The 59,357-nt window shown below is 34.6% G+C and overlaps 6 protein-coding genes, 1 non-coding gene and 2 pseudogenes across 12 annotated transcripts; 4 read left to right on the forward strand and 5 right to left on the reverse strand.

Moving 5' to 3' along the window:
• Positions 1 to 304: 304 nt before the first annotated feature.
• On the forward strand, positions 305 to 2,840 carry LOC123207080 (annotated as a pseudogene).
• A 1,013-nt stretch (positions 2,841 to 3,853) lies between these two features.
• Positions 3,854 to 9,044, reverse strand: LOC123207062 (prolyl endopeptidase-like). The gene is made up of 11 exons (XM_044624316.1): positions 8,877 to 9,044; positions 8,326 to 8,746; positions 8,171 to 8,241; positions 7,301 to 7,463; positions 6,161 to 6,754; positions 5,443 to 5,823; positions 5,273 to 5,348; positions 5,130 to 5,193; positions 4,675 to 4,822; positions 4,310 to 4,423; positions 3,854 to 4,222 (listed from the first exon to the last, which is right to left on the reverse strand). Exons 1-11 carry the CDS (start codon positions 9,041 to 9,043, stop codon positions 4,157 to 4,159), a joined length of 2,265 nt encoding a protein of 754 aa, XP_044480251.1. The 5' UTR covers position 9,044; the 3' UTR covers positions 3,854 to 4,156.
• Positions 9,045 to 10,667: 1,623 nt separating this feature from the next.
• On the reverse strand, positions 10,668 to 13,166 carry LOC123207068 (annotated as a pseudogene).
• Positions 13,167 to 14,342: 1,176 nt separating this feature from the next.
• On the forward strand, positions 14,343 to 19,257 carry LOC123207059 (rop guanine nucleotide exchange factor 1-like). Of its 2 annotated transcripts, none has more exons than XM_044624313.1 (5): positions 14,343 to 14,876; positions 15,423 to 15,539; positions 15,800 to 16,338; positions 17,546 to 17,893; positions 18,572 to 19,257. In XM_044624313.1, exons 1-5 carry the CDS (start codon positions 14,627 to 14,629, stop codon positions 18,932 to 18,934), a joined length of 1,617 nt encoding a protein of 538 aa, XP_044480248.1. In that variant the 5' UTR covers positions 14,343 to 14,626; the 3' UTR covers positions 18,935 to 19,257. The 2 variants fall into 2 exon arrangements, with proteins under 2 accessions (XP_044480248.1, XP_044480249.1); XM_044624314.1 differs by having other exon boundaries at positions 14,344 to 14,876; positions 15,264 to 15,539.
• Positions 19,258 to 25,750: 6,493 nt separating this feature from the next.
• Positions 25,751 to 31,852, reverse strand: LOC123207075 (probable alpha-amylase 2). Of its 3 annotated transcripts, XM_044624329.1 has the most exons (14): positions 31,563 to 31,852; positions 31,148 to 31,220; positions 30,954 to 30,987; positions 30,378 to 30,415; positions 30,023 to 30,149; positions 29,706 to 29,932; positions 28,973 to 29,118; positions 28,769 to 28,881; positions 28,162 to 28,250; positions 27,872 to 27,994; positions 27,282 to 27,317; positions 26,464 to 26,562; positions 26,171 to 26,377; positions 25,751 to 26,022 (listed from the first exon to the last, which is right to left on the reverse strand). In XM_044624329.1, the coding sequence occupies exons 2-13, from the start codon at positions 31,163 to 31,165 to the stop codon at positions 26,186 to 26,188; spliced, it is 1,242 nt and encodes a 413-aa protein (XP_044480264.1). In that variant the 5' UTR covers positions 31,166 to 31,220; positions 31,563 to 31,852; the 3' UTR covers positions 25,751 to 26,022; positions 26,171 to 26,185. The 3 variants fall into 3 exon arrangements, with proteins under 3 accessions (XP_044480264.1, XP_044480263.1, XP_044480265.1); XM_044624328.1 differs by lacking the exon at positions 25,751 to 26,022 and having other exon boundaries at positions 26,024 to 26,377; positions 31,563 to 31,851; XM_044624330.1 differs by lacking the exon at positions 25,751 to 26,022 and having other exon boundaries at positions 26,024 to 26,377; positions 31,148 to 31,224; positions 31,563 to 31,851.
• Positions 31,853 to 33,324: 1,472 nt separating this feature from the next.
• Positions 33,325 to 33,475, forward strand: LOC123207087. The gene has a single exon (XR_006500206.1). It is a non-coding gene; the product is annotated as a U4 spliceosomal RNA (small nuclear RNA).
• A 277-nt stretch (positions 33,476 to 33,752) lies between these two features.
• Positions 33,753 to 35,296, reverse strand: LOC123207076 (U11/U12 small nuclear ribonucleoprotein 25 kDa protein-like). The gene is made up of 4 exons (XM_044624331.1): positions 34,819 to 35,296; positions 34,583 to 34,688; positions 34,160 to 34,259; positions 33,753 to 34,077 (listed from the first exon to the last, which is right to left on the reverse strand). The coding sequence occupies exons 1-4, from the start codon at positions 35,039 to 35,041 to the stop codon at positions 33,982 to 33,984; spliced, it is 525 nt and encodes a 174-aa protein (XP_044480266.1). The 5' UTR covers positions 35,042 to 35,296; the 3' UTR covers positions 33,753 to 33,981.
• Positions 35,297 to 35,433: 137 nt separating this feature from the next.
• Positions 35,434 to 42,293, reverse strand: LOC123207074 (serine/threonine-protein kinase STY46-like). Of its 3 annotated transcripts, none has more exons than XM_044624327.1 (16): positions 41,687 to 42,293; positions 41,303 to 41,417; positions 41,062 to 41,159; positions 40,856 to 40,972; positions 40,694 to 40,748; positions 40,315 to 40,425; positions 39,993 to 40,037; positions 39,438 to 39,553; positions 39,256 to 39,363; positions 38,434 to 38,507; positions 38,123 to 38,298; positions 37,356 to 37,451; positions 36,868 to 36,948; positions 36,722 to 36,775; positions 35,850 to 35,983; positions 35,434 to 35,779 (listed from the first exon to the last, which is right to left on the reverse strand). In XM_044624327.1, the coding sequence occupies exons 1-16, from the start codon at positions 41,890 to 41,892 to the stop codon at positions 35,710 to 35,712; spliced, it is 1,656 nt and encodes a 551-aa protein (XP_044480262.1). In that variant the 5' UTR covers positions 41,893 to 42,293; the 3' UTR covers positions 35,434 to 35,709. The 3 variants fall into 3 exon arrangements, with proteins under 3 accessions (XP_044480262.1, XP_044480259.1, XP_044480260.1); XM_044624324.1 differs by having other exon boundaries at positions 39,987 to 40,037; positions 41,687 to 42,290; XM_044624325.1 differs by having other exon boundaries at positions 35,434 to 35,776; positions 39,987 to 40,037; positions 41,687 to 42,285.
• An 11,824-nt stretch (positions 42,294 to 54,117) lies between these two features.
• LOC123207079 (plastocyanin) lies at positions 54,118 to 54,907 on the forward strand. Its single transcript, XM_044624336.1, has one exon. The coding sequence runs from the start codon at positions 54,201 to 54,203 to the stop codon at positions 54,708 to 54,710; it is 510 nt and encodes a 169-aa protein (XP_044480271.1). The 5' UTR covers positions 54,118 to 54,200; the 3' UTR covers positions 54,711 to 54,907.
• Positions 54,908 to 59,357: the final 4,450 nt, after the last annotated feature.

Consider the following 59,357-nt stretch of genomic DNA (forward strand, 5'->3'; position numbering starts at 1 on the left):
TGTGTTACATGTGTCCCAAACCAGTAAATTATTTGTTTACAATTTTTAATCATAATAGATATTTTTGCTTCTCATAATAATAATGTGAGAGGGTTTTCATTCTGCTTTTGTTTGCTTCCACCTTTGGAATGTTCCTTTCCCCACCATATTTAATGATTTACGTTGGATGCAAAGAGTTATTTTACATATTTTGTATGGACCCATTCCTATTTTGTATGTACTTTTTGTTAGAAGAGATTTTCATGTATGATCTACATTTAAAATCTATTTTGGTATGGTCTGACAATGATGCTGTAAATTACAGGGCAGCACAAAACTTAGAGGCCATCCAAATTATCAAGAAGCCTGGAGGATCACTAAGGGATTCCTTCCTAGATGAAGGGTGGGGTACATATACTTAAAATTTACTTTGTGCAGCTGGTACAAGTCTTAGATCTAATGAACAAAACGATGAAAAATGATGAAGCTTATGACTTGTTGTTATTGATTATTAATTGAATGAATTTCACATATATGCTGCAAATCCTACGTAACCTACTGTGATTCTATTTGATTTTTTTTTAATCAATATAGTTTTAAGTTTGGCTTGCTTCACTTAATCAATAGGTATGTCTAGTTTATAATTTAAATGTGATGCCTTGGTATAATTTCATTCATTGCATGAGTTGTGAATAACATCTAGTAGATCTCTTATGAATTTTAATGCTTTGTATTTGCTTTTTCAGATTTATTCTGGACAAGAAAATAGGAATTGGACACACCAAAGCGCATAGAAAATGCTAAGATATTGGTGGCAAATACTGCAATGGTTACAGATAAAGTGAAGATTTATGGGGCACGCGTTCGTGTTGATTCAATGGCCAAGGCGCTGAGATAGAAGGAGCTGAGAAACAAAAGATGAGAGAAAAGGTGCAGAAGATAATAGGTCATGGGATTAACTGCTTTGTCAATAGGCAATTGATTTACAATTTCCCAGAGGAACTCTTTGCAGATGCTGGCATACTTGCAATTGAGCATGCTGATTTTGATGGTATAGAGCGATTGGCTCTGGTAACTGGTGGTGAAATTGCATCAACCTTTGACAATCCTGAGTCAGTTAAGCTTGGGCACTGCAAGCTCATTGAGGAAATCATGATTGGTGAGGACAAGCTGATCCACTTTTCTGGTGTCGAAATGGGTCAGGCCTGTACCATAGTATTGAGAGGTGCAAGGTACATTTTCTCAACATATATATTTTGTTCTTTCCATGCTTGCATATTTCCTTCGATGATCTATATTATGTGTGTGCACACTGAGCCTATGTCAGTAGATAATTTTGCTTTTTGTTTCACTTGTTTTGTCTCTCGCTTTTTCTATTGTATGCATGTGTATTTTATCATGTATTGTGGAATTATCAATTTGCTTCTTTCTACCATATATGTTCTACTTAAGTAATCTGATATAAGATGGTTTCATCTCCTGTAATTATGCTGTTTAAAACCTTATTCTTGGGTGGCAATTTTTATGTTACACAAAATAATTCAGACCCTTCCATTTCCATCTAAGCAGAAATGGAAAAAAATAGTTTTTTCTCAGGGATTTAAGCTGAAAATGGCTGTTATTTGATGGCATCATGTTCTTCCTTCTATTTTACTGTTAAGATAGTAGCAGGTCTGAAGATATCTTTTGTGCATGTTTGTGATTGCTTTCAGTCTGTATTCTATAACAATTCCTAAATCCATAGTATGCACAGTCCCTTTCTTAACATTTCATGCTGAACATGGAGCCTGAGCTGTTTACTTTTGGCAGCCATCATGTGCTCGATGAGGCCGAGAGATCTCTGCATGATGCCTTATGTGTTCTATCCCAGACAGTCAATGACAGCAGGGTTTTGCTTGGAGGTGGATGGCCTGAGATGGTGATGGCAAAGGAAGTGGATCAGCTGGCAAGGAAGACTCCTGGGAAGAAGTCTCATGCCATTGATGCTTTTTCACGGGCACTTATTTCCATTCCAACAACCATTGCTGACAATGCTGGTCTGGATAGTGCTGAGTTGATAGCTCAGCTGCGTGCAGAGCACCAGAAGGAAGGATGCACTGCAGGGATTGATGTTATATCTGGATCTGTAAGTACTGAAATCAAAATATTTACACTTACTATGCTTTGTGTTTGAAATGCAATGTATATGCTCTTTTTTATGGGCATTGCACCATTTTATGTGTCTTAATTGTGGGACCTCTGAGGACGGTGCACACCTTCTGGGACATTGTCTATCTGGCCTATGATATTCTATTTCATTGTTATTCTAGTTGGTATACAATATCACGAAAAGTGTTGTCACTAGGATGAACAGGATTACTGGAGAGACAAACGAACCAAACTCCAGCTGAACTTTTGAACTGGAACTCCAATTAGAATTTGGCTGGTTTAAGCCAAACATGGATTTGGATTTTTTTTTTTTTTTTGGTCCTTTTGATAATGAAATCAATATTTCAAAGTTAAGCCCTTCTTGTTTATTAGTCCATAATCCTGACATGTGTTTGCTGTTGGTCTTCTTACAGGTAGGAGACATGGCTGCGTTGGGAATCTCAGAAGCGTTCAAAGTTAAGCAGGCTGTACTGCTCTCAGCAACTGAGGCTGCTGAGATGATTCTTAGAGTCGATGAAATTATCACCTGTGCCCCAAGGAAGAGAGAAGATAGAATGTAAACATGACTGATTATTTGGCGATAAAAGGACAATGTTGTAATGTTCCAACCAATTTTTGGTTTCTTGCTGTGTGATTGAGTATTATTGTACTTCTTCTAGGATGGATTTTAATGGGGTTAAGTAGGAGAAGTGGAAAAGCTTTTGTTTGTTCAAGTATTGTTTGAAATTGATCAGATTGGTTGTCAACATTTTGAAATTACTTTCTGAAGCTGGAGTACATCTTAGATACCAAACATGGGAACATCCCAAAAGCTCTATTTTCAGTGTGGCCTGGAAGCGTACTAAGGAGGAAATACGAGATTGAATACATAAGTTACAATTTAATTGAGGATATATGTTGAATGTTTGTTATCTTACGTTACATGGATGGAATGGATTGCAGAGTACTAAGCATTGATAGTGAGGGGGTGTTTAGTTTGGATAATGTTTTATTATCAAAATAGAAAAATTATTTTGAAGATAAATTATTTAGAAGATTACTAGATATAAATAATTATTATATTTGATAAAATTTGATAGGTATAAATAATTATTGTGTTTGGTTAAAGGTAATAAAAAATTATTAATAAATTATTTTTACTTAAATACTATTGAATATAATTATTTTTAAATTTTTTTATATTATTTGTCATATTAATTAAAAATAAATTTATTTTTATCTCAAAAAATTAATAAATAATAATATAATTATAATAAAATCAAGATTACCTCGGTAATCTTTAAATACTTAAGGTGTATCACTTATATTACATGTCAATAAAAGATAGATTATCAAGATAATCTTAAAAAACCCAAACCAAACGCCCTTGAAAGGTACAAACTCCACCAAAAAAAGCTCAAATGTCCCATTTGGTCACAAATATGCATCAAATTAATATTAATATAATATTAATTCAATAATACATTAGTTTGACTGTCAATCAAATTAATTAAGATCTGGATTATCTCTTTGATCCAGTTTATTGATAGATTTAAATCAAATTGAGTTTGAATCAACTGAGTTTGAATAAACAAAATTGCTGTACTTCACCCTTGTTTCAAATTAATTTTAAAGGAAATAAATTAAAATTGACCAGATCAATGTGCTTTTGATGAATATTAATTAAAGTGACAATCTTAGTAATACATAATTTTTTGGCTTGATTTCGTTTGAGTAAAATTGGGAATTGAGTTCAAATAAGTTTGATTTGAGTCTATCTGTAATCAGATCAATGCTTACTTTGGATACTAAAACATTGTCTAGTGTTCAAGTCTCAATACAAACAGTATTCTAGTGCTATATTTTAGAAAGGTGAGCTAAAATCGTGGACATGCGCTAAGTGGTAACTAGTCTATTTGCATACTACCTGTGATTAATCAGAAGAAGGAATAAAAAACAGAAACAAAAATACTGATTCGCGAAGATTGGGCACTACAGGTTTTATTAATGATAGGAGAAGTCCCAATTTCTGGCGAGGCAACGATCTCAGCTACTCGATCCAAGAAGCACCTAACATCTTTGCCATGAAGCTATAACGATCAGCTGCTTCATCGATCTGCACTAGGAAAGTCCAAGGTAAATATGCCTGGAAATACAACTATATCAGATTAGAACTCAAGCAGACATGGAAATAAATGGTTACAATTTTCTGCGTAGGACGTCCTGCCCCATGTCCAGCCTTACACTCAATGCGACCAATAATTGGGTTGGTCTGAGGGCTATTTTTCACGCTTGTGCACAGTACGTATTGCATTGTCTGAAAACAAGTTATCAGCATCAGCATTGGCATGCATATTATACTAATTTATTCATATTAACGGACGCGACAATGTGTAAATAGGTGATTTTAATATATATTTTTATTTTTTTAAAAGTTAAATCACTTAATTATATATTGACTTATTAATAGTATAGTTTGTTTATACATGTAATTTTAGTTATTTCTTGTTAGAGAATCACTAATAATAAAAAAAAAAACTTATATAATGTTAATGATTATTGTCTTACCACTAATAACTTTAAAGTGTGCAAAGGTACTACTCGATCATCGTGATCCGCAGTTAAAAGCATGGTAGGTGGGTACTGGCACTGGCAAGATTGATCAGATTCAAGCCGTAGTTCCCATGGCCTTCTAACGTTATGTAATGGTGAGTACCTTATCAAAGGGAAATAAACATATGAATGTTAGTTATAATCTAAGAGGTAAATTATGAACGCCATTTTAATTTGAATTCGAATTGGTTTGGATTGGAATCAAAAAATTGTTTTCAAATCTAATTTGAGCTTTAGCTCGTCAACCTAAAATATTCATATAATCCTAATTTTAACGGTGATAAGAGGTAAGCTACTATCCTTGTAAATTAAAAGGTTTAGCAATCTTTATAAAGCTACAATGTCTAGAGCAGAAAAATAATATGGAAAAAGCTGCTGTCATTTTTTTTGAAGGGATTACTTTTACTCACTTTATTAGCCAATGGAAGTCTTCCTTGTTCTCAGAACAACCAAATTCAGAAGTCCATGCATGGCCTAGAAAGCAGCTTTTAGTCAATGCCTCGATAGTAAAATGCTACACAACAGAACTGAAATAACTAAGGCTAAGACTAACCAATGGTGAACTTGTGGAACCGCAGCATGTCCATCACACCAACCAGGGCCAGAGCACATCCAAAAAGATCAGGTCTCTGCGACCAACCAGAGTTTGCTATGTAATTTATGAAATCAGTACAATAAATGACAAAATAGAAAGCCAAAATCACTATCAAGCAAATAGTCCACCTGGTTTATGCAAGCTCCAATAAGAAGCCCGCCATTGCTTCCCCCTTCGATACACAACTTTTTGGGCTGTGTGTAACCAGCAGATATGAGGTACTCAGCAGCAGAAACGAAGTCATCAAAGCAATTCTGTTTTTTTGCTAGCTGGGCAGCTTTGTGCCATTCTTCCCCATATTCTCCACCACCACGAACATTGGCAAGGCAGAATACAACACCAAGATGCCTTGTGAGCACGGTACGACTGGCACTAAACGATGGTGTGATACTAATATTAAATCCACCATATCCATATAACAAACATGGGTGTGATCCATCTAAAGTAATATTTTTTCTGGTTACAATGAACATTGGTATCTTGGTACCATCCTTACTTGGATAAAAAACCTAGAAATTAAAACTCCCAATCAAACAGATGCAATTTTCAAGAATGTTATATATATTTAAAGAAAAGAGTAATGTCATGTATACTAACAAATAGATACTATCAAATACTATTAATTAATATGTTTTATATGATTAGATGATTTAATTATTTATTTTATTTTTAAATCAAAATCACATAATTAAATGACGACAAATTAATCATTAGTATCCGTTACCATTTATTATCGTAAAGGAAAGATAACTCTTATAAAAAATCGGAAAATAAGGTGACATTAACAAAAAGTAAAACAACAAATGAGTGAGCATCAGAATGTGTGAACAGATCAGAAACAGTTACCTGATCAACATCGAAGTCTGAGCGATCAAATCCAGGCACACTAATTTCACGAAATATCTTCATATTTGGAACCTCTGCTTCTAAGTTGCATTGATAAATGATACCTGGTGTAAGGAAACCACTAAAATGAATAAAAACAATACTATCATTACGACGTGCAGATATTCCTAAGATTGTGCCAATATCTATTGGTAATTGATGTTGCAGAGAACCAGTATTCAAGTCTCTTATCTGCAGTATATACTTCACATCACTCAAGTAACTCACAATCATTTGACTTCCATTAGCAGCACGTGCCCATGTAAGCACATCTTTCTCGGCCTCTGGCACAACATCAGACCAAATCCTTGGCTCCTTGAGATCTACACGGACTAACTTATATTTTGGGGCATCCTTATTAGTGAGAAAAGTAAACACAGTTTCATCATTAGCAATCACTCTATACTCCGCATCAAATCCATCAATAAGCTTAACGAATGGCAGTAGGCCAGTTCTTTTCCTATAACCATCAAGGCCTTCCGGCAAAGCAGACATGTCACAGTAGTATAGTTTGTTCACTGGGTCACAAGTCTCATCTATGTGAAGGAGAACATACTGCAAGAAACACGAAAGATAGAATCAACTTGCATAAGCGTTGCAAGCATAACTTCTGTTTTTCATGGTAAAAAATCAAATTACAATTTTTGCGGACATAAAAGCGATGAACATTCATGTTGTCATACATCAACCAAACGTTAGTCCCTATTATATTCTTCAATATAGTTACTCGCTTTGCTACAATTCCTTACAGAAATAAAATTTGTACCTTACAAACTCAATGCTGCTCTGCATTTTGTAGAACATAGAATAAATGCTTTAGTATTATCTATATATTCTTCACCGATTAAATTGCAATGTAAAGGTCAACTTCGAATGAATTTCCAATAATCAGACAGTGATTAATGAAGCATTTGCAATAATATTGTAGGAGTATAAAGAGAGATTTCATACAAAGGGGATTTTTGCTGGGAACACAATGATACGAAGAAAAATGTAGCGCAAAACCTTATTTTTGGTCTGAAGCCAAGAATATGAAGAAAATGACCACTGATCTAACAACCTATTATCTATCTAAAACAGATTAATCAACAGAAATATTACCTTCCCATCTTCTGTTACATGGCCATAAAACCTGTACTTGGGGTTTTCAGGATCTCGCCAGCATAAAATATCTTCTGATTGATCAGTACCCAAGAAATGATAGTAAAGCTCATGATATAAATTAGAATCAGTCTCAGTCCCAGCATCCATGCCTGCTCCCTCTCTACAAAATAAAACTACCCTCGTCATAATCAAAATTCCTAAACCAAAAAAAAAAAAAAAAAACACATAACAAATGGATTCATCTTACTAAAACATATACAAAATCATTGCAGGGGTTCAAAATTTGCAAAATATTCAAGAAGTTTCACAGATGAATTTACAGCTGAAACTACAAATATCAGCTTTTCTAATACTTTAAACTTTCTCAAAATTTTCCTTCTGAGTTTTTTCTAATATAATAAAACAAATCAAAGCGATAAAATTCTCTCAAGGACTAATCCCTAATTTGTTTCCAACATGTTCGGTGGTATGACCCTTTTTCCCGCTAGAAAATATGGAGATTCAAATCTCCTTGAGGCACCTACAAGAAATTATATTCAGCATGTTTTACAACTAGAGTGCATAGAATCAATAAACTATCACACTTATATCAATATAAACAGCCAAAAATAAAAAGGAGACTTATTTTGGTCGATTATGTTTGTTAATGAATTGCTATATCATAAATACAATGTATCTATATGCTGAGATAAGGAATTTACAGGCTAGGATAAGATCCTTATTCTTAAAAGAAACTCTATTAGGATTAGATTTCAACACACTTCAAAAGTTTCCTTTCAAGTAAGCTCCACACCGGCGCTCAATTTTAAATCCACAGCTAAAAAATTTGCATTAAAAATAAGTAGATGGTGATCAGTGATCGCTCACTTGGGAGCTGGGAAACGGCTGTAGAAAAATCCTTTGTTATCATGAGTCCAACTAATACACGAAAACTTAACCTGTAAACAGCACAGTAAAGCAACCATGAGGAATCATCATTATTTATCAAATTTGGAAAAGAAAAAAATTATAAAAACACTGACCCAAGATAAAGTATCAGACTCGTCATTTTTATCCTCGATTCGCATTACTCGAATACTCTGCCAATCGCTTCCACTGGAGCTAAGCGCATATGATAAGTACTTAGCATCCTCACTAACTGAAAAAGCGGACAACGAAATTGTTCCATCCTTGCTGAGCCTGTTTGGATCAAGTAAAACCTCTGCTTCTCCATCTAAACCATCTTGAACATAAAGAACATTCTGTGCTTGAAGTCCACTGTTGTGCATATAAAAATACTTGTTCCCTCGCTTAAACGGTGCGTTGAAGCGAGGGTGATCAAGCAACTCGGTCGTCTTCTCACGTAACTTTTCCCTCACTTCACATTTCTCAAGCACCGATTCTGTCAATTTCATCTGATTCTGTACAAAGACTTTTACTTCCTCAGCATCAGGATCTTCAAGCCTGTATCCATAGAAAAAGAAGAATAAAATTAGAACGGACTAAAAAAGACCGCGCTGGTTTGCAGCCTTAGACCAGGATGTTAATTTGGATACAGTCAAAGTAAACTCTAAATTTGCATTTCTTTCCTTACCATCGATAAGGATCAGCAATCTGCATTCCATGATAATCATCGACAACGGAGTCGTCTCTACGAGCAACCGGATACTGCAGTGGTTCATCATCAATAACAGCAAGTGAACCCATAGTTTGGGTGCGTTTGGAGAAATTTACAAGTAAATTCAAATCTTGTTTGGCCATGTATTTTGAAGGCGGCGCCAGCGCCTAAATACGGGTGGAAATTACTAAAAAGGCTACGAATGTTGAAATTATGAGGACATGCTTCTGACTTTGGGCTGATTTTGTGGTTTTCAAATGTCGTCATTTTGGTTTCTGCAATGACTTGATGTTGCCATTTTCTTGCAATCGCATCTACTTTGTTTTCAAGCTACGGTATCACTTGAGTTATGTAATGTAATTGTCAAGAAATTTTTTTTGCTTTTTTTAAATTGCATCTGAATTTTATAAATTTTGAATAAAATGAATTTTTGACTTATTTTAGTAGTTGGATTTGATCTGAATCGTTTGAACTTAAATTATTATTCAGTTTTTAGTTTGAACTGAAATTTGTATTATTGATCATTCTTTTATTCTTTTATTCTTTTGTATGATTCTCTAAATTTGAATTATTATTGTTCTTCTCTTATGATTTAAACGAATCAAATTTGATTTTGAACTGATCATTCTAAATTATAATTAAATTTAAATTGATTTTTGTTCAAATTCTATTTAACTCTAATCCACTCCTATTTATCTCGACAAATGCCAATGAAGTACACATTGCCATTGTGCCAATGAAACAAACATTTTCCTATTAACTGTCAAAGCATATAATAGTAAACAATTTTCTTCCACAAAATTACAAATTAATCACTTTAAACTCTTATTTTCAATTAACGAAATTAAAACCCAAACTTGCATATTCCAAATAGCTGAAATAGTATTTCTATAAGCATATTTAGTCAAATCGCATGGTGTGATTCACCAAAATTATATTGATAGTGTGATTATATCATATTACATTCAAAATAATACGATTTAAGTCAAATTGCATCTTTTCAAATGCGATTTGCTTATATTAAATGTGATACGATCAAATTACATCATTTCAAAGTGTTTTTTTTAAACCAAATTGCACCATTTTATGTACCATATGATTAAATCACATAATTTTAAAAGATATTTAAGCTAAATCACACTCGAGTACAATCTAATTAGGTTTGCACTTAGCTAATTCGTAAATTAAAAGCACTTACAATGGCCTTTTTAATTTTTATAATTACTGGTCGTAGAATTAATATAAACAAAGGATTAAAAGTATATTTAATAAACCTTTGCAAACTAAATTATTACTTAGCTTCAAAGCCTTACAATAAGTTAATAAAAGGTCCTTGTGTAGGAAAATGTCGTTGTTCCCTTTTTAATGGGTAAAATATTGACATTTCAATCGGTATTTTTTTTCCCAGTAATCCAATTAACAATAGAAGATGGTTGGGCTCATCAACCTGAGAGACAACCATTGATATTTCAAATTTAAACGCGCCTGGATTTCAACATCCATGTGCACATTGGGTAAACCAGAAAACTTGTTTAATCAGGGGAGTAGTAAATGGCACAGGTTCAATTCTCAATATAACTTGTCTTCTAATGCTACCAATCAAGGTGAATTTGATCCGATGATGATTTCTTTTTTAAAGATTTGAGGGAGTTGAACTTAATCTTGAGCTAGTTATTTTGAATCAAAATCCGAATTAACGGGTTTTTGTTTAGTTTTCAATAGGTTTAACCCACCTCTAAATGCTAAATGTAATAATAGGAAGTTAAATTTGTGTCACGTGTGATGCCTACTCTATCTGTGTACTCAAGATCAAAAAGATTGTACAGATAAAGAGAAAAGTTGAACTTCAGCAACAACATCAGCTACTCGATCCAAGAACCATCCAACATCTTTGCCACAAAGCCATAGCGATCTGCTGCTTCAGCAATCTGCAGTATGAAAGTCAAGTTAAACACTTGAAACAAAAGAAAAAATGATACAAAACTCGATTAATCATAAGTAATTGTTACAATTTTCTGTGTTGGACGTCCTGCTCCATGTCTAGCTTTACACTTGATGCGACCAATAATTGGGTTGGTCTGAGGGCTATTCTCCAAGCTCTTGCACAGAACATATTGCAATGTCTGCAGAGAAAAAAATTTGAGGCGTGAGAAAGAAATAAACAGTGATCACATGTCTTAATTCTAGAGAGTAGCGTAAATATATGTAAATGAGAGTTAGGATTGAAGGGAAGAGAATAAATCAGGGTTTAAGCAGCTTTTGGCTATGGGCAGCCTTTGGGTAGGAGGTTTCTGGTGCCTTAAATGGCCGTAATTATGAGGCTTAGACTCTTTAAATTACCGGTTTATCAACCACAAGGCCCCAAAATCAATTAAAATAGCCTTTATTCTTCTTATTTGATTGTGTTTTTGGTTATTTTGATTAAATATTGGGATCCTATGTGATGGAAAGGATCTTAGTTTGACTTCTAATGATATTCAAAAGCAGAATATGTCTTCTCATAGTATTACAGAAATGTGGAATGTTTAAAGGATTTGCATGCCTACAAGTTACAGCTTGCTAAACTTTTAACGGTTTCTTTTTCAGTAAACAAATCAAAGCAAACTCGACATGACAAACTAGCATAATATATATAGTCAGGGACTCATCGCCAAAAATTTCAATGTGTGCAGTGGCACAACTTGGTCATCATCATCGGCAGTCAACAGAATGGTAGGCGGGTACTGACACAGTTGATCAGGGTGCTGCTCTCATGGTCTTCTGACATTATGTAATGGCGAATACCTTGAGAAAAGAAAATAAACATAGAAAATTAGATTCCCAATCTAATATCTGATCGTACTCTAGTTTGAATAGACACTCATTTGGTAGTATCTAATAGTTCTACAGTGCGAGAAGTACCTGATTTATACAAGCTCCAATAAGAAGCCCGCCATTGCATCCCCCTTCGATACACAACTTTTTGGGCCGTGTATATATGAGGTATTCAGCAGCAGAAATGAAGTCATCAAAGCAATTCTGTTTTTTCGCAAGCTGGGCAGCTTTGTGCCATTCTTCCCAATATTCTCCACCACCACGAATATTAGCAAGGCAGAATACAACACCAAGATGCCCTGTGAGCACAGTACGACTGATACTAAACGAGGGTGTGACACTAATGTTAAATCCACCACATCCATAAGATAAACATGGGTGTGATCCATCTAAAGTAATATTTTTTCCGGATGCAATGAACATTGGTATCTTGTACGTCCTCGTATAGAAAACCTGGAAACAGAAAAGCCCAATCAGACGGAGTTTGGCAAAAAGGTATAAAAGCTTAGACAACTTCTTAAGGAAATGATATCGGTAACAAAGGTCCTGAACAAAGCAAAGAAAGCGGCACTGAACCAAAAGCACGACCACCAAATTAAAGAGGCATCACAAAGAGTCAAGGATCAATGATCACCCACCTGATCAACTTTGAAGCTGAGCGATCAAATCCATGAACACTAATTTCATCAAATATCTTCATTTTCGGAGACTCTTCAGCTAAGTTGCATTGATATATGATGCCTTCAAGGCCTCCCGGTAGGGCAGACAAGTCAAAGTAATATAGCTTGTTGACTGGGTCACAATTCTCAATTTAGAAATTTTGAAAACATGAATGCAAGAAACTGACCCAAAACAAAATATCAGACTCTTCCTTTTTATCCTCGATCCGCAGTACTTTTGGTAGTGGTCTAATCACTTCCACTGTAACTAAGCGAGTAGGCCAAGTATTTAGCATCCTCACTAACCCCAATACTGGACAATTTAACCGTTCCATCCCCACTAAGCTTATTTGGATCAAGCCAAACCTTTGGCCCTCCATCTAAACCATCCTGAACGCACATTTGAGCTTGAAGTCCACTATTATGGAAATAAAAAAAAAAAAATTTCCTCGCTTAGCCGGTGCGTCGTGGCATTGATGATCAAGTAAGTTGGACATCTTCTCATGAAACTTTCCCCTTAATTCACATTTCTCAAGCACCGAGTCTGTCAACTTCACCTGCTTTTGTACAAAATCTTTTACTTCTTCGGAATCTGGGTCTTCAAGCCTATCCATAACAAAATACCAAATTAAAATTGAACAAGAAAAAATAATTTTGCGGATTGAATTCTCGCATTTAATTGCCAACGATATGGATCGGCAATCTTGACTCCATGGTAATCATTGACCACAGGCTCGTCCCTTCGAACAACCGGGTACTTCAACAGTTCGCCAATGGCAGAAAGTGAACCCATGATTGTTCGACTTCACGACACAAATTTGAAAGTGGGTTTAAACTACTTGTGTTTGAAAGAAAAATAAATAGGGCTCAAAGCAGCGCGTTTGTATGAGCACATGGTGGTGACGCACGCCGTTTGTTCGAGACTTGATTGGACTTGTGTTGTGCTTCGGTTGAGCTTGTTGATAATGTGGCCTTCAGATGTCGTCATTTTGGACTAATTTCTGTCGCCATTGCTACCTTATCATTTGAAATATCCCTTCAACGCTGAAGCTGCGCCACCAAACAGTCAGTAACGTCATTTTCAAAGATTCTTTATTTGATTGTCCCTGTCGTTGAGTTGTCTCCTTCCCATTGGAGGTTCAAAAGTCGATAGTTAGTGCGAGAACACTCTGGTTTTCATCAATCTCATTGTCATCCTTCAAGTCCAACAGAGGAATTACTTGAAAATTTCAACAGAACTTTTAGTTGGATAAGTCTGTCTGCCATTACTTGGTTGCATTGCATCCGAATTGCTTTGCTTCCAATTTGAATTCAGATTAGAATTTATAGTGATATAATTTCAAGTGAGATTATTTTTAACGCAGTTCAAATTAATGTTAGATTTAAGATATAGCGGGCTCAAATTCAGCTATCAATTGGATTCAATTGAGTTTTAAATAAGCTATTTTTAGACAAATTTAAGGTCAAACTTGAGTCTAAAAAGTGTTATACCGTTAAATTTGAATTTAACTTTAAAACCTTGATAAAAGTGTTTAATTTATCAACTTCATAAATTTTATAAAATTTAATTTAAATAAATTAAAATAATATTATTTTGATTATTAATATCAAATAAAATTTTAATTTAATCATCATTAAATCAAACTCAGTTTAAAAGGGATTCTCATTAAACTTGAACTTCCCAAAGCTCAAATCTAATTCTAGTTCAATCCTCAACTCATCCGTACTACTGAAGTCAAAGCATTCTTGAATTAGACCTTATTATTGTTCAGATTTGTCCGAATTGAATCCAGCCCTCAACCCAGATATTACTCAAAACCACCTTACCAAGGCAGACAAATTGATAGATGGTAGCTCCATTTATATTTACAATAATAATGAAATCATCCAACAGATACCTGAACAGGTGAAGAAAGCATTAACATTTTGACCTAAACTGCCATGGAAATTATATTACATCAAGAAGAGTAACTCAGCGCGTGCAAGCTTCTGTACTTATGTTTTTGACCCCATAGCGGAGCGTGCTTGTCACACTCTATATATCCATGTGGGCATTAAACCCCGCGCAATTCAGAAGGGTAGCCTCCTTTATCTCCTTGGTAGGGACTGGTGTCTGCTGTGACACAACAGAGCCAACGGCAATGTTGCAACCCACATGAATACGAAAGAGAAGAGTAGAGCGCAAAGGCTCTTCTTTTTATCACTCTGCAGTCTGCACTTTATTTGATGAGTATAATTTGATCTGGGTCGACGATGGAGAGTGTTCCGTGGGAGGACGAGCTCGATGAAATGAGTGAGCGGGTTGAGAGCTACGGTTTGAGTGCAGACGTGACTGACTCAGAGAGTTCGAGAAGTGACTTTTCACGTCGGCATGTCGAGTATGTTAATGTTAATTATACCGGCACTTCAGCTCCGGTTCCGATCATGTTGCCGGCGGTAGGTTCTAGACACGTTGTCTTTCCCGTCACCAACAAAATGCAGAAAAGGGATACTGACTTATCTGGTTAGTTCTGCTTTTTTCATTGTGAGCGTGAGTGTGTGTGTATATATTGCTTTGGATTTTTTCCTTTCTGATCTTTACCGTTATGATTACTTAGGCGCTGTTTGGTTGTTGACAATAAGGAGAAAAATGCCTGAATATCAACGTCACTCCCACGATGCTCTGTTATAATTTTCCGTTTTTCAGTTGCTATGAAAGCTGAAAACTTAATTTGACTGGGCATATTCATTGGCCGAAACTCAGTTGCTCCGTCAAGATATTGATAGCTCTTAAGAGTATTGATGATAGATTAATAGCTTACAAACTATTTAAACAATCCAATCATATTATTCGCAAACTAAGTAAGATACTCATACATACTACCTATTTCTCCGTGTTTTGTTGATGTAGGACTTTCTTAGAGATGTTACACCAAAAAGTAACATGTTTATCAAGTGACACAGAACGACTCATGAAATGAAGATCCTTCCCCGCACATTCAACATCGCTTTTGTATTCTTTTTCGTGGATATTTAAAGTGTATTCTGATCCGGGTTCTTGCTGTTGCAGAAGCTGAACTGATGAAAGAACTTTTTGCTAAACTTCTGCTTGGAGAAGATATGTCAGGAGAGGGAAAGGGAGTTTGCACAGCTCTTGCCATCTCCAATGCCATTACAAACCTTTCTGGTTTGTTATTGTCCTTCATTTTGTTAGATTTTGTTTTTCTGCTTTATAGGTTCAAGTTTATTCTATTATTGCAAAAGATGTTGGAAACGTTAGCAAGTTAACATGATAATTTTTTTTTCCTTTTACTTGTTTAATTCCCGAAAGGCAAACATCCACTCAAACTATATCTAGTAAACCGATATTCCTGTTGATATGGGACCAATTAAGGTGATTTAGAGTTGTCATAATTAAATATGCTCATAATGGTATAAATTTGGCAGCTTCTGTGTTTGGGGAAGTGTGGAAGTTAGAGCCGCTAGCACAGCAGAAGAAGCTGATGTGGCTTAAAGAAATGGAATGGCTTTTATGTGTAAGCGATTCCATAGTGGAGCTTATTCCATCATTGCAAGAATTTCCAGGTGGTAGGACAATTGAAGTAATGGTGACACGCCCACGCTTGGACCTTCACGTAAACCTCCCTGCCCTCAAGAAACTTGATACCCTGCTAATTAGCATTCTTGATGGGTTTACTGATTCTGAGTATTCTTATGTCGACCATGGGATAATTGTTGCTGGAGCTGATGGCATTGCAACATGTCCCTGCTCTTCGTCATCTGGGAGGCCTTCAATTATGCAGGAAGAAAAGTGGTGGCTCCCATTCCCTAAGGTTCCTCCTGATGGGTTGTCTGAGAATATGAGGAAGAGATTAGAGCAATGTCGGGAGTGCACAAATCAGATCCTTAAGGCTGCCACGGCTATCAAGAGTAGTGTTTTGGCTGAAATGGAAATCCCAAACTCTTACTTGGAGAGCTTGCCCAAGGTATGGTTTTTGTTATGTAGGATCATTTAGAAGTAGTAGGAGATCAATTAATGAAAAAGTTAAATATCAATGCGGTTACATTCTCACTAAAGCACATGGGTGCTTTTGTTTGAAAATGGATGATTGCCACTGGCAGCTGAATAACATAATTTGACCATGTCAAATACTGTCAAAGTAGGTAATTTGCCGCTTGCCATTGTAGAAGAAACCTTAAATGAATCATGATTATTCTGTCAGTTGCTTCATGATACATTTATTTGCATAGGCTGGTCCAGAAGGAGGTTTAATGTTGTGGTCTTGAGAACTAGGGCCCTGGTAGGCAAGTGATAGTGGAAGTTTTGTACCGAATGAAATAGTCTTTGGCTTTTACTGCAGCTGGTTAACTGTTTGCCCATTCCAATATGTGGATTCAAATCTAACAAAATGAGTGATTTCACTTGCCCCTCGTAGATGATATCTCTGCATCAGGATGATCTTGGATTGGAAATAAGATTAAATTATCGTCCATGTTGCAATAGTCACTGCTGCAATGCATAAACACTCATTGTCTTTTCTTAGAATGAATGCTTGTTATCAGACATCTTGGTGAAATATTCCCCCATAGAATTGCAAAGAACTTTTTGTCGCTAATTTCTCTGTTTCTAGAGCCTTTTTTTTTTTTTTTTTGGGTGAATTGGCCATAATTTGCTTGGAAAAAGTTTCTTTTTCTCCATTAGTGAATAAGTTTCTCCGTTTCAAATGGTTGTGCAATTTTTTTATTATGAACTGCTTGGTATGGTAAAAATTAACAAATACTTGTATAGTTCAAGGGGAAGAATGCAGAATGCAAATCACTTCATATTTATTTCACCATTCATCACAAAAGCAGGGGGTTAGTTTTCTGCTCAGCATTTGTTATTGAGAGGCAAAGAAAGCATTAAATTGCTATCAAATAACTTATTGCCTTTTAATTGTCAAACCACTTCTGTCAGCTCCTTTGTTACACTATGAATTTGCTATTTATAGTATTGCATCTTCTTATTTAGGGTGTATGCATCTTGTGGGTAAGCAAATCTGTTACCATCAGCATACAGATTAATTAACAATTTCAGTTGTTCCCCCTTCCCAGAGATGTTATTACCCTAGCAATTTTGTTTATTTCCTTGTCTCTTCATTTCAATAATTTTTATCCTAATACATGTTTATTATGGTTTCTAAATATTGTCAGAGTGGAAAAGAATGCTTAGGTGAGATTATGTATAACTACATAACTGCTGATCAGTTTTTCCCAGAGAGTCTTCTTGGATACTTGGACATGTCATCAGAATATACTACTTTGGAAGTAGCTAACAGAATTGAGGCTTCTGTGCACATTTGGAGACAGAAGCACCTGAAGAGGTGTTTAGTTCATGCAAAGTCCAGTAGGTGGGGTTACACGGTCAAAGGATTTGTTGGTGACATAGAACGAAGTAAGCTTCTAGCACACCGGGCTGAGACCATACTACAGAACTTGAAACTAAGGTTCCCCAACCTCCCGCAGACTACTTTGGATATGGCCAAGATTCAATATAACAAGGTATATTCCCTTCAAAACTGTTCCCACTTCTGCAGTTAACCTTGCACTGTTCTTTCAGGCTAGAAGAATCATCACATTATGCTCAACTGAAACTTATTTGATTTCATATTGATCCCAGATCAGAGAATTACAGGTCCATCTGAAACAGTAAATTTAGAATCAATTAGTTTATATGTTTGTAGAATTTGAAGGATTTGATTCACATGATGCCTTGGTCCATTAGCCCAAAAATAAAAGGGAGATGGGCCCGGCAATTCTTGTTGGCTGAACTGTCCCGAGTCCTGATATACTGGTAGTTGAGCTGACCTGCTGCCATGGACTTAGGCTTAGCTTGATTGTGCTTGTGACATTTTGTCAGGGGAGAAATGGCTGTGACCTATGACTTTTATCTATGTATGCTAATCTCCAGAACTAGCATGCCCTTTGCCTTCATATCTGAACTGAGTATTAGAAGGTGTAATCTTCATATCTATTGGTAATTTATCCAGCTTCTTTTCTCTGTTATATGTAGATATATTGTGAGCTAAGGAGGGAATCCCTGTATACATAAAATTCAAGAAGAGCCTCTATTGCTGAGATTACAGAAACTGACATTTGTGCTTGTTTGCTATATGAAAACTGTTGTATGCTAAATGAAACAGGGAAAACAGTTTGTAAGTCCTTTCATCTGTGGTGCAGGATATAGGGCAGTCAATCCTTGAGAGCTATTCTAGGGTGATGGAGAGCTTGGCCTTCAACATATTGGCTAGAATTGATGATCTCCTGTACGTGGATGACGCCACAAAACAACGCTTACATGCAGCAGCAGAGTCTGCATCTCTATATGATCAAGGCTGGCTCGGCTGTGCTCCTAGACAAAAGGGAGTATCACTTGGCCCATCATTAATTCAACAGAGTCCTTCTACCTCTCCAATTAGAACACGAGGATTATACTCTCCCGATCGAGTGATTGGAAGCCCTGGTGGAGGGTTGCGCCGCTCTCTGGAGAAGAGAAATCTAAGAGATTCACTTGACCAGGCATTAGAAAAGCTAACTTTCTAATTCCGAGAAAAGAACATGACCTGACAATGCTTTGAGATAATTCAGAATTTCAGATTATATAATTCCTTTTGGTGGTTTCGTGAGCCTGTTAAGCAACAAAGGAGACGATTAAGGGGAATGTCCTATATGGTCCCTTCTTCTATACTTCATGTCTAAACATTACCTTAGTTCTCTTTTTCATTTTTTTAGGTTAATTGTTAGCTAGGATCAAGTATTGGGTATCTCTAATCACCAATGAATAGTAATGGTGAACCATTGTTTCAGCTTAGCTGCACTTTCTTGGCATTCTTTGGCTGTAATTAACCGGTAGTTCTGGCCACTGTTATGTGTAACTTTTTCATGGGACTGGTTATGGGCGTTAACAGGTGAATATAGATCAATGTATTCTTTGAAACTAGAAACAAAATTAGGGGTGGATTCTCGAGATGAGTTGACTCAGGCTTGGCTAATAGTTTGGCTCAAACGAGTCAAATTCGAGCTGAAGCAATTCAATTTATCGAGCTCAAACTTAACTCAAGATCGTTATTAACATCGAAACTCATGTCTTCGACTATTATTTTTATTTTTTATTTTGGTGATTCTTCGTTTTTTTACTATTACTGTTCACCTCTTCCATTGTTACTAGCCTTGTTCAAGTTTCAACTCAAATCCACGCCTAAACAAAATGCATAAAATTGATCTTTCACCATTATTCAAGTGTTCAAAGCAACTTTATAACATGTGTTGATGCGAAAAATTACACAAGATAAGTAAGCCAAATCTTAGAGTGCAATTTAGTGCAAACAAAAACAAAGGTAGTAATGAACATAATGTTTTTAAGATGGTTATTTATTATTTGGAAACCATGTTATTGAATTTTCTAGTGACTTTGTTAGAGTACCGATACAGATTATAAATTCTCCTCATTTTATCGAGGCAAGAGAATGATAATATAAATATATATATAATATATCTAGATCTTAATATCTTGAACTTAGACACCTAAATGATGGTTTATCGTATTATTCCGTTAAAATAAAAAATAATTTTCTAATCCCATGTTTATGGAAGACAAAGATAGATAATAATCTTATGATATTAAAAAATTAAAATAATATGTTGAAAAGATTACAAGAATAATTAAAATTGTTAAGTATTTTTTCCTGTTGTATCTATATAAATAGTCCCCTTTAAGTATTTAAAGTTAGAGATTATGAGAATACTTAAAACTGTTAAGTTTTTCTCCTTATCCTTTATAGATAAATAATTACCTCTTATATATTTTAGATTGATTTGTGTGTAAATAATGTGTATAATTATTTACCGTGTGATTGGTTACTTCTCCGATACCGCTCCCCTACGACTGACAAGGATGAAGTTTAACTGCATAACCTTCCAAATTTCACTTGTTTCTTGAAGACAATTTATAATTTTGTTGTATAACTAGGCGGACCAACATCTCTTACAAAATCTAGAACTACCATGTTATGCTTTTGAGCTTTGGAGACATCAACAACTGTTTCATTTTGCTTCTCCGCATTGATGAATGAAGAATGATGTTCAAACTCGAAAGTGCCTTCCTATGTTATCACGATTAGAAACAAAATTATACTTCAAAACAGTTGTAAGGAGAATTAGAAGGTGTTTATTTATTAAAGTTGAAACCGGTTCTTGAATTGATCTCATCAAGGTTTGAACATAATTAACAGCATAGTCAGTCTTCAATCATAAGACTACGTAGATGAGTCTGGAGTGTGTAGACAACTAATTCAGGCTACTGACGTGTTGTTATCCAATGGGAAATGAAAAAGATTGACATAGAAGAGACTGATGAAACCCTAGATCGGAAATTTTACAGGGAAGAAAAGAAGATTTCGATTATTGCTCGGTGGAAAAACTAGGGTTTCAAACTAGGCCTCATTCACCATGTTGCTGTTTACTCCTAACCCTGAAAAATGTAAAAACACAGACGAAAAGGATGAACTACTGATAAAAATGATATTTTTTGCTAGCTTTTTCTTTCCTTTCTTCTGAAAAACAAATAGAAAAGTTAAGGTTATCAAGTGGACAACCAGGAAAGCCAGAAAGAGCCGCTGCATGATCATTCATCACATAGAAAGTAAGACAAGTTATAAAGGAAGAAAAGATGAAGACGGTTGTGCTTACCTTGATCTTTATGGCTGAACAAGAGAGAAAAAGCTTGAGGGAGAGATAAATCACGAAGGTTTTACAAAGAGAAACCAACAGAGCTCAGTTGGCAGTATGCCCACCTCCAAGAGAGAGAACGTTTTCGATTAAAGGGAGGTGGACAGAATGCCAATAAACTCTGTAAGGATCTCTTTGTTAAACCATCATGAAACCAAGAAATGTCCTATTGGAAAAGGAGGCTGCATAGCAAATAGCATTTAAGTTCAGAAGGAGGATTCTAAGAATCGTTATCATAGTTATTCTTCACTTCCCTCGTTTCTGATGAAAACCCACCACCTTCTTCTTCTTCTTCAGTCTTTTCTTTCTTGCGTTCGGCGAACTAAAAGCCCTTTTCACTCCCTCGTTTCTCACGAAACACAATCACTTACACAACAGAGAACAGACTGTCACAGTCTCCCTTTCTCTTTGCATATCAAGAAAAGGAAGGAGATGGATTGATTTGGGTAACTGAGGGAACTGTTTATGTTGGATATTCTTCTTGTGGTTTTGTTTTTGCTTACTGTTAGGCTGAATTCCAGTTAATAAAAGCCTAATTTGAAATCAACTGGGCTTCAAAAAAGTAGATTTAAGATCAATAAACTGAAACTCATGTTAAAGTTTCTATATTATGGTTAACATTAATTTAATAAAATTTGATAATTAAATATGATAAATTATTAACAAACTTTAGCGATTCATAAGGGTAAACTCAATATTTTTAATATAATCAAATAATCTATTTTTTAAAGGTCAAATACTATTGAAAACTTTAAAATACAATTTTATTTATTAAAAACTGCCATTTAAGGAGGCCGATCACCATGAGCTCTACTGATCCAGAGATATGGCATATCTGTGTGAATATCTAGTGGGTCAAAATGTGAATTGCAAATTATGAATATCAAGTAAGTACCCCATTAAGGGGTCCTACTAACATATTGCACCACTAAGTGTGGAATCCCAGGTAACCTCCGCTCCTGTAGAAGAAGAAGATGCTTCAAAATTCAAACCAGTTTATGCTTTTAACTTTTTTATTAGGGCATGTTGAAAATGAGATTAAAGGGTAAAAACTTACGTCAATTCTGTGAAATATTTCTTTTTGCTCTTTTGATTGATATTGAAAACATCTGAATTTGGAGTGGCATGGCAATTTTCATCCGAAAATACGAGGAACCAAAAGAAGATATCACTTAGGAGAAAGAAAAATATATATGAAATTTTACCTTATGTCGATTGATGGGTCGCACTTATTACTCCCACAATCTATATATGCTCCTCAAATCGTGAGATGCTTCATCTTTTTTATTATCATTTGGATCGTCATTGTCAAGATATCCTTTACCATGATCATATGTGTTATGATTTTGTTTATGGATTTTACTATTCACAAGGTATTTTATTTTAAGTATTGTTTAGAAACTTATATACTATTTAATTAATATTTTATTATCATTTTCAAATAAGTTGTTTTTATTCCATTTAAATTATTCATGTTTGGATTCAAATTTGAGCTTAAGATTGGATTTGTTTTCATAAAACGAATTGAATTTGAGTGAATTCAAATATTCAAGTTTTACTACTTTTAGATTGGATCCAAAATAATTTTTTTAGTTGAGCTTGAGTCTTAATTCATTGATCTTGAATTTACTCTTTTGAATTTGGAAATCTCAAAATGTGTCTTATTTGAGTTTGACTTGTACGGTATCCAACCTTGGAGGCCTTAGTTGAATATCCTATAAGGTTAGATTTGGTTTGGTGTTCAATTCGAAATAAATTGTATTTGAGATTAGATAACCCCAATTTGAGTTTGAATTAAACAAGCTCGAATCTAGTGAGTCATTAGAAAGTTGTCTATAAATTAATATTTTCAAACAATTTTTCATTTTTATATCCAACACTTTCCAATGGCTTCTTCAATGACTTCATCACTAACGCAAGTTGAATTTTATAGACATAAGTCGAGCTTGAACCCCTTCTTTGGGTTTGACTTTACTCGAATCCACTCTTAACCTTTTCCACTCAAACACAATTAGAAATTCAATTGTTATCTACACGAGAACAAAAGTAACTCTTCCATTCTTTTTGTAGATGCCTCAATCTAAGCTAGCTCTCAAGGAAAGTTCATGTGCTTTGTTCCGTCTCATCTGTCCACCTTCAGAGTTAACTTTTACTATTCTTGAACACTTTTGTTTCCTTTTCGAAAGAGCTTTTATGAGTGCAATGGTGAGGACGATATGCTTCTTTTTTCTTTTAATTATTATTATTATTATTATTATTAATTTACAAAAATAACCATCCAATTTCATTATGATATATTATTTAAGTACTTAATTAAATACACATAATTTATTGATTTACAAAGGGCATTCAAAACAATTATTTCATAGTTTCATTCTCTCATATATAATTTGGTTCATTATCCTTCAAATAAAAAAGGAGATTACAAACAACTTAAATGGGTTGACTAGTGGTTGAAACTTTAAATGGGAAAGTTGGCCTCAAAGTTAGGTTAGACTTAATTTGAGTTATTTGAATTTAAATTAAAGCTCAGATTAAATGAGTTGAATTCGAGCTTAAACATAGTGCGTGTTTTTTAAAATATGTTAAGTGTGAATTGATCAAAACATTTGAATTTGAGTTAATTTGAATTAAATTCAAATTAAATTATTTTTAAATTAAGTTTAAAACTCAGCTTGTTCAATCTCAAATTAGCTTTTTTAAATTCAAATCAATATGAAATTGAACTCAAATTTTAATATTCGATAATGTAATATCTTAGTTTAATAGTCTAATATATTATTAAAATATTATTTATTTTAAACACATATTTATCACAATGTTTTTTTTAAGTTTTATAATTAAAAATGTGTTTTTCTTTTGTCCAACTATTACTTTTAATACTATCGACAATGTTTTAGTTTAATAGTCTAATCTCAAAAGTAAAATTATTATAAATTTTATAATAATTTTACTTTTGAGATTTCCTAATTTAAAATGTATTTTGTATTTATATCCTAAATGAAGTACGATATTGGCATGTGCCAAATATTTGTCCACTCATTTAAGCCCCAAATCCATTCCTACTTTGGACCGTCTTGACTAAAAAAAAGTCGATGCTCTTGTAGTGGTAGGGGAAGGTTGTTCTTAGATTTGTCATTTTCCAAAGCCAACCCCACCCCCCTTTCTCCCCTTAAAAAAAAAAAAAAGTATGTTGATTTCGCAAGTTATAAACGGTTAAAATTAATTGAGTTTTTTAGGTATATTATTTTACTTCTATAACCCATAAAAAATAATAATTTTTCTTTAACCAAAGTTTTTAAAAACAATATTTCTTCTCTTGGGATTTCTAATTTTTCAAATTCAATTTTTTTACTATAAAAAGAGTTCTTCGATGATCTCCACACATGGTCTCATCCTCTTCGATATGCCCTCCTTTTGATCATTCTCATTGGTGTCGTTATCAACAAAGACGACTCACTTGGTGTCAACAAAGACTCGGTCTTTGTCTACCGTCATTGTCGATGAAGGTTAAATCTTCATCTCTGAATAAAGATGATTCATTTTTGTCTTGATGAAGACAAAGAGTTTTTGTTGACACCAGGTGAGTCATCTTCATCGATGACGACGTCAAGGAGGACAGTAAGAAATGAGGGCACGTCTGAGAGGATGAGATCATGCTTGGAGATCGTTGATGATGTCTCTTCGTCATCAAAAAAATTATATTTGAAAGTTTAAAAATTCTAATAATAAAATATAGTTTTTAAAAATTTAGGTTAGAGAAAAATTATTAATTTTTGGAGTTTAAAGTAAAAAAATTAAATTAAATTTAAATTTATTTTGAATATTAAATATAAAGATGGGTTTACCTTAAAACTAATAAATTTAAACGGCTACAAGGGGTGGAGGTGCTGTGTTAAGTCCGTTGGCCTTTTCCGAATTTCAAAACACAAATGATGAGACCGAGCAAGATTGTGATGATGGCGCAATGTGAGTGAGGCTCTCTTTTCCAGCTCTACTGCCATGTGACTCTCTCTCAAATTACTCGAGGCACTAGTGAATAAACTAATTTGATGACGTCAATATATTAAAATTATAATTTTCAAACAGTTATTAAATATGTTTATTAAATAACATTTAAAAAATAAATATTTCCAATCCAAAAATGTCTATCTCTCCCTTCACTTTGATTTTGAGTTTGAGGCCTCTGTCTGTATTTTCAACTTTTAAATTACAGGATATCACCAATTATTAGCCTTCTCATCTCTTATTATATATGGTAATATTTGTAAATATAAATGCCTTCGTATTATTTGATTGAGCTGTGCTTCAATTTTTCTTCCCCTTGTATTCAAGTTCGACAATTTATTAGTAGTATTGTTTGAAAAAAAATTATATAAAAAATTTCAATTATCATATTATTATCTTAAAAAATATAATAAATACTTAAAATTTTATAATTTTTTTAAATATACTTTTATCATATTATTAATTTTTCAAAAAAACATATCAGCTAAATCAGTACAAATTAATACATATTGCATGATTCACCTACTATTATATTAGTTTTCAATTTATTTTATAATATGTATCATTTCTCATATATATTATATGATACGATATATATTATGTATCGCATAATACTAACAACTATACATGGAACAAGTTCTTCATTTCCTTGTCTGCCTTTGTAACTAAAACACAAAATTAAAAAACATATCAAATGGTTGGACAGAAGGATAATTTTCACAAAGCCATAATTTGCTTAATCAGGAAAAGCTAATGCAGTTATCATCTGTCATTGGTAAGGTCTTCTAATAAATCTCTATAAGTGAGCCCTCGAATCTATGGTCCTTAAGGAATGCCTGGATAGGCAATTTGTTTGGTGTGCCAGAATCTGATTCTAGAGTTATTCATTAGAAATGCTGCCACAGAAAATTAGAGAGAAAGCTTTATTAATACAACATCACTATTAGTTGGAAGCATTCAGCCCCATCCTGAATACATATAATAACATCACCACCACCGAGAAAATATTGAAGGGAAAAGGAAAAATAAATAATAATAATAAACCTCGGTAGGGGACACTTATTTTTGCCATACTGCATATCTGTGACCAGAAGTGGCTAGTGTCCACTCTCTGCCAGTGGGGCACCACGAACCTTCTCCGATCTTCATGCACACTTTCTCCCCAATTATTGCCGAGTAGAGGTTTGGTTGAGCCTCCAGAATCTTAATCGATGATCGAGAGTGGATGCCCTGCTGCCGACGAACATCCATCTACAGCCATGTAGAAGAATTATTAGGTGCGAATTTTATTTTAAAAGATCGAGTTTAAAGTTGAACAAAGCCCTGCTGCAGCATACCAATCTAACAATTTGGTTGTGAATGGAGTCACCCCAATCATAAAAGTGGTCGTAAAACACTGTTGGGATCCCTGGATGTGTGAGTATGTATGCATAACCCTGCAGGAAAATACAGAGATGGGGTGTTAATAATTTCACTGAAGAAACTATTTTTCAATGTGTAATTGGTGCTTTTAAGGATGAATTTGACAAATAGTTTTTTGAAAGAAATAAAGAAAAACAACAGAAAATATGTAATTAGCAAACCATGATTTCACTGGGGGTTGGTTCCAAACTGAGTTGGCTCAGTGTCGAAAGTCAATTCGAATTCATTTTAGGTCAAACTCAAGCCAAAAAGACTAACTCGTATTTTTAAATCAAATCAAACTCAAATTAGAGAGGTTTTGATTCAGTTCGAGCTTAGCTTGTAACTTAATTTGAGTGATATCAAACAATTATCAAAATGATATTGTTTTGCTCATTATTGGATAAAATGACGTTATTTTGTCAATAAGTTATGAACTCAAACCACAAATTTAAATCATTAACTCAAACCGAATTTTAAACTTAAAGATCGAACCAAACTTGAGCCAAAGGAGTTTGGGCTCGGCTTAGTTCATATCTGCCCTAATTTGGCTAGTAGCTTTAACAAACAGAAATCATATAGGTCAGTAAACATTTAACCGCTAAATCAATACTTTATTATTATTATTTTTTTGTAATATCTTACTAGCACCCTTTATATGAAATACAAAAATTTATACTTGAGACAAATTCTAGGTATGAATACCTTTCAAACCTTTACCAACAAATTACATGAAGACAACAATGTCACGTACCTCCATAATATGATTCGAGGGGAACGGCCAATGGGCCTGCAAAAAAGATGCAATTACAGAGTTAGTTGATTTTAAACTCCTACTTGAAGCACAAAACCTTGATATATAAATAACAGATCCTCCATTACAAACACATACCAAACCCATTTTAAAAGATGAGAGAGTTTGGATTAAGAATTTTATATGGTCAAGAATCAGTTCACAGTTGACCCAGAATTCCGTCCAAGTCTCACGTGTTACTGTAGTATAGGCCTTAGGTTCAAAATTTTACCAATTAAAAAAGATACAAGGTCAGATTAGAGAAGGAAGATTTTCAATAAAACTTTTAACTCACTAAAGCCTTCATATCAACTGTAAGGATGCCATAATTCAGGCTGTGGCTGGTTCCAACCTAAACTACTAACGTAAATTGATTCAGGTTATCTACTGACTTCAGTGGGTATTTCTAGTAATTCACCCTTGGAAACTAGAAACAGAGGAACCACAGAAATCGGGTCACTGTGCTGTGCAAATATGCAGTCCATGCAAACCAACATCACAGTCTACTAAAAGCATTCTGATATCATTTCAATCACCATAATATGCAGTACCTGTGTTGAGCCTGTGTCATGGTTATCAAGGAATGTGACAGCCCTTGAAGGCCACCATCCCATTACACCTGGGGGCTTCCCTTGGGAATCACGCAGACGCCAGAATTGCCCCTTAACAGCTTCCTACATGGGAATCATGAATAAGCATTAACAGATTATTGGCTTTCCAGGGTAGTGTGAGTCCATGCAACATTACAAAAATTAATTCTAAGGAGACTAGTAGAAACATTGCTTGAAATGTTTGCTATGTCTTTCTAGTTTCTACTAATAAATTGTCCCCTGGAAAATACCTGAAGAATTCCCTTTGTGGTGAAGTCAAATGCAGCAGAAAGTTGTCCTGTTCCATCAATCCAATTGATAATTCGTTGTCTATGGCTATCTGCAAACGAACTTTGTAAGCAAATGGAAACAGGCACAGAGTCACTGATAGACTTCATATGTATGATAAATCAGTTAGCTTGCAGCTAGATTCAAGATCTTTTGTGATCTTTAAATAGAAGAATGAAGTAATAAAGGATTAACACTGAACTGAGCCATGGTAAGTCATAGTGTAAAATAAGATCAAGTAGATGAAATTTACAGATCAAGAGATCAATATCAGCACCAAATCCCCCTGAAAAAATTATGGGAAGTTAAAAACAGTGCACAGTAGACATTCCAATACCCTGTTCAGTTTACGCAAATTTTTTCTATGATCAAGTAATTTGCTTCTCTAACCAAGAGAGCAGGGCTTCTATAGGAAGATGCATCAGGAATTCAATTTACATAGCACAAAGGTCTAAACATGCAATTTCTCGAACGTATATATACCGTCACATTTCAGTCCAGAATTCAGCTGACTCTGGCCCCCAAAGTACACTTTCCTTTTGGTGCAAGATAAACATAAATAATGCATACCTTGGTTATAGTCCAAGCCTTGTCCATTGTAGTTGCAAGAATCCCAGTATTCCCCAACACAAAACATGGGCTTTACTCCTTCGATATATTCTTTTACATATTTAGCTGAGTAACTAATCAGAGGATTGTGGAAAAATAAATATCAAGCTGTATATGAAAACCAAAAAAAAACACCAACAATTTACAGGTTCTGAATAACATTACCCTCGTGCAAAATCAAAACGGAAATCTTGGAAACCAACTGTGTTACGCAGCCACCGCAGCCAACCTATAAGGTCTTTCCGTACAAAATGCTGGCTATGATCAATATTTGGTACGCCATGAAAATTGTCCCCTGTGCTTCTATTGCCCTAGAATATCACATGCAAAAGTCAGACGTAAATTTATGGCAGAGTCATGCAAAGTGGTAAAACATAACTACCCTGATCACCCATCCTATTCACAACAATATAAAACAAGCAAAATGTTATAGGTGGGAGAGTATAAGAAAAATAATATAAGACGCAAAAATAAGTTGAAATACTCCAATCATATGGGTGAGACCATTTAGCCAATGATTGTCCAAAAAGAGAGAGAAGCAGAACACAGAAGTTCTGAGAACCATCAACACACTAGGAGGTCATGCATGACACTGTTTTAGGAAAAAGTTGCAATGATCACCATCCTATCAATCATAAGCAAGACATTTAATCTTTAAGCTAAGAGGTACAAAGTATAAAATAACAGGAAACAAAGTTTGCAGTTCATTGTGTATGCATCATCTGGAGGCCAAGGCTATTTCTGCATCAAACTTTTATGTATATTATTCACAGTAAGTAAATTTGCCTAATTTCTAACTTCTGAAAAATAATTAGGCAAATGATGTTTTATGTATCACAAAGATCAAACATGAGGCATCATGGGGTTACAAAAATAAATCAATTGTGAGCATCCTTACCAAACCACCAGTGCAAGATGTAACTGCATGCTCACTCCATGCTAACGGAATACCATCGTAACGGTTATACATTCCACCATGACCTTGCGTAGTACCAATGCGATGATTGATAACTACATCAGCCATTGCCCTAACTTTGCTCTGCTTCAATTTTTGTAGTAATGATTTGAGAAGGTGTTCAGAACCATAAGAAGAATTAAGGGAATAAAGGTTCTGTGGTAAGTAACCTATCATGGAGGGAAATGCAGAGGTAAGAGGGAGTAATTCAGAAAGGTGAAGCATCAACTTGAACTACAAAGAAATCATTTCTCACTAACCTTCAGGTGAGAAGGAATGAGTTGCTGGTGGTAACCATACAGATGTAAACCCAGATTTTGCAATGTCAGGTACTTTCCTTTCTAAATTTCTCCACCAATCATATTTATGAGACTCCCAGTTAAAACCCTGTTGAGAAATTTTTCAGCCAGATCAGAACACTTAACAATTATAGCCAGAATTCGGCGGTTGAATTTGAGGTATGGCATGAACAGTTTTACTTAATCATGCCCTTCTGATACAACCATAATCCACAAGTCGAATCTTTAACCAGATTTTAGGAATAGATATATAGGATCTGCAAAAGCGGTCATGTTCTCTGTTTAAATTAAGACAGGTCATCAGTGTCGAATTTACCTGAAGAAGAATTTCTCGTCCACTACAGATTACTGCACCTGAATTTAAATCCAAAAGCATTGCAAGTATTAAACAAAGATCACGTATTTTCCCCCAGAAAACAAACTTCAAATTGTGAATCTAATTTGGCAGCCTTTGATGTAACAAATTCCATATTGTGAATATAGATGTGACACAGAAATGTGGATCAGCTAACCGGTTATATACTGTCTCTTAAATTGAAGGATTGCATTCCTAAAGCTGGCACATTAGCCACAAATCCTCTCAAAACACATTATTATGCTTCAGTGAATGACAGCAGAAAAGAAAATTTCTCTTATCATCAAGTTCCTTCTTTAATTCTAGATATTTCAGAGCTTTCAACAGACCAATAAGTAACAGTATCACACAAGCATGAATATACCGACCCTAAAACTTTCCAACTGAATTACCAAGCCAATATAACCAGATATTATGAGCAAATTAAGTTTTCAATACAACTGAATGCGCTTGACCTAACTTAACACATGCCAACACCACCACGTTCGCAATTGGATAAACAACTACACAGAAGCAAACATGAAACATCACACATACCAATATCAGCCTGCTGATTATTTTCATCAAAACCCTGTATTTTTACAAAAAGATGTAAGATTAGAGCAAATAAATGCAATAATAAGGTCAATTCACAAGATTCTAGAAAGAAAATACTGGCTAAATAGCTTAAGAAACCATATACAATCATCCAACGAATAGCCATGCAGATACAAAATGTAGCAGAAACATACATTGCTGATATAAGCCATATCAACTCAAGATGTAGCTGCCCAAAGTATGACGCTGGATCGTATAAAGAGAAACCTGCCTCCAAAATCAAAATTTTACCAAATATTTATGCAGATGACAGAAATATTTGTTTTCTTGACAATAAATATAAAAGTCAACGATAAAGCTTAACGTTGATGCGATTTAAACTAATATAAGCAAGTCAGAGCTTGTGAAAGATATTATACGGTAACATCTATTATAATATGATAAGATTTGGGTAAGTCTGCTATGTGACAAAACAACATTATTCTTGTCCTGTTATGTTGTCCGGTAGTTTATCTTCTCTGAATTGCGTACATGACGAGAAATCAAATGAACACTTAGTAATGAATCAAAAGAACCCTAGAAATTGATTAATAGAGAAGGAAAGCATACCGAAACTTATATTTCGATCGCAGCGCAGATTAGCTCTTATGTATTGAGGTATATATACACATCTAAAAAGTAGTGGATGCGACGTGAAAGGATTCGATGCAGTTCCACCGTGAAAAGAAAAGCAATAGGAGAATTTTCAAAACTTTTACAGCAAAGTATTCGACCATTAGGAAACCACAATAAGCGAATCTGAATATTACAGATTGTACCTGACAAGAATATATATAACGGGAATCAGTTTTTGGAATGGAAGAAAACGTGTTCACATTTTAATGGCAAAAAGCGGCACCGCCATTTTCAGTATCTCGAAATTCTATCGACTCGAGTGCAAACTTTAAATATTTTTTTAACGGTTGAAATTTAAAGATTGTCACGTGTCAGAATGATAGACGGCACCAATTGTGAAGGGTCATTGGGACACCATGAATGACATACACCGTAACCGGAAAGCTTAGAGAGTAAGCCACTACTAACGCGGGAATGGAATTCTTTTCGTTAAGATGTGACTTCAACGGTGTAGTTCTTCGTAAATGGCCGCCGTTCATCCATCTCAGTCACAAAAGTGAAGCTTTCCTTGCCTGTTGTCATTAGAGGAGTGGATCAATGGAGCAAGTAGGTTTGGCGGAAAGAGAATATGAATAATATAATTCTCAATACTTTATTTAAATCTGGGTAGCGTTTGATTGGAATGCGTGAAAGATTCTTTAATATTCTATATTTTATTATTTTATTTAATTTATCGATAATAATATTTTATTATCAATATTGACATAACAGATAATATAAATAATAATCTGATTATCATATTTATTTTAGATATTAAAATATTAGTAAAATAATCTTAATTTTATTATAATTATATTATTAATTTTTTAAAATAAAAATAAATTTATTTTTAAATAATATAACAAATAATATAAAAATATTTAAAAATAATTATATTTAAAAGTATTTAAATAAAATAATTTATTAATATTTTTTTATAATCATTAATCAAACACATTAATTATTTATTTTTATTAAATTTTATCAAATATAATAATTATTTATATTTAATAATTTTATTAATATTTTAAAATAATAATTTTATTTTAATAATAAAATATTTTCAAAACCAAATGTGGCTCGAAGCGTATCCTCTATTGATTGGCTCAGGTTAGCGGTGGATCCGTCCCCGCTTGCTCGGTTCGTTCAGCTTTAAAGTATCAGTTCGGAAAGTTTGGTTTGGAGATCAACTTATTTGCTTATTAAGTAAAATTATTTAACTTGTCAAAAATGCGTTTATTTTTCCAATGATTTTGTTTATTTTGTCAGCGTCCTTTACAGACATTACATGGTAATTCAAACTTTAACATGTCAGACGTCAGTGTTCACTCTTATACATATTAGTCCTGTAATGTTACTCATTGAGAAAATAAAATTTTACAAAGAGAAGAAAAAAAATATATAATTAAAATTACATTTAATTTGAATTACACTTAAATATTGGTCAATTAAAATTTAAATTTAAAACACTCATCTCAAAATTAATAATAAAAAAATTACTATAAAAGATAAATTATAATTTAAAAAAATGTTGATGAATAATGAGTTTATCATCTTCATGGCCATCACTCAATTTCTAAGATCAATGGAGCGAAAAATAAGATACTCAGCTCACATGAAATTAATGGGACGTATTTCAAGTCCCACATCGTGCAGCTATAAGATACCGTACTGTCAGCGATGTATATATAAGGACACTAATCAAAGGGAACAAGGCATCTTTGCGCTTGGGGCAATGACGCAGCTAGTGAGGTTCTAACCGAGGCGCGTCTATTGCTGGTTGAAAACTATTTCCAAACCCCCTCATTGGCCTGGGTTCGGCCCTGGCCTTTGAGAATTTCTGGAAGGGTTCCCTACGGGGTAAAACCCTCCAATTCGAAGTTGAAAAGCTTTATCTCTATTTTTCAGTCCAGGATTGTTGCGGCAGGCCTTGCCCGGCCCACCGTTAACCCTGATCTGACAGGAGTTGGTTAGATTGAATTTATGGTTTAGACGAATTGACTGCGTGCTGCATGGTTTGAGATTGATTTTCGTCAATGATATTGTTATCTTTGGAGAGTACGACATTCTTAGCCTAAATTCCTATAGAAATTTCCGTGAATCTGTTTTGTTATGTGTGTGTGATTCGATTGTTAGCTTTCAAAGTAGAATAATTTTCACTTTGATTGAAAAGTAGAATAAGCAATGGGTTCATTTAAACAACGTTTCGGCTTTGACAATACATGAGAAAGAAAGCATGGCCTTTAAGTTTCTACAAACTAATGACCAAAAAGACAACAGAAATTTGGCATGTTTCTGTACCTGAGAAATACCGATAAAGACTATTCAGTAGCAGTCTACATCTCCAGGAAATGAGTAGAACAAATCAGATTATTTAGGCTCGCTTGTTAAGACCATGAAAGAAACGGTGTTTTCTTCTCTTTGAATGCCTCCCAGAAGCTTTTGACATGGCATAGGCTACAAACTGGACCTGCAAAGAATTGTAAATGTCCATATAAGAAAGCAAAAACACAGCAACTAGGAATAAACACTACTTAAATGTTATAAGAAACCTGAGAATTGTTTCGCATGCCAAAATGCTCTAGTGCAGAGTTCTCATCCAGTAGCTTCTGATTCTGGTGGGATAAGCAATAATTTTTCCAGATGTGCTTCCTAAAAAAAAAAAAAAGAAAAAAGAAACAAACTTACAAAGCCCCAAAACTGACTAACGTCGCTTGACTGGATGATGGAGACGAGCAACAATTCTAAAACATTTTCAAGAATGCAAAAATTGCTATCAACCACTCTCTCATTAAGTGGCCAATAGGCAACAAACTTTAGGGCTAGATTTAAGTCGTACTGCACCCGAACATGACTCAAGTTTAGGTCAAATTTTATATGGACAGCTAAAATTTCGGCTCATTTGAATGTCGTCGACAGATTAAACAGAGGATTCAAACCGAACTGAAACTTACAATTCGAATCAAGTCACTTACCATGAAATGTGGCGATGACCCATGTTGGATTGCTCCATTTCATTAACTTTTTTCTTAATTGCGAGCTTCAAGTCTTTCACTGTAGCTGAATTCATCACCGCCACGTCTTCAACGAAACCATGAAACCAATAAATCAGGACCAGCTTGTAATTCAGAGCACTCGTATAATGCGTTCAAAATGTTCGTTAAAATGTGTATGTGAAAACTATAGAGTTGGTGATGGGTTAGGCAAGTACCGAAGGAAGTGCCATCCAATTTAAGAATGGAGATGCGCATAGCACTGCCCAATTCGACGCTGATAAGCGTGTCCACGTCGGACAATGTTGGTTTCTTAGGAACATCGGCAAGTACGGGGTCATCAAGAAGAGCAGCTAGTGTTGAATTCAATCTTGCCTTCTTCATGTTGTTGCTGTTGTAAGCTCCCAACTCCTCATCTTTTGCATCAGATTCCGTCATCATCAACGATTTCCGTATCTGATCTTCTTCAGCGCCTTGTGAGTATACCCAGCAAATTTAGAAGCAGAAGCTTTGCTTTTCGTTGGTAATGGACGGGGAAACGTGCAGATTTATAGACAGAAATCGAGAGTCAATCGAATTTCTTAATTTGAATTCAGCCCATTCCCCCCGGTGTCATGCATCTTCTATAAACTTTTTTAGGGCACTGATGACGAGAGTTAAATAATTTGTGATCTTTTAAAAGATAATAACATTAAAATAAAAAATTTATTCTTATTTTTTAAAAAATGTATATTTTTAGATCCAATAAAAAACATAATTAAAATTTTAAAATTTGTATACTAAATATAGGTATTGGATAATGTTATATATATAATACCATTGCCCAAACAATGTATTCCAAATAAGATTCAAGTCTCTTCATCCTGGATGTCAAATATGTAAACATGAACATAACGGTCAGTCCGGATTTTAAAACACTGTTCTCACATGTTAGTTTTTGCCTGGAATCAAAACTCTTCTTTTTCCTTCTAAGTACTCATATTATCTTTTGTAAGCACCTAATTAAGTCCAGTGCCGATGTTTATCTCTGAAAGAGTAAGAGTAAAACATCTCATATTATACCCAAAAGAACGATATTTCCTTGCGACTCTCCAATGGTTGTCTCTGGCTTAAACACTCTTACAACTCTTCCCCATAACTTTTTCGTCAGCTAGTCCTTTTTTCTTCTTCTGCAACCTGCTTCAAGATTATAAAAGTTTCTAAAAGTGTGTTACAGAAGGAAAAATAATTGAGTCAATATTTTCTATACCTCCTTGCCAGGTACTGTAAATATTCTATGATTTCCGAGAATTCAGGTCTTGAAGAGGGGTCCTGCTGCCAGCATTTCTCAAGTAATTCCACAAATTTTGGATGAGCATGCCTAGGAATTGGAGGCCTTAGACCCTAACCATACCCATTAAGAGTGTTCTATTAGTTAACCCCGTTTTAAGAGTATAACAAGCTATGCCATGCAGTATGCAGTAATCAGTTTAATTGACGAGTGAACAGTAAAACTATCGGGTATAAATTGAGGGTGTAAATGAGCTAAGTAATACTTGGCTCAAGCTCCCTCGATGACATATATGAGCTTGAGTTTGAGTTCGCTGAACTTGTAAGATCTTGGCTTTAGCCAGAACCTTAGGCTGACTCAGGCTTGATTCAAAAAATTACATTTAACCTTTAATTTGAAAAAAAAAAATTAAGCTTCATAAGATTTTCCAAGTGTAAATGCAAGATTTGAAACTTTTACTCAATTCGAGAGCTTGCGAATTCACCAAACCAACCAACATCAAGCTCAAGCTCGGATCAAAAGCCAAACTCAAGTTCGACTTATTTGCAACGTTAATACAAATAAATATATTAACATGTCTTCATGTGATTGAGTGGTATAATTGTTTATTTAAACTCTAATTCAAAATCATTCAGTCATATGATAACACGTCAATTTATTTGTATTTATTAATTCTCATTGTTTGTATATGAAGTATTATTATTAAATGAAATATTCTAATCTAGGCTTAACTGGTAAAGTAAATGAACACTTTGATGGTTAATAAACAACACCAAATAAAGAATTCTTGAATATTGAAATTTTCTTTCAAAATGTGCTAATCCTTAGCAGAAGTTGTTGTATGAAAGTACCTTTTGGAGAACACCGACCGCTGCTTGTAAGGGGGTTAAGTCCTCGTATGGAAGCTGTCAAGTGAGAAAAAATTAATTAACATAAAAAGTTCGCTTCTAGTAAAATTCTCAGCATTTCTGGCAAAAAGGTTTCAATAAAGTGTTACCTTTCCTGTCAGAAGCTCCCATAGCACAACTCCGAAGCTATAAACATCAGCTTTGTGATCATATGGTTTATGTTCAATTACCTTTCAAGCATTAACACCAAATAAGCACATAAAAGAAATACTTTTGGGATGGCCATCAATAAGTCCATTTGATTCATATCCATCAGTCAGTTTGATCTGAATAAATATAGCACATAATTATGGTGCATAGTATTGAAAAATTCCAAACAACCCACCTCCAAGATATTTTCCAGCATATATAATAAATATACATAAGATTAAAAAATGAAAGCCCATAATTTCTATTCGCAGAAAAGTTAAGTGTAACAATTCAGTTCAACAATCCAGCCCACCTCCAAGTCACAGTTTTGATTTTGGGTTTTGCAACCCAAAATGCGTCTTAACAATTTAGGTCGTGGGATTTGCTTAAAGGTGTTACAAAAAGTAAATCAAATGACAAATATAAATAAAAACTGCATAATACCAACCTCTGGTGCCATCCAGCGATATGTTCCAGTCTCTGCAGTCATCACTCCAGACTGAACTTGAACTCTAGCAACACCAAAATCAGCAACTTTGACAACCTACGAATTTTTTTTTTAATACTAAGAAGGAATGTAATTCCAAAGCAGTGACAAATTTCAGTATAGTCTTCTGAGAAGATGATATAGATCTGATCAACAAGCAATATGAAACATAAAGACGAAAGTAATGCCAGCAAAATAACCAAAATAGTGCTAACATTATTAGGAAAATAAGGGTAAAACACAATCACAATGCTAAGCCTTACAAAGATTATCAAAATAAGATGGCACTGTTATGTAATGTCTTAAGCAAATCAGGAAGTCCTCAATGGAGGCCATGGTGAAACTAATTCAGGGAGCCAAGACTCTGCACACCTCTCATAAGCAAATCAGAAAGTCTTCATTCCTTCAACAAACTCCACAATGAAATATATTTGGAAGTGGACCAAGAATCAGCACACTTGTCTGTCTATCACTCACCAAAACCTCATGGTGTGAAGTTCTGGCTCACATTCAAGACCTCCAAGGCCATTGGCCAGAAAAACTAACCACAACTAGCAAGTTATAATAAGGTGCAAGAATGCCCAGCTCTTGAAATTGCATTACTCCCTTCAAAAATCAATCAGTGATTTGCTTCCCCATCTTCATACACATTGGGTAGATGAATGTAGTACTCATAAAGATAAAGCAAATATTTCAAAGTAAATAGTATAGGCAGGAGAATCTCTTACTCCATGTTCATCCATCAGAAGATTGGCAGCTTTAAGGTCCCTATGAATTATATTGTTTTGGTGCAAATAATTCATTCCCATGGAAACATCAATTCCAATTCTGAGCAAGGATGGAAGCTTAAAACCACCCTTTTGTTTTTGCAGAAGGTCATACATGCTTCCACCAGACATGAATTCTAAGAAAGGAATGTACACAGAGAAAAATGAAATAACTTAAAATAACATTGACAATCATATAACCAGATTACAAAATTTTAAGCACTTCAAAGATGACTATGATGCTCAAATACATGTTAGTCATCTAAATATACCTGTAACAATGCACATTCTTGGAGGTCTGGTGCATGCACCAATGAATTGAACAACATTTTTGTGTCGAAGCTTCCTACATATTTCAAAGCAAGAGTTTAAAGAGGGAACATAAACAAATTTTCTGATAGCAGGATGCAGACAGTAGCATACTCTTTCCATTATCATTTTACTATTAAAAAAAAAAAAGTTTAAACAACTAGAAAAAGAATGACTTCATTTTTAACTTCTGAATATTTAAATCTCATTTACTATTTATCTTAATATATGTTTTCTCCACATTGACAATCTTAGTGTAAATCAGCCGAATTAGAGAATTTATTTATTATCCACAACATCCAATTATTGCTGCATATCAAGAAAAATAAAATGATAAAGAGGAAACATCATATCTCATCCAGTAGTTCAACACGTCCCCATCTTAATGGATAGAAATATGGACAACTAAACTTACAAATAAATAATTGCAAGTATCCTATAGCACACATAATTACAGTGGTAAGACTATACGTGTCCAGGCAATACGAAAAGGCTTTCACCTGGACAACCATTACCTAACTGAAGACATAGGGATACATCTGCATAACCATGAAAAGATTCAAGGACATATCAAGTAAAATGGATATATGAGCATTAGTAGATTATAAACGCATGTTCATCATAGTCACAAGCAATCAGCATTTGTCCAGAAAAAAGTATCAATATGTGTGTGTGTGTGTGTGTGCGCCCGCACGCGTATGTGTGAGTGGGAAAAAAAAAAAGGAGCTAAGGAAAAGAAAAAAGAAGAGACCAGCACCAATGACAGAAAATTTAATTTAACAAACCTCATAATATAGACTTCTTGAGCGAATTCCCTCTGCATATTTTCTTTTAGATGCTCTGCTGTAAGAACTTTAATAGCCACATCTTGGCTATAGAATGTACCTTTATACCTGCATCAGTCAAAAGCATACTATTAAGCTGTTACTCACAAACAGAAAAACTCTAATAGATGATAAAAACTCACAAATCACCATAGGCTCCAGATGAAATTTTATATTCATATTTCAACAGGCTCGCATCAATTTCCGAAACATCAATTCTGGGTAAATTCACATGGTAGATTCTGGTTTGTTCTTGCTTCTGTAGAGCACTCCAATAGTCAAATTTACATAAATGCTAAAAGAATGAAAAAAATTGAATGCATCAAACAGTTTATGCAGATTTAAACGAATGAATGAAATTTCTTCTACCACTTTCTCAGAAATTCTCTCTCAGAAAAATTGAAATCACTAAAATCAGTCAAAACTGAGTGGAAGAATATGATAAGATAGCAAATAAGAAACTTCAGAAGTTTCTATAAAATGACCAAATGAATGATTTGCTCTGGGCAATAATAAGCAAGTGAAACTGAATTTTAAATAAAATTCCGCCAGCAAAAAAAACTCAGAACTGAAAAACGTTATAAAATTAAGCAAAAAATAAAAAAAGTCTTTCCCACACCACAATCAAAGAAAATGAGAGGATATAATCACAATTATAATTGGAAAAGACAAGCACTATGTAAAGGGACTACCTCAACCTTTGGTATTTCTTTTACCAGAAATTTTCTCAACTGCTCAGCATCCTATATATGAAGGTAAAGGTCAACTGAAGGAGGTGAGAACAAATTCATAAATGCATATTGCTTTCTTAAATAAACAAGAGAACTGAAAAACCAGTAATTTGAAACGCTACATCAAGAATAATGTCTTACAATGAATCAGTAATCAACTTTCTTGCAGTATAAAGAAGATGAATACTTTAGCTAGATTATTATAAATTATATTTGTACAAAAGGAACGTTCTCCAAGGACTAATCATTTGTTCTGATAATAATTATTACTAATAAAGAAATAAAATACCTCAAGTGACCAACCATCCACAACAAACACATCCAAGGAGTAGCCATCTATAGTGGAGAATGCATGTGCTTCTTGAATGTTCAACCCAATATCGGACAGTAAAGAAGTCAGCTGACAGTAGAATAGAGAATTTTAACAGCAAAATGAGAAAAATTACTTAAGAGAAGTAGAATTATATCAGGTTGACTAAACCATCAAAGCCACCTGCCAAATAATTAATTTGAATGATAGGATGCAAAAAAGACATGTTTTTAGGGGGTGGGTGGGATGACAGCAAACCAGCTAAATCCAAAGATGCACATTTGGGAGAAATACAACAAGATGATGTCCATAAATGATAAGAAAAGCCAGCAAGAAGTAAACAAATGACATCAGCTACCTGACTGAGAAGTTTTGGCTTATCATTTGTTGATATTGTAATTTCATGCATTAGCCTACAAAATTGTGAACGTATTGAAATGTTATTCTACAAAATTTTAAAGTTTCTAGCAATTGATAAAAAAATGTCGAATTCAGGGAAGGGCATCTAAGAACCATCTACCAAGAGTTTAATCGATAGGAATTCATGCTAACATCATTATCTTGAACATCTGATCTATTTGCTATATTTACAAGCTCTGGATCTGGAGTTGAACCGAAGGCAGGAGGTGGATGCATGCTGAAAACAGAGAAGAGAGAAGCAAAATGTAGATAGATAAAATCATGAAATTAGACAACTTTAACTAAATAATAAAGAACATTACATGCCTCTGGTTGTTCCAAAACCCAGAATATACAGTATCTACTTTTCTCGGAGTGTTTGAATGAACCCACTCACTGAAATGACTTGAAGAAGCGGAATGCATCTGCACAAGAGAAAGATAGTCAAAATGTGAGCTAAGAGTGACATAATTCACATTAACACTGACAAAGGTGCTAGCAAATTGTAATAAAACATCCATACGAGTTTAATGAAGGCAAGAAAAATTTTACTAGCATGTATGTATACCTGCACAAGCCGGACATCAATGGCAGGTCTAGTTGCAGGGTCTTGTGCCATATGCAGTAATCTTTTGTGCATCAGAACATTTTCTGCCCTCCCGACATTCACGTCCAGGGCATACCTTCATAATCAAGGCAAAGTAAATTAAATCATAGCGATCAAAATTTGTTAGTTCAAGAAATTTTCTAAATGGTCCAAATAAAATGTCCTTTTTCTTTCCCCTAACAGAATTCAAAGAATAAGTTCAATGATCAAGCCGAACTGCTACTGTTGCAATGAAAATGAGCCATCGTAATCACCACCGTCCATTCCTTCACTGTAATTGTAATTTTCTCACAAAAAATAAGCAGAAGAAAAACAAAAATCAATGTCGAGCTGGGTTTGGACGACCTTTTCGGGAGTCGGTGAAAATGAGTCCACAGTTCATCTTCAAAGCCAGGCTTTCTGGTCTCTTGTTCATTTGTTTCTTTCAATCTACAAAGAACCTCCTGATAAACTTCAACTTTGTTCCGTGTCTGCAGCTTTCTACTTTGACTCGGTGCAAAATCTACAGCTCTACTGCTGCAACTCTCCGTATCTGCCATCTCATCAGTCATCACTATAAAAACCACAGGAAATGAACAGTAATAAATAATTCTTCGAAGCTCTAGTGCTGCTGATGATCAAAGGCTTGTCGTGAGCCTTCTGCAAGTTTCTGGCTTCTCTCCTGCCATGGCTTCTTCTTTAAATCTTCTATTTCTCAACTTTAATTAATGTTTTATTATAATATCTTCTTAAATATTATTGTCTACTGTTAAGATAAGATGCAATCCCATTTAGATATACTTTCCGTTATATAATTGAGTTTTCAGGCACAATCAATTTAACCAATTTTCTAGTTTAAAATTAATATAATCATTTATGTTTAGGAGTTCACAATGACAAGAAGTCTGATGATGATGATGATGATCACAACCTTTTCTCCCACCATCGCTTCTTCTTTGAATCTTCTCATTCTCTACTTCAATTACTTTTTTTTACAACTAAAATATTGACGAAAATCAATATAATCAGATATCTTCACAACTAAAAAGTTCACAATAGCAAAGAATCCATGAAAATAAAAGTCTAAGTGGGCACAATAAAAAATGTCTTGTAAGAAAATCCTGATGCCTTGGATCTGTTGGGGTAAATTGATGTATAAAGTTCCAAGTAAAGCCTTCTGCAATTTCTAAATATGTAAAGAGTTTACACTCAATTTAGCCAGTTTTCTATCTCAGGATTTAGAGTTCAAAATCAAATAATCATTTATGTCTTCACAGCTAAACAGTTCACAATAACAAAGAATCCACGAAAATAGAAGCCCAAGTAAGCTGGTGCACTAGAAAATTATTGCTCAACTGATAACATATATAGCAAAAAAATGTCTGGTAAGGAAATCCTGACGCCTTGGACCTGCCGGGGTAAATCAAGTTCCAGGTAAAGAGTTTTTGCAATTTTTAGACATGATTTATGGAGGTTATATGTTTAATTAGTTTAATACACTTAAACTGAATAAAGATGGATATTGACTTCACATCCTTCTACCACTAAGTTTCTTAAGGGCATGCCTAAAAATAAAAATAGGGATGAATTTAGAATTGGATCTGAATATCAAATGTATAATTTGACCGGCTTGAATTTGAACTTGTGAATGATGAATAGTAATATTGGAAAAGGAGAAAAATGTCATATTATAAGGAAAAAAACTTTTACTAACCTAGAACGAGTTAAGTTTAAACTGGCTAAATACAAATTGTTTTAATTTACGGTTAATTTATTCAACTTAATAATAATGAATCGAGCCCAAGCCACTCCGCCTCTACTTAAACATATATGTATACAAGTATTGATAAATAACATCATGTCTTTCATTAGTAGTTATAAATAGTGATATATTTGAATCGAGTTCAAACAAAAATCAATTGAAAATTGAGTTTGACTTATTTGATTGATAATAAATTCATTGAAAAGGAAGAAGTGTAGTCACAAATTAGAAAAATCATTAGAGGATATAAAAAAAAACCATTTGAGAAAATCAATATACCAACAATATTATAATGACTCGATTGAGTCAAACTAGAGTTACCTTCGCTCGAATTTGAATCATTCACTCTTAAACTAATTTTAAGCCTGAGTAAATTTGGATAGCATCCAGCTTTAACCGTAGCCATTCAACCACCCCTTTATTCAGGTGAAGGGGCGACCGTTGTGGTGGGGTGGCATTTTGTTCTTTGCTGGCTGCTGGGTACAGTATTTGGATTAGTATTTTGATAAGTGACATTTTATAATTGGATAAGATATGATGAAGGTTTGGGAAGGTGAAAATGCTTCAACTTACAGGGGCACGGGCACATGCCCCCACTTTCCAAAGGAATCGCACTTGGAGTTCGAGTTGGGCCATCATCTACGTAGAATAGATAAAATATCGAACGTTGCAATTCCAAATTTCAACACCCATATCATCCACAGTCACTATGGCCTCAGCCTCACTACTTTGTGTCATTTTTATATTGATACTTTAGAATAATATATGTAGGATAAGGCACGCACCTTTGACTTGGTTAAACAATAAAGTAAGAACAAAACATGCAATGATTCTTCTTAAAAAGTTCTTGACCTGGTTTGACTAAGGGTTGGTTTAAACTTGATTCAAATTCTTAATACTCAACCCAAATTTAAGTTTGTTTGAACTGGTATATAAATTCTTTTGAGGGTTATCTATAAAATAAACAATATTATCAATAAAGTGATCGGTATTATTGAAAAATAAATATATCGTCAAAAAAATAATAAGTTAATTTTGAATTAAACTATTAGACTAAATCTCTAATTTGAATTCAACTCTTTTAAACCGAATATAAAATCAAATCTAAGCCATTTTAATCTGAATTCACTCTTAATTTTACCAGCGAGATTTGAACTAAGAAATAGAAGGTCCTTATGCCTTGATTTAAAACCTGGAGTTAATATGGGCTTTGTATTTTTTATGAAGCGGGCTCTGACTACCAAAGTCCAGTGTGCCCATAGAGGCAGTCCAGTTGTGTACAAAGACTGCTGCAATTGGTCTTATTCTTCGCAGCTGCTCTGTGCAGGGTGAGTAATTGTGCTGGTACGTCAGCCGTTAGTTCCTTTAACTCTATGCTGTTGATGATGGCCCAAATCCGGCATATGACAGGTTCGGTCCGTGAGATATTGTCTACAGGTTTTGGCACAACGGATCATACGGGGTTTTGTCCTGTAGTGCATCTCAAGGGTGAGAAGGTGATCTAGGGTTTATATAGACTAAAATCGAACCAAATATAAATTGACGGAAGCTCGGGCTGGGTTCCTGTCAAATCCAATCCCTATCCCTGCTACAACTTCATATATGTTAACCAGTAAATTAAAGGTCAATAAGCAAGGGACAAAAGGGTGTGGATAATCTGAAGAGATTCCAGCAGAAATAAATATATTGTAGTTGACATTAATGCAGGGTAGATTTACAGAGCCTTACGTTCTTTATGGGCAATTCTCCATTAAATATAGCAGTCTGTGCTGCCTCTAGTTTGCTAGTCAGGCAAAGTGTTGCACGAAGTCGCACTTAATTTGAGAATTAAGAAAATTCCAGAAGCAGAGAAAGGTTACAGAATAGGAGAGGGAAGCTTAACATGAGTTTTGCGCCAAAACTGAACATTTTCATTATGCTTTCATTATTTAAGACACCACAATCCACTAATGGAACGACATCGTATCAGCTAACAATTGCAATCAACAAGCAAGACAACGACACCGTATCATCTAATTACGTACAATTGAAAAGCACTAAGTAATGAAATATAATTGCAAAACGACACTGTCCTTATGCCCAGCTAACTTTTTCATTTACTTCATATTTCCATTTTCCCTCCATCACCCCATAAGTGCCTCTAAATTGTTCAGTCCGCAACAATTGCCCCCTCCCCAGCTTCCTTGTCCTCAAGGGAGAAGTCAGGAAAGCGTTGCCTAATCACGTCGGCAAATTCCCAGGTAGCAGCTTGAACAGGTTCCCCATGCCACTGAATCAACAATTTAACAGCTGGAGCATGGCCACGCTTGATAAGCTTCCTATCAAGAACAGCCTGAGGAGATTTTAGAACTTGTTGAAATTGAGGAGGCAAAAAGGGAGAAGCCGATACGCGAGCATAAGCAGGTCGTAAAAGTGAAACATGAAATACATCATGAATCATGGCCTCAGGAGGAAGCTGCAGCTTGTAAGCAACCTGTCCCACAACATCCAGAATTTGATAAGGGCCAAAGTATTTTGGCTGAAACTTGGAATTGCCCTGATGAACAGTAACTTGGCGATAAGGCTGTAGCTTGACATAGACAAAATCGCCAATCTGAAAATGACGATCAGTCCTCTTTTTATCTGCCAATAACTTCATACGATGCTGAGCTAGTGCTAGGTTCCGCTTAAGAATCTGGATGGTGGCTTCACGAATCCGCATCATTGTGTCAACCTCTGGCATGTTGGAATCCTTAGGGAAATAAGGAACATGGATTGGAGGAGCATAGCCATATAAGGCCTCAAAAGGAGACATGTTTATACTGGAGTGGTGATTGGTATTGTACCAATATTCTGCCAAGGAAAGCCATCGAAACCAGTAACTAGGAATTTCACCCGCCATGCATCTAAGGTACCCTTCTAAGCATCTATTCACCACTTCTGTCTGACCATCCGTTTGAGGATGGTAGGCAGTAGAGTACTGAAGAGAAACACCTTGCAAACGGAAGAGTTCTTTCCAAAAATTGCTAAGGAAAACCATACCGCGATCACTAGTTATTGTATTTGGGTTACCATGCAGCTTATACACATGATCTAAAAAGAGTTGAGCTACCATCTGTACTGAGAAGGGGTGACTCAGGCCAATAAAATGGCCATATTTTGTTAAGCGATCAACAACCACAAAGATAACAGATTTTCCCTGCGACTTCGGCAAGCCTTCAATAAAGTCCATGGTTAAATCAGTGAATACTCCTGAAGGCATTGGAAGAGGTTGTAACAGACCAGGAGAAGCCACATTTTCAGGCTTATATTGTTGACAAGTGGAGCAACTACGAATGTAATTCCTCACAGCCTTCCACATCCCTTTCCAATAAACCACCTGCGCTAATTTTTTCATAGTCGTAGTGATCCCTGAATGCCCACCAATAGACGAATCATGAAACAATTGCAGTAGCTGTTCTTGTAATTGCGGACAATTAGCTATCACCAGCTTGCCTTTCCGTTTCAGATGACCATTCTGCCACTCAAAATTGCTATAAGCCTGAGGATTCTGCTCCTTAGTTGTGATAATATTTCGTAAGTAATCATCATGCTGCCAACCTTTTGTGATTTTTTCCATCAACTCAGCAGGTAAAATGGTAGCAGTTAAGCTATGAATTTCTAATGCAGGCACTCTGGATAATGCATCAGCGACTACGTTTTCTTTTCCCTTCTTGTATTCAATTGTGTAATCGAATTGCATTAACTTAGCAACCCATGCTTGCTGCGAAGGAGTGGTCACTCTTTGTTCCAACAGATACTTTAAACTTTGGTGGTCAGTCCGTATGACAAACCGTTGATTCTTGATATAATGCTCCCATTTTCGAATGGCAAACAAAATGGCAAGCATCTCCTTTTCATAGGCCGAAAGAAGTTGGTTCTTGGGGGAAAGAACCTTGCTAATATACGCAATTGGATGACCATCTTGCATGAGGACTGCTCCAATGCCATTGTTGGAAGCATCTGCCTCAATAAGGAATGGCTTGGTCATGTTAGGAAGTGCTAATACTGGTGCTGTACTCAAGGAACATTTTAGTTGCTCAAAAGAAGCTTGCATTATTGCTGTCCAATGGAAGGAATCCTTCTTCAAGAGTTCTGTTAGTGGTCTAGCAATCTGCCCATATCCTTTAATAAACCTTCTATAATAACCTGATAATCCCAAAAATCCTCTTAACTGCTTAAGAGTCCTAGGAACAGGCCATGCTTGCACAGCTTCCACCTTTTTAGGGTCTGTTGTCACCCCTGCAGCACTAATAATATAGCCAAGATACTCCACATGTGATGCTCCAAAAATGCACTTACTTCTCTTAGCGTATAAGTGGTTTAACTCTAACAACTTCAACACCTCTTCTAAATGAAATAAATGATCCTGATGGCTTCTACTATAGACCAATATATCATCAAAAAAAACTAAAACAAATCTCCGCAAGTGAGGCCTGAAAATCTCATTCATGATGTTTTGGAACGTGGACGGAGCATTAGTGAGGCCAAAAGGCATCACTAAAAAGTCATAATGGCCCTCGTGAGTCTTAAAGGCAGTTTTGTCAATCGACGAAGGGTGCATTCGAATCTGCCAATACCCCGAACGAAGGTCAATTTTTGAGAAAACAACAGCTCCTCCTAGCTCATCGAGTAGCTCTTCTATAAGTGGAATAGGGTATCTATCTTTAATGGTAACTTGGTTTAGTGCTCTATAATCGATACACATTCTCCAAGTCCCATCTTTCTTCTTCACCAACACCACTGGACTGGAGTAAGGACTGTTGCTGTTTCGAATCACCCCCGATTCCAACATTTCTTGAACCAACTTTTCAATTACATCCTTCTGCATTCCACTGTACCTATATGGCCTCATGTTAATTGGTTGTGCTCCTTCTTGTAATAAAATTCTGTGATCTTGAAGCCTCACTGGTGGTAAACTTGTAGGCTCTTCAAAGATGGCCTGATATTTATTCAACAATTGGTCCAGCTCTTGCCAAGTCCCAGCCTCATTTCCTTCACACGTCTGAAGGTTATAAATCTGCATTTCAACTCCCTCATTATTAACTAGTAACAACTGAATAAAGGCCAATTGCTGCTGCTTATGTAGTAGTTTGCCTAGCTGCTCATTTCTTATAACACTAACCTCTCGATCTGCATAACCTTTTAAGAAATATTGTTGCCCTCCTACAAAAAACCTCATTGTTAAGGCCTCAAAGTTCCAAACGATGTCACCGAGTCCGACTAACCATTGTGCTCCAAGAATTAAATCATAACTACTCAACGGAAGGGTATAAGCATCTATGTAAAGAATTTGGCCTTGCACCTTAATCTCTAACTTTTCACATAGGCCTTTGCATTGGAGCTCTTGACCATTGGCAACAGTTACCTGAACACCCTTCACTTCTGTAATGACACATCCTAATTTCTGAGCTGTGCATTCACTAAGGAAGTTATGAGTTCTTCCTGAGTCTATGAGTATAAAAAGCTTCCTTCTACCATGCATACCACTAACCTTCATAGTTCGAAACCCCACTGAACCATCTAAAGCTTGGAGAGAAAGTTGCATCAGTCCAGGTTCTTCAATTCTGACTTCTGATTCCCTCAGTTCATTTCCTTCTTCCTCATCAGGTTCGACATGCAATTGGATGACAAATGCTTGCTTCTTCTTACACTTATGGCCAGGCACAAATCTTTCATCACACCAAAAACATATTCCCTTAGCCCTTTTTTCATCAAACATTTTACTTGTTGCTGTCTTTTGAGAAACTGGTAATGGTAACTTAGGAATATTCGGTGTCGGTAACAAGCCTGCAGTTGTATTCTGCTTTGGAGGCAAGTTATTATTAGCCCAACCTTGGTACCCAGGTTTATTGGCATAAGGAACCTGAGGTGTCTTAATAAGTGGTTTAGGCTGGTTCTTGATGGCCGCCACCGTAATCTCTTGTAATTTAGCAAGTGAATAAGCTTCGGATAATGTCTTCGGCTTAAACATCCTCACTGGCATCTGTAGCTCATCCACCAATCCAGACAAAAAAAAACTCAAAGCCTGGTCCTCTCTAATGCCAGTTCTTGGATATAATGCATCAAATTCATCAAGATACTTCTGCAACGAATTTACCTGCTTAAGATTCTTCAGGTCGGCCAACGGATCGTCGTACGCAAAGTTGCCAAACCTAGCCCTCATCGCTGTCGTATATTCTTCCCAAGAAATAATCACATCACCTCTAGTTTTCATAAACCCTTGGTGCCATTGCATGGCTCGTCCTTCCAAATGTAATGCCGCAATTTTAATTCGATCATTGGCCGGAGTATCATCTACCTCAAAATAATATTGTGCTCGTAATATCCAATTGTCAAACTCATCACCATTGAAATGAGGGAAGTCCAATTTCGTTGCTCTTCCCCATGGATATCGTGATTCTTGAACCACTCGAGATGTGCCTTCATCTTGTCGTGGTGCTGATTGAGCAATTACCTCCGCTTGTTGAATGCTCAATCCACGTATTAAATTCTGCAAATTCTCCATCGATTGTTGAAGACGGTTTTGTGATTCCTCAAGTCGATCTTGTTGTCGTCGCTCAGATTCAGTCACCGTCTCAGAGATTACTTGTGTGAGCTCTCGCCGCAATTCCTGAAGACGAGTTCCGTCCGCCATGGCCAGGATGAAGCTCTGATACCACTGTTGCACGAAGTCGCACTTAATTTGAGAATTAAGAAAATTCCAGAAGCAGAGAAAGGTTACAGAATAGGAGAGGGAAGCTTAACATGAGTTTTGCGCCAAAACTGAACATTTTCATTATGCTTTCATTATTTAAGACACCACAATCCACTAATGGAACGACATCGTATCAGCTAACAATTGCAATCAACAAGCAAGACAACGACACCGTATCATCTAATTACGTACAATTGAAAAGCACTAAGTAATGAAATATAATTGCAAAACGACACTGTCCTTATGCCCAGCTAACTTTTTCATTTACTTCATATTTCCATTTTCCCTCCATCACCCCATAAGTGCCTCTAAATTGTTCAGTCCGCAACACAAAGAGAGAGAGAGAGAGAGTAGCTGTGAAGGGTGAATTTGATTTAAATTAAACTGACACTGTAATGAATTCAAATTCAAATCAAAACTATAATATAGAGCTCAAACTTAATTTTAAACTTGTTAAAACTGGTATATAGTAATATTAAAGAACCATCACCGAGATATATAATATCCTCATATAAATTAATAGAATTGAAGATGAATAAATCAATCTCATATCAAACTATCATACTAAAACTTAATTAGAATTTGATTTGTTCAAACTGAAATATAAATTTGATCCGAACTGTCCCAATTGGATCCCCATTTTAATGAGAGCGAGAGAGTCTGTACAAAGAGAGAATAAATATATATATTATATGGTGATGGGTGTTGGATTGCCATTGAATGCTCTGGCCTCTGGTTGCGTTGTTAGTCCAGAGTTTTAAATGCGTACCTAGCTCCCTCATTCACTCACATTTCTCTCCTTAATTTCTACCCAAGACATTCCCATTCTCTTCACCGTTCTTTGTATCTTTCTCTCTTCTTCTACTGGTTTCTTCTTTTTTTTTCTTTACTCTTACAACTGCATGGTATATTTTTTTGTATATCTAGCACCAGCCAGCCAAAGAGCTGCATGCAGAACGGATATGAGAAATAGTCACTGCGATATTGGCCCGGTTCACTCAGATGAAACTCTCTGTGAGTTGTTTTACACTGTGATTGAGCCGTGCCAATATCTTAGTGCCTACTTCTAACTTTCATAAAAATCCCCCCTCGAGGTGACAAATTTCTTAATTTCTTACGAATGCTTTTCATCTTATATATGTTTGAGCTTATTAATATATTATATATATACACATGCATCCACGTACTATGGTGGATTCGAGGGCTGGAACTTGAATTTATGATCAGTTTGAATGAGCCAAATTTTTGAAAGCCAGTTTCACATATTTATTCGGGTGTTGTTTATTTGTCCTTTACTCATTTATCCTCTTGATAAAACTCTTGCAGTATTATATATCAATTCAAATAAGTTTGTCCGAACTCAATTCGGTGCTAAAAACTATGGAAAGAAAGAAGATATAGCAGCATTATGATATGTATGTATTATGTACAGCACGAGCATATATATACTTTAAGTTGGTTTCTGTGCGTACTAATTTTAGCATATATATATATGTCCGGCACACATTTTGATCTGGTGCATCTCTGTACAACTTCATTTTTTTATTTTAATGTGTTTTCTATGGGTTCTACTTGCAGTTACTGTGAGATGCGAAGAAAGAAACGTTAGTTGAGAGAGTAAATAGGAGCGTTGGGGTACAAGAAGATGAAAAGTAAATAGGTTATTTATGAGAAGAGAATCGTCCACAGACATTCATTATTGACAAGGGATACCTTTACTGTAGATTTTACTTGAATTTGAATTCACATTCAATATGAATAAACCAAATTCCAATTAGAGTTTTAGTTTAAGAATTTAATTGAAGTTTACCCGGTTTATCCTTTTGGCAATCCTATTGTTTACTCAAACAACATTATTTATTTAGTTAGTAATATAATTTATCTCATTGATAATTGTTTTTATGATTTATACATCAACCTAAACAAATTTAAATTGAATGCTATAAACTTAAACCAAGTTTAATTTGACAATGGCACTGTGGCACATAATCATGCGTGCCACCAAGCTAAATTTGATTTTGATTAAGATAATTATACTTAAATCTTTAAAGACTTATACCACTTGCTTGATCGAGTTGATCGGTCAAGGAATGCGGTTTGAGTCAATCAAATCGATAAAGATCTAAACAACCCCATAATTAAGTTAATGCCAAGTTGGGATCTGAAAACATTGCGACTCGGATGAAACCTTTTCATTGGCTAAACGAAGTGCTGAGTTTTGGTGGTGTGTGATTGTGCAACCAAAGAAAGTTTGAACATCTGTGAACAAAATATAAAGAGCTTCAGATACGGTGCCACCGACAAAAATAGTACAGTACAGCGAGCGTAGCAAGGGAAAAATGAAGTAAATTTTACAAAAATTATGCAGGCAAAAGGATATAGCATAACAATATATATAGATTTAGATGTCATTTATTGATAGAGTTGACAGGGTAGGTGCAAAGTGGGATTGTAAATGGTAGAAATAAATAGGAAGAAGATGGTGTATTCAATTGGGGAATCTTTGTCTGCAGGTGCAGGGAGCAGTCAGAGGTGGGTGAGGGAAGTAATATGTTTGTTTGCATTTCTGTTGTTTTAATGGATAACCTAGCTTTGATTTAGTTAACATGTTGGTTTCTCTGTGGTAGGCTGTGTTATCTAAGAGACTTCCATGTGTTGTCATAAGTTAAATCAATCCCACTTTCATGTATCATTTTGACAAGTTAAATCCGCACTCACTCTCGGTATTGCCATTTTCTTGTGTTGTTCTAAGTTGAATTAGTACAAAATGGTTCCACGATACCAGTTTGGTTATAGTTTGACTAAAATAACCCATTATCTTGAAGGTTTTTAGGTTTGTAGATGAAAAAGAGCTCCATCTCCATATAGAGTTTTCTTGTAAACCAAATAACTCACAAATGTTTGTATCAGTGAAAATTTATTGAACAAAAATGCAAATCCCATGAACCACTTCCTCAATTCCGTTGCAACAAAAAATTTATGTATAGAAGGCAAGTAGATTCTGATGGTTATATTTCCCTTCTGCAAAAATTATTAATGTTATTTATTTATTTACTTTTTTTTTTTTTTTTTTGGTCTTCTGCTACTGAGGAAGCTAAATTTACATTGAATAAACTGTCTGCATTGTTTTTAGGTTGCTTAGATAACTTTACCTAACTCCAAACAGCAGATTGTTGGTTCACTGACAAGTAATATGGCTTTATGAGGTTATAAGGGTGTAACTGCTACTCATTTCTAATTAAAGAAAGAAGTGATTGTTTTTAGTTTTGCCTTAGGTTTCACCTTTTGAGATTGGGCATTTTCTGCATGAATGACCAAGGAAATGTGTGGTGATGGGCATGGTGCTTGAAGTCCTAATTCAAAGTTGCTGATAGGCGATTTATAGTTTTTTGGCTTTGTTTAGTGACTGATAATATTTTATTTGAGGTGCTCACATGAATGCTAGCCTAGAACGGAGCACTGAAAGGGCATAATTGGTCTCTCACTAGCTTAAAAAAACAAAAGGGTGTTATTAGTCAGAAAATCCTGTTGATTCTCCTTGCAAATGAGAGAGGCAGTATAACTATAATCTTAATTAAAGCTAGGGACAACACCTTGGCAAATGTGTTGGAAAGAGAAAATTATGTTATTATTAACATGATTGATAAGATGGTACCTTTAAACACTTAAGGTTAGATACAAATTAAAATGATTAAAACTTGATTTTTAGTTTAATTTAAACCTGTGAAATAAGCAATTATAATTTGAACCCTAGTTTAAAAAATGAGATAAGTTTATGTTTGAGCTCAATACTATTAGGTTCGGTTCAAATGTGGCCTATTTAACACATGTTTATCTCATTTTATGACTTAAATTCATGTAGAGAATATCTTTACCTAAACTAGACATACATGCATGGTTCAATATTTGTAAAGAGGAGATTTGGTATATACATTGATATATTATTATGCGAGATTATGATTTTATAAACACTCATTCACATAATAAATCATCAACGTTTATATAAGTGTTTTACTCATTGTTAGTGTACATAATACAATATTACTTGTGAAGCTAAATTCGATCTGAAATGCCGTGAAAAACTTATCCTCTTCCACTACAATTCAACATTTCTAAATTTTAATGTCTGCCATTCTCCACCTGTCATTGCCACGTTAATGCCATGTCAACAGATGGCATCTAAACTAGCCATTGAAATTAATTCTTAGTGGATTACCCATGTCCCTACCACCCACTTTGCCATTCATTTATCTACACATGTTCATCCTCACATATATACCACACAATAAGAAGTCGGCAGCCGAGTCACCTTAATAAAAACCAACCTCACTCTCCTTTTCTGATTCCTTCAATTCATAACCTTAGCGGAACCCACCCACAAAGAGATAATATCTCCTTCAACAATGGCCACTATCACTTCAACAGCTGTTGCTATCCCATCATTCACTGGCCTTAAACTGGGCTCAAACTCATCGAGATTGAGCTCCAGTGTCAAGGTTTCAGCATCTCCTGTTCCTAGGTCGAGCTCTGTGAAGGCCTCACTCAAGGACTTTGGTGTTGCAGCGGTTGCAGCCACAGCTGCTGGTGCAATGCTTGCTAGCAATGCCATGGCCATTGAAATTTTACTTGGTGGTGATGATGGGTCATTGGCTTTTGTTCCAAGCTCGTTCTCTGTTAGCCCTGGAGAAAAGATTGTGTTCAAGAACAATGCCGGCTTCCCACACAATGTGGTGTTCGATGAGGATGAAATTCCAAGCGGTGTTGACGCATCGAAAATCTCCATGTCTGATGAAGACCTCCTCAATGCTCCTGGCGAGACTTATGCTGTTTCTTTGACTGAGAAAGGACAATACTCTTTCTACTGCACCCCTCACCAGGGAGCTGGCATGGTGGGAAAGGTGACTGTTAACTAAGTGTGCTCTCATAGTTCTTTTTCTTTTTTACCACCTTGGTAGTAATTGAGTGAGTCTAAGAGTTTCATGGTATCATTTTCAGTGCATCCTAAAGTTCGAATTGGTTTTCACCGGAATCATATAATATAATACATATTACATACCGTACTATACTAATAAGCAAGAGAGAATTGAATGTGGCGTACCAAACAGATATATGCTTTTTATTTTCTTGAAAGTATCTAAATATTTACCCTATACCAAGTTCTTATAGTTTTCTTGCTGCTGCAAAATTAAATTATATTGAAATAAGTTGTAGTGCATTTTGGGTACACCCAATTTAAGTTGGTGGGCTTTGTTTTAAAGTATAAATGGATTCATTCAAATAGAGTTGAGATTCGGTTGGCTCAAATACAAAATAGATAATTTGTTTGAGCAGTTTATAAAATCATTGAAATATTATAATATTGTTAATAAGATGATAATATTATTAGATAGACAAATCAGAATTGCAAAGTTAAAGCTCCAATTCCACTGATGATATTAATCACAACTTATCATATAGAACAATAGCAGGCCGTAAATGCCCAAATGAGCAATCTCATAGACCTATAAAGTACAACATCACAAGATTTGTTGAAATTCTTTTAAAATGAAAAAAAAAAACTATGCTGTCTATATGGAGTGCTTCTTCTTTTTTAATCTGAGACATAATAGGCACATTGGTGACTTAAAAAATGCTTACTTTTACAAACCATTTCATTTGTGCACGCTTACCTTAAAGGAGCTATCTTTTCTCCAAGAAAGTATATCGGTATAAATTGATAAAATTATTAATATGAATTATATTATATAATATGTTTATTATATTAATACTCAATACACCTTTAAAATGTATCAGTTTTCATTATTATTATTATTTTAGGTTAAATCAATTATATTAAACAGATAAAATTTTAAATTTAATTATTGATCTTATAATTATTATACTAGATAATTAGTTTTAAAATTAGTTATTAAATTTAAAATTTTATCTATTTAACATTAGTTTGATTTTTTAAAAAAATACTGTTTGACTTATATGGGTTTGCTTGTTAAAAAAAAAACAAAGAGAGAGAACATGTTTTGATCTATTACAATTTTATAATATTCCATGGGGCGAAAGGTGTTGTGGAAACGCGAAATAAAGGGGGAAATTGGGATTTCATTCCTGACCATCACCACTAATATAACAAAATCAAGGGCAATAAAGCTGAAAGACGTTCACATTTCACAGATCCAAAGGCAAAAAAAAAATGTTATCTGTCGGACTGCTTTTTCTTTTTCCAGGAAAATGAAGTACAAATTGGCAATTAAAGTGAAAACTGCTTTACAACGAAGCCTACAGGTGAGCTGAATCATGAGTGCCAAGACAACGCAACGCAACGCAACGCAACACAACACAACACAACACAAATTCATCAGGAATGTAGCAAGCTTGTCTCAGCGCGGCAGTCATCCTCAAGGACCACATCTATATGGCTTTCTAGTGGTAATTAGGAATTTATTCGCGTCAGATTGCCTTTTTTAAATTCAATTAATTATATTAAATAAGTAAAAACTTAAGAGTAAGAGATTCACTCTACCATTACCAAAGACTTCATGTGTTTTTGGGTAATGAGTAATTTTATTCAAATTGGACATCTTCTCTAAAACAAAATCAATCACATCAAATAAATAAAATTTTGAATTCAATAACCAATTATACAATCATTAAAATATAATTTTGATATATCCCTCAAAAAATTTAAACCCAAACTCTATATCTTTTATTTTACCATTTAAATCATCTCTTACACGAAAAGCCTGATATTGCTTACAAATCACAACTTAAAAAAGAAAAAACAAGTCGGCCTTGCACTTGTAGATATTGGCAGAGAGCTGGATACCTAGTGGACTCAGAAATCAAAGTAAACTTCTTTTTTTAATTTTTCTGGCTTAAATGGGTGGAAAATTATGTCCATGAGCTCACTAATTGGATAACTAATGGACATATCGCAAGGATAATCAACAAAGGCGGCCCGAATACTATTCAGAATCAAAATTAATTGTCAGGTCGCCTTCACTGTATCAGCTGATGGTTGGGATAAAAATAGCCCCTGCCGGCGAAATTTGGATAGATTAGTACAAATTGGTTCATAAATTGTCCATTTCAATTGTTGTATGTATGCGGACCAGTTGGTCATGACAAACCAGTGAATTTTATAGCAAGGCACCGTAATAATGTACAACACAATACCCTAGCTAAGTTGCTTAATGAAGATCTGAATAATGGATTCTGGCCACCATGGTGCCGCATGGGTAGCTTCTTAACGGAGAGAATAGATAGAGTAGTGCAATGTTTTCAGATCCTGATTGACCTTTATTCGATCAAACAGTTTAATTACATTAATATGACATAATTAAAAATTAAAATAAGTTTTTAGATAATGTTTAACAATAAATGTTTTTATTTTGGCAATACCTATTTTTATTTACATTACTCTTAGTACAAGTCTTTAAGCAAACGTAAGTTATGATATTCTCAATTGGCCAAAGGACTTAGTCCCACCCAAAGTATGTTGCATTTCTAAATTCATATATTTTAATTTTGAAAATTTTATTTACCCACTTATGGTAGGATAAAGTTAATGAAACTCTAACTTTTTAAAAATTTATCTCTTTCTCCTTCCTAAATTTTAAAAATTAATAATTTCTCCCTAGGACAATTTAAAAAACAATATTTTCTCTCATAGGTTTTAGCTCTTAAGTTTTGGCAACATCTCCAACAGTTTCTCTTTCGTGATGCTTCCTTTTCCTCCAACAATGTCTCTCTCAGCATCTCTCCCTTCTTTAGTCAACTATTAAAGCTAGAAAGACAAAGACAAGAGATCTTGTTTTCCTATATTGAATAACCAATGGAAGGAGAGAGGATGTCGAGAGAGACATTATCGAAGGAAGAGGAAACTTTAGGAGGAGGAGGCTGTCAGCGATGATATTGGGAATTGAAAACTAAACCTTTAAGAGGAAAATATTGTTTTTTAAATTTTGGCCTAGGAGAATTATTAGGTTTAAGAGTTTAAGAGAGAAAAAAGATACAATTTTAGTTTATTTTTAATATTATAAGTAAAATAACGATTTTATTTTTTAAAATTAATAGACTTAATTGTTTATAAGTGAATAAATAAATTTTTCAAAATTAAAAGATAAAAATTTAAAAATTTAACATACTTTTAGTGAGAGTAATTCCTTTAATCTCCTCAATTTGTATACAATGAATCATTGAAAACTTAGGTAATAAATTCATTTTTTATAGTGATTTTTTCTCGTTTTCAATTTTAACATTTTAAATTTGATTTAAGTTTGAGTTTAACTTATTTTAAAATTCAATTTAATTTGAATCCGTCTTAATAATTTTCAATTAGACAAAACTGGGTTGGTCCGAATTCTAAAACAATCTTGCAGTGTTAAGCGGTTGGCTTTCGGCCAGCCATTTTCCGAATTAACTATGTTAAACATGTCATAAGGGCACGTGACAAAAGTATTGAAAGATCGTTTGTATGTATCGGAATGCAAGTGAACATACAACACACCCGTTCCCTCAGTTACAGTTCTTTTCCTAACACAAGTAAAACCGTATCCCGTTTTGCACGGATCACGGATTGAGATTTCAACGGGAAAGTCTGATTTTTTTTAATATTGCCAACTTTATAAAAATCCAGAGTGATAATCATGTGTAATGAAGCCTACAGATTTTAATATGGTCTTAAAACTTTTTGTGTTAGAAGATATGTCTTCGACTTTATAGATCTAGACAAATTAGTAACTAACACGTCATCTTTCTGAGCTATCAAACAGCCCCATAGAGGCCCACGACAGAGCACAAAGTTTCATGTATAATACTTACAATCTGTCAGGGGTCCCCGACAGAACATAAATATATTTATATAAATTAAAAATAAAATAGAAGTATGGCATATGTTATTATAATTAGTAATATTATACATGTATAATTTTATATAAAATAATAATATATTATTATATAATTAAATAATTTTAAATTAAAAATAAAATAAAATTTAATTATTTAATTATATATTATTATTATTATTATATATAATTTTATTATATTAAAATTAATGATATATAATAATGGTAGGATAAGTTAAATCAATTTAAGATTAAATTGAATTTTAAAAAATAATTTAAAATTGATAAACTAATATTCAAACTGAGTTCAAAAGTAATTTAACTTTTGATCATGGTTTTGAAATTGGAATCAAATTGATTAGTTCAACCAAAATTTCACGGTTATTGAATTCTTTAGAATCGTGATTAAATTAAAGAAATTGTATTAAATCGTCAATTTAATCCTGGACTAACTGAATTATTGAATTGGTCAATCATGAAACAATTGAAATGCTGATTCAATCTTGATCCAATAAACCGGTTGAATTGCAAAACAATTTAACCGGGCAAATTGTATCAAGTCACCGTTAGGGATGACAACAAGGAGGGGCGGGGAGGGGATCTCAATCCTTGTCCCTGTCCTCATAAGGGATATTAATCTCCGTTCCCGCTATGGGGATGAAAATGATTCTTCATCCCTTTGCCTCAAAGAAAAATCCCCTCTTTATCTTCTCTCCATCC

This window comes from Mangifera indica, unplaced genomic scaffold (assembly GCF_011075055.1).
Source record: "Mangifera indica cultivar Alphonso unplaced genomic scaffold, CATAS_Mindica_2.1 Un_0057, whole genome shotgun sequence".
Lineage (NCBI taxonomy): Eukaryota > Viridiplantae > Streptophyta > Magnoliopsida > Sapindales > Anacardiaceae > Mangifera > Mangifera indica.

Coding starts and splice junctions, on each gene's coding strand:
- LOC123207074 (XM_044624324.1), bottom strand. CDS start 41,892: ATGACTGATGAGATGGCAGATACGGAGAGTTGCAGCAGTAGAGCTGTA. Junction 38,508..39,255: donor CAAGAAGTCTATATTATGAG/GTTTGTTAAATT, acceptor TGAAATATGTAG/GAAGCTTCGACACAAAAATG. Junction 37,452..38,122: donor TTCTGATGGATGAACATGGA/GTAAGAGATTCT, acceptor AAAAATTCGTAG/GTTGTCAAAGTTGCTGATTT.
- LOC123207062 (XM_044624316.1), bottom strand. CDS start 9,043: ATGGCCAAACAAGATTTGAATTTACTTGTAAATTTCTCCAAACGCACC. Junction 6,755..7,300: donor ATGTAACAGAAGATGGGAAG/GTAATATTTCTG, acceptor TGTTTCTTGCAG/TATGTTCTCCTTCACATAGA. Junction 4,424..4,674: donor ACACTTTAAAGTTATTAGTG/GTAAGACAATAA, acceptor ACTTGTTTTCAG/ACAATGCAATACGTACTGTG.
- LOC123207075 (XM_044624329.1), bottom strand. Junction 30,150..30,377: donor GACGAGAAATTCTTCTTCAG/GTAAATTCGACA, acceptor ATTTCTCAACAG/GGTTTTAACTGGGAGTCTCA. Junction 27,318..27,871: donor ATGACACAGGCTCAACACAG/GTACTGCATATT, acceptor TCTTTTTTGCAG/GCCCATTGGCCGTTCCCCTC.
- LOC123207059 (XM_044624313.1), top strand. CDS start 14,627: ATGGAGAGTGTTCCGTGGGAGGACGAGCTCGATGAAATGAGTGAGCGG. Junction 16,339..17,545: donor ACTTGGAGAGCTTGCCCAAG/GTATGGTTTTTG, acceptor AAATATTGTCAG/AGTGGAAAAGAATGCTTAGG. Junction 17,894..18,571: donor CCAAGATTCAATATAACAAG/GTATATTCCCTT, acceptor TCTGTGGTGCAG/GATATAGGGCAGTCAATCCT.
- LOC123207079 (XM_044624336.1), top strand. CDS start 54,201: ATGGCCACTATCACTTCAACAGCTGTTGCTATCCCATCATTCACTGGC.
- LOC123207076 (XM_044624331.1), bottom strand. CDS start 35,041: ATGATGACGGAATCTGATGCAAAAGATGAGGAGTTGGGAGCTTACAAC. Junction 34,689..34,818: donor ATTGGATGGCACTTCCTTCG/GTACTTGCCTAA, acceptor GTTTCGTTGAAG/ACGTGGCGGTGATGAATTCA. Junction 34,078..34,159: donor GCATGCGAAACAATTCTCAG/GTTTCTTATAAC, acceptor AATTCTTTGCAG/GTCCAGTTTGTAGCCTATGC.